Source organism: Castor canadensis, chromosome 8 (genome assembly GCF_047511655.1).
Source record: "Castor canadensis chromosome 8, mCasCan1.hap1v2, whole genome shotgun sequence".
NCBI classification, from domain to species: Eukaryota; Metazoa; Chordata; class Mammalia; order Rodentia; family Castoridae; genus Castor; species Castor canadensis.
The window spans coordinates 65,974,474-66,046,562 of NC_133393.1; positions in this window are offsets into that span (position 1 = coordinate 65,974,474).

Genomic DNA, 72,089 nt, shown 5'->3' on the forward strand with positions numbered 1-72,089 from the left:
GGTTCCAGGCCCTCTTGCTTCAAACATGAATGATTCTCTCCCAGAAGCTACACTGCATCTTCCTTTCAGTTGTATGGGGCCATTTTCAAAAAAGGTAATGTTTCTCATTCTTGAAAACACTGAGAGGTAGGCACTATTGCCTGATAGAGCAAACTCAGTTCACAATCCTAAGCAAACTGCTAGACCCTCTTCCTTCAAACGGAATTATTTTATTAGAACTAGACTGTTTCTCCACAAACTTGAAAGGGCCTATTTGGCTCAAGGTTGATGTTCCTCACCCAGGAAAAAGCTTAGAGTTAGGCAGTATTCCTTGAGACAGCAAACTCAATTCCAAATGCAAAAGAACGTGCTACCCCTCTTGCTTCAAACATTATTGATTCCCTCACCCAAGCTACACTGCAACTTCAATTCAGTTATAAGGGGCCATTGTGAACAAAGGTGATGTTTCTCACTCTTGAAAACACTGACAGGTAAGCATTATTCCCTTACACAGCAAACTCAGTTCACAATGCAAAGCAAACTGCTAGACGCTCTATCGTCTAACATGAAAGATTTTATTCAAACTAGAGTGTTTCTCCACTCACTTGAAAGGGCCTACTAGGCTCAAAGTTGATGTTCCTCACTCAAGAAAAAGCTGAGAGTTAGGTAGTATTCCTTGAGATAGGAAACTCAATTCAAACTGCAAAACAAGTTTCTAGGCCCTCTTACTTCAAACATGAATGATTCTCTCACAGAATCTACACTGCATCTTCCATTCAGTTGTATGGGGCCATTTTCAACAAAGGTAATGTTTCTCATTCTTGAAAACACTGAGAGGTAGGCAGTATTCCTTGAAACAGCAAACTCAATTCCAACTGCAAAACAAGGTTCTGGGCCCTCTTGCTTCTAACATGAACGATTCTGTCACAGAAGCTACACTGCTGCATCTTCCTTTCAGTTGTATGGGGTCATTGTGAACAAATGTGATGTTTGTCACTGTTGAAAACACTGACAGGTAGGTAGTACTCCCTTATACATTAAACTCAGTTCACAATGTAAAGCAAGCTGCTAGACCCTCTTCCTTCTAACATGAAAGATTTTCTTAGAAGCACTACAATGTTTCTCCACTCACTTGAAAGGGGCTAATAGGCACAAAGTTCATGTTCTTCACCCATGAAAAAGCTGAGACGTAGGCAGTATTCCTTTAAACAGCAAACTCAAATCAAACCGCAAAGCAAGGTTCGAAGCCCTCTTACTTCAAACATGAACGATTCTCTCACATAAGCCACACTGCATCTTCCTTTCAGTTGTATGGGGCCATTTTCAACAAAGGTAATGTTTCTCATTCTTGAAAACACTGAGAGGTAGGCACTATTGCATTATACAGCAAACTCAGTTCACAATCCTAAGCACACTGCTAGACCCTCTTCCTTCTAACATGAATTATTTTATTAGAACTAGAGAGTCTCTCCATTCACTCGATAGGGCCTATTTGATGCAAAGTTGATGTTCCTCACCCAGGAAAAACCTGAGATTTAGGCAGTATTCCTTGAGACAGCAAACTCAATTCAAACTGCAAAGCAAGGTTCTAGGCCCTCTTACTTCATACATGAATTATTCTCTCACTGAAGCTACACTGCATCTTCCTTTCAGTTGAATGGGGCCATTTTCAACAAAGGTAATGTTTGTCATTCTTGAAAACACTGAGAGGTAGGCACTATTCTCTTATACAGCCAACTCAGTTCACAAGGCTAAGCAAACTGCTAGACTCTCTTCCTTCTAGTATGAAAGATTTTATTCGAACTAGAGTGTTTCTCCACTCACTCAAAAGGGGCTATTTGGCTTAAAGATGATGTTCCTCCCCCATGAAAAAGCTGAGACTTAGGCAGTGTTCCTTTCGAGAGCCAACTCAGTTCACAATGCTAAACAAGGTGGTACACCTTATTGCTTCTAACTTTAATGTGTCTCTTTGAAGAGCTACAGTGCTCCTGCCATTCACTATAGAGGGGGTCATTTTGCAAAAAGTTGATGATACAGAACTGTGATAACACTAAGGGATATGCAGAAGCCTTTGAAAATGTTAATGGAATTCACAATACTAAACAAGTCGCTAGACCTTCTTGCTTCTAAAATTAATGGTTCTCTAACAAGACCAACAGTGCTCCTTTCATTCACTTGTATTCTCCTTCATGGATACACTTAGAGGTAGGCATTGTTCTTTTCAAGAGCAAGCTCCATTCACAATGCAAAGCATGCTGCTAGACCTTCTTCCTCCTAACATTAGTGGTTTTCTTCGAAGAGCTACAGTGCTTCTATACTCACTTGAAATTGGCTATTTGGCACAAAGTTGATGTTCTTCACCTATGAAAACACTGAGAGTTAGGCAGTATTCATTTACACAGCAAACTCAAATGAAACCGCAAAACAAGGCTCTAGGATCGCTTGCTTCAAACATGAATGATTCTCTCACAGAAGCTACACTGCATCTTCCTTTCAGTTGTATGGGGCCATTTTCAACAAAGGTAAGGTTTCTCATTCTTGAAAACACTGAGAGGTAGGCACTATTGCCTTATACAGCAAACTCAGTTCACAATCTTTGGCAAACTGCTAGACCCTCTTCCTTCTAACATGAATTATTTTATTAGAACTAGAGAGTCTCTCCATTCACTCGATAGGGCCTATTTGACGCAAAGTTGATGTTCCTCACCCAGGAAAAACCTGAGATTTAGTCAGTATTCCTTGAGACAGCAAACTCAATTCCAAATGCAAAAGAACGTGCTAGCCCCTCTTGCTTCAAACATTATTGATTCCCTCACCCAAGCTACACTGCAACTTCAATTCAGTTATAAGGGGCCATTGTGAACAAAGGTGATGTTTCTCACTCTTGAAAACACTGACAGGTAGGCATTATTCCCTTACACAGCAAACTCAGTTCACAATGCAAAGCAAACTGCTAGACCCTCTATCGTCTAACATGAAAGATTTTATTCAAACTAGACTGTTTCTCCACTCACTTGAAAGGGCCTAGTAGGCTCAAAGTTGATGTTCCTCACTCAGGATAAAGCTGAGAGTTAGGTAGTATTCCTTGAGACAAGAAGCTCAATTCAAACTGCAAAACAAGTTTCTAGGCCCTCTTACTTCAAACATGAATGATTCTCTCACAGAATCTACACTGCATCTTCCCTTCAGTTGTATGGGAGCATTTTCAACGAAGGTAATGTTTCTCATTCTTGAAAACACTGAGAGGTAGGCAGTATTCCTTGAAACAGCAAACTCAATTCCAACTGCAAAACAAGGTTGTGGGCCCTCTTGCTTCAAACATGAACGATTCTCTCACAGAAGCTACACTGCATCTTCCTTTCAGTTGTATGGGGCCATTGTGAACAAAGGTGATGTTTCTCACTCTTGAAAACACTGACTGGTAGGTAGTATTCCCTTATACAGCAAACTCAGTTCACAATGTAAAGTAAGCTGCTAGACCCTCTTCCTTCTAACATGAAAGATTTTCTGAGAAGCACTACAATGTTTCTCCACTCACTTGAAAGGGGCTAATAGGCACAAAGTTCATGTTCCTTACCCATGAAAAAGCTGAGAGGTAGGCAGTATTCCTTGAAACAGCAAACTCAATTCCAACTGCAAAACAAGGTGCTAGCCCTCTTGCTTCAAACATTATTGATTCCCTCACACAAGCTACACTGCATCTTCCATTCAGTTGTATGGGGCCATTGAGAACAAAGGTGATGTTTCTCAGTCTTGATAACACTGAGAGGTAGGCAGTATTCCCTTATACAGCAAACTCAGTTCACAATGCAAAGCAAACTGCTAGACCCTCTTCCTTCTAACATAAAAGATTTTCTGAGTAGAGCTACAATGTTTCACCATTCACTTGAAAGGGGCTATTAGGCACAAAGTTGATGATCCTCACCCATGAAAAAGCTGAGACTTAGGCAATGTCCCTTTGAAAAGCCAACTCAATTCACAGTGCTAATCAAAGTGCTCGAGCCACTTTCTGCTAACATTCATATTTCTCTTATAAGAGCCTCAATGCTTCAGGCCTTCACAGGATATGGTGATTTTGAAAAAGGTGATGTTCTCCCCCATGAAAACAATGAGAGGTAGACTGTATTCCTTTCCACAATTAACTCAATACACAATGCTAAACAATGTGCTAGACCCTCTTCCTTCTAACATTAATGGTTTTATTAGAAGAGCTACAGTGTTTCTCCATTCATTTGAAAGGCGGTATTTGGCACAAAGTTTATGTTTTTCACTCAAAATAACACTGAGATGTAGGCCGTATTCTTATAACCAGCTAACTGAATTCACAATGCTATACAAGGTTCTTGGCCCTCTTGCTTGTAACATTCATGGTTCTCTTGGAAGAGAAACAGTGCTTCTTCCATTCACTTGCAAATGGCTGTTTAAAAAAGTAATGTTCTGCACAGTGTAAAGCCAGAGAGACAGGCAGTATTCCCTTGAAAAGTTCGTTCACTTCTCACTGGTAAACAGCATGCTAGCCCCCCTTGCTTCTAACATTAATGCTGTTCTTAAAATAGAAACAGTGCTGCTTCCTTTCACTTGAATTTGGCACTTTTCCAAAAAAGTGATGTTCCACCCACCTGAAAACACTGTATGCTAGGCAGTATATCCTTCAAGAAAGACTTTCTTTGGGAAGCATTCTTTCACGTGCTAATTCAATTCGCACAGGGAAACAATGGGCCAGAACCTCCTGCTGCAAACCTGGACATCTGCATTACAAGAGATACAATGTTTCTTCCATTCACTTGAATGGGGTTTTTTGCCAAAGACTGTATTCCTCAAACTTTAAAAGTCTGAGAGATAGGCAGTATTCCTTTTAAATGCTTACTCAATTTAAAGTCCTAAACAAAGTGCTAGACCCTCTTTCTTGTAACGTTTGTGGTTCTCTACAGGACATAGAGTAATTCTTCCATTCATTGAAAGGGGCAATTTTGTGCGAAAATGATGTTCCCCACACTTCAGAAAACTGAGAGACAGGCGCTTCTCCTTTTAAAATTCGCTCAACTAACACTGCTCAACAAGGAGCTGGACCCTATTGCTTCTGTCATGAATGGTTCTATTACAAGACACACAGAGCTTTTTCCATTCACTTTAAGGGGTTATTTGGCACAAAGGTGATATTAGTCACCCAAGAGAACACTGAGTGGAAGTCAGTATTACTTTAAACAGGTACCTCAATTCTAAACGCATAACAAGGAGCATGACACTTATACTTCTTACATCCATCTTACTCCCACAAGAGATGCAGGCATGAATCAATTCCCTTCAAAGAGGCAATTTTCCACACAGTTGATGTTCCTCACCATGAAAGCACTGAGAAGTAGGCAGTATTCCTTTAAACAGGAAACTCAAATCAAACTGCAAAACAAGGTTCTAGGCCGTCTTACATCAAACATGAATGATTCTCTCACAGAAGCTACAATGCATCTTCCTTTCAGTTGTATGGGGCCATTTTCAACAAAGGTAAGGTTTCTCATTCTTCAAAACACTGAGAGGTAGGCAGTATTCCTTGAAACAGCAAACTCAATTCCAACTGCAAAACAAGGTGCTAGCCCCTCCTGCTTCAAACATTATTGATTCTCTCAAACAAGCTACCCTGTTTCTTCCATTCAATTGTAAAGAGCCATTGTGAACAAAGGTGATGTTTCTCATTCTTGAAAATACTGACAGGCATTCAGTATTCCCTTACACTTCAAACGCAGTTCACAATGCAAAGGAAGCTGCTAGACCCTCTTCCTTCTAACATGAAAGATTTTCTTAGAACCAGAACAAGGTTTCTCCACTCACATGAAAGGGGCTATTAGTCACAAAGTCGATATTTCTCACACATGAAAAAGCTGACAAGTAGTCAGTATTCCTTTAAACAGCAAGCTCAAATCAAGTGCAAAACAAGGTTCCAGGCCCTCTTGCTTCAAACATGAATGATTCTCTCCCAGAAGCTACACTGCATCTTCCTTTCAGTTGTATGGGGCCATTTTCAAAAAAGGTAATGTTTCTCATTCTTGAAAACACTGAGAGGTAGGCACTATTGCCTGATAGAGCAAACTCAGTTCACAATCCTAAGCAAACTGCTAGACCCTCTTCCTTCAAACGGAATTATTTTATTAGAACTAGACTGTTTCTCCACAAACTTGAAAGGGCCTATTTGGCTCAAGGTTGATGTTCCTCACCCAGGAAAAAGCTTAGAGTTAGGCAGTATTCCTTGAGACAGCAAACTCAATTCCAAATGCAAAAGAACGTGCTACCCCTCTTGCTTCAAACATTATTGATTCCCTCACCCAAGCTACACTGCAACTTCAATTCAGTTATAAGGGGCCATTGTGAACAAAGGTGATGTTTCTCACTCTTGAAAACACTGACAGGTAAGCATTATTCCCTTACACAGCAAACTCAGTTCACAATGCAAAGCAAACTGCTAGACGCTCTATCGTCTAACATGAAAGATTTTATTCAAACTAGAGTGTTTCTCCACTCACTTGAAAGGGCCTACTAGGCTCAAAGTTGATGTTCCTCACTCAAGAAAAAGCTGAGAGTTAGGTAGTATTCCTTGAGATAGGAAACTCAATTCAAACTGCAAAACAAGTTTCTAGGCCCTCTTACTTCAAACATGAATGATTCTCTCACAGAATCTACACTGCATCTTCCATTCAGTTGTATGGGGCCATTTTCAACAAAGGTAATGTTTCTCATTCTTGAAAACACTGAGAGGTAGGCAGTATTCCTTGAAACAGCAAACTCAATTCCAACTGCAAAACAAGGTTCTGGGCCCTCTTGCTTCTAACATGAACGATTCTGTCACAGAAGCTACACTGCTGCATCTTCCTTTCAGTTGTATGGGGTCATTGTGAACAAATGTGATGTTTGTCACTGTTGAAAACACTGACAGGTAGGTAGTACTCCCTTATACATTAAACTCAGTTCACAATGTAAAGCAAGCTGCTAGACCCTCTTCCTTCTAACATGAAAGATTTTCTTAGAAGCACTACAATGTTTCTCCACTCACTTGAAAGGGGCTAATAGGCACAAAGTTCATGTTCTTCACCCATGAAAAAGCTGAGACGTAGGCAGTATTCCTTTAAACAGCAAACTCAAATCAAACCGCAAAGCAAGGTTCGAAGCCCTCTTACTTCAAACATGAACGATTCTCTCACATAAGCCACACTGCATCTTCCTTTCAGTTGTATGGGGCCATTTTCAACAAAGGTAATGTTTCTCATTCTTGAAAACACTGAGAGGTAGGCACTATTGCATTATACAGCAAACTCAGTTCACAATCCTAAGCACACTGCTAGACCCTCTTCCTTCTAACATGAATTATTTTATTAGAACTAGAGAGTCTCTCCATTCACTCGATAGGGCCTATTTGATGCAAAGTTGATGTTCCTCACCCAGGAAAAACCTGAGATTTAGGCAGTATTCCTTGAGACAGCAAACTCAATTCAAACTGCAAAGCAAGGTTCTAGGCCCTCTTACTTCATACATGAATTATTCTCTCACTGAAGCTACACTGCATCTTCCTTTCAGTTGAATGGGGCCATTTTCAACAAAGGTAATGTTTGTCATTCTTGAAAACACTGAGAGGTAGGCACTATTCTCTTATACAGCCAACTCAGTTCACAAGGCTAAGCAAACTGCTAGACTCTCTTCCTTCTAGTATGAAAGATTTTATTCGAACTAGAGTGTTTCTCCACTCACTCAAAAGGGGCTATTTGGCTTAAAGATGATGTTCCTCCCCCATGAAAAAGCTGAGACTTAGGCAGTGTTCCTTTCGAGAGCCAACTCAGTTCACAATGCTAAACAAGGTGGTACACCTTATTGCTTCTAACTTTAATGTGTCTCTTTGAAGAGCTACAGTGCTCCTGCCATTCACTATAGAGGGGGTCATTTTGCAAAAAGTTGATGATACAGAACTGTGATAACACTAAGGGATATGCAGAAGCCTTTGAAAATGTTAATGGAATTCACAATACTAAACAAGTCGCTAGACCTTCTTGCTTCTAAAATTAATGGTTCTCTAACAAGACCAACAGTGCTCCTTTCATTCACTTGTATTCTCCTTCATGGATACACTTAGAGGTAGGCATTGTTCTTTTCAAGAGCAAGCTCCATTCACAATGCAAAGCATGCTGCTAGACCTTCTTCCTCCTAACATTAGTGGTTTTCTTCGAAGAGCTACAGTGCTTCTATACTCACTTGAAATTGGCTATTTGGCACAAAGTTGATGTTCTTCACCTATGAAAACACTGAGAGTTAGGCAGTATTCATTTACACAGCAAACTCAAATGAAACCGCAAAACAAGGCTCTAGGATCGCTTGCTTCAAACATGAATGATTCTCTCACAGAAGCTACACTGCATCTTCCTTTCAGTTGTATGGGGCCATTTTCAACAAAGGTAAGGTTTCTCATTCTTGAAAACACTGAGAGGTAGGCACTATTGCCTTATACAGCAAACTCAGTTCACAATCTTTGGCAAACTGCTAGACCCTCTTCCTTCTAACATGAATTATTTTATTAGAACTAGAGAGTCTCTCCATTCACTCGATAGGGCCTATTTGACGCAAAGTTGATGTTCCTCACCCAGGAAAAACCTGAGATTTAGTCAGTATTCCTTGAGACAGCAAACTCAATTCCAAATGCAAAAGAACGTGCTAGCCCCTCTTGCTTCAAACATTATTGATTCCCTCACCCAAGCTACACTGCAACTTCAATTCAGTTATAAGGGGCCATTGTGAACAAAGGTGATGTTTCTCACTCTTGAAAACACTGACAGGTAGGCATTATTCCCTTACACAGCAAACTCAGTTCACAATGCAAAGCAAACTGCTAGACCCTCTATCGTCTAACATGAAAGATTTTATTCAAACTAGACTGTTTCTCCACTCACTTGAAAGGGCCTAGTAGGCTCAAAGTTGATGTTCCTCACTCAGGATAAAGCTGAGAGTTAGGTAGTATTCCTTGAGACAAGAAGCTCAATTCAAACTGCAAAACAAGTTTCTAGGCCCTCTTACTTCAAACATGAATGATTCTCTCACAGAATCTACACTGCATCTTCCCTTCAGTTGTATGGGAGCATTTTCAACGAAGGTAATGTTTCTCATTCTTGAAAACACTGAGAGGTAGGCAGTATTCCTTGAAACAGCAAACTCAATTCCAACTGCAAAACAAGGTTGTGGGCCCTCTTGCTTCAAACATGAACGATTCTCTCACAGAAGCTACACTGCATCTTCCTTTCAGTTGTATGGGGCCATTGTGAACAAAGGTGATGTTTCTCACTCTTGAAAACACTGACTGGTAGGTAGTATTCCCTTATACAGCAAACTCAGTTCACAATGTAAAGTAAGCTGCTAGACCCTCTTCCTTCTAACATGAAAGATTTTCTGAGAAGCACTACAATGTTTCTCCACTCACTTGAAAGGGGCTAATAGGCACAAAGTTCATGTTCCTTACCCATGAAAAAGCTGAGAGGTAGGCAGTATTCCTTGAAACAGCAAACTCAATTCCAACTGCAAAACAAGGTGCTAGCCCTCTTGCTTCAAACATTATTGATTCCCTCACACAAGCTACACTGCATCTTCCATTCAGTTGTATGGGGCCATTGAGAACAAAGGTGATGTTTCTCAGTCTTGATAACACTGAGAGGTAGGCAGTATTCCCTTATACAGCAAACTCAGTTCACAATGCAAAGCAAACTGCTAGACCCTCTTCCTTCTAACATAAAAGATTTTCTGAGTAGAGCTACAATGTTTCACCATTCACTTGAAAGGGGCTATTAGGCACAAAGTTGATGATCCTCACCCATGAAAAAGCTGAGACTTAGGCAATGTCCCTTTGAAAAGCCAACTCAATTCACAGTGCTAATCAAAGTGCTCGAGCCACTTTCTGCTAACATTCATATTTCTCTTATAAGAGCCTCAATGCTTCAGGCCTTCACAGGATATGGTGATTTTGAAAAAGGTGATGTTCTCCCCCATGAAAACAATGAGAGGTAGACTGTATTCCTTTCCACAATTAACTCAATACACAATGCTAAACAATGTGCTAGACCCTCTTCCTTCTAACATTAATGGTTTTATTAGAAGAGCTACAGTGTTTCTCCATTCATTTGAAAGGCGGTATTTGGCACAAAGTTTATGTTTTTCACTCAAAATAACACTGAGATGTAGGCCGTATTCTTATAACCAGCTAACTGAATTCACAATGCTATACAAGGTTCTTGGCCCTCTTGCTTGTAACATTCATGGTTCTCTTGGAAGAGAAACAGTGCTTCTTCCATTCACTTGCAAATGGCTGTTTAAAAAAGTAATGTTCTGCACAGTGTAAAGCCAGAGAGACAGGCAGTATTCCCTTGAAAAGTTCGTTCACTTCTCACTGGTAAACAGCATGCTAGCCCCCCTTGCTTCTAACATTAATGCTGTTCTTAAAATAGAAACAGTGCTGCTTCCTTTCACTTGAATTTGGCACTTTTCCAAAAAAGTGATGTTCCACCCACCTGAAAACACTGTATGCTAGGCAGTATATCCTTCAAGAAAGACTTTCTTTGGGAAGCATTCTTTCACGTGCTAATTCAATTCGCACAGGGAAACAATGGGCCAGAACCTCCTGCTGCAAACCTGGACATCTGCATTACAAGAGATACAATGTTTCTTCCATTCACTTGAATGGGGTTTTTTGCCAAAGACTGTATTCCTCAAACTTTAAAAGTCTGAGAGATAGGCAGTATTCCTTTTAAATGCTTACTCAATTTAAAGTCCTAAACAAAGTGCTAGACCCTCTTTCTTGTAACGTTTGTGGTTCTCTACAGGACATAGAGTAATTCTTCCATTCATTGAAAGGGGCAATTTTGTGCGAAAATGATGTTCCCCACACTTCAGAAAACTGAGAGACAGGCGCTTCTCCTTTTAAAATTCGCTCAACTAACACTGCTCAACAAGGAGCTGGACCCTATTGCTTCTGTCATGAATGGTTCTATTACAAGACACACAGAGCTTTTTCCATTCACTTTAAGGGGTTATTTGGCACAAAGGTGATATTAGTCACCCAAGAGAACACTGAGTGGAAGTCAGTATTACTTTAAACAGGTACCTCAATTCTAAACGCATAACAAGGAGCATGACACTTATACTTCTTACATCCATCTTACTCCCACAAGAGATGCAGGCATGAATCAATTCCCTTCAAAGAGGCAATTTTCCACACAGTTGATGTTCCTCACCATGAAAGCACTGAGAAGTAGGCAGTATTCCTTTAAACAGGAAACTCAAATCAAACTGCAAAACAAGGTTCTAGGCCGTCTTACATCAAACATGAATGATTCTCTCACAGAAGCTACAATGCATCTTCCTTTCAGTTGTATGGGGCCATTTTCAACAAAGGTAAGGTTTCTCATTCTTCAAAACACTGAGAGGTAGGCAGTATTCCTTGAAACAGCAAACTCAATTCCAACTGCAAAACAAGGTGCTAGCCCCTCCTGCTTCAAACATTATTGATTCTCTCAAACAAGCTACCCTGTTTCTTCCATTCAATTGTAAAGAGCCATTGTGAACAAAGGTGATGTTTCTCATTCTTGAAAATACTGACAGGCATTCAGTATTCCCTTACACTTCAAACGCAGTTCACAATGCAAAGGAAGCTGCTAGACCCTCTTCCTTCTAACATGAAAGATTTTCTTAGAACCAGAACAAGGTTTCTCCACTCACATGAAAGGGGCTATTAGTCACAAAGTCGATATTTCTCACACATGAAAAAGCTGACAAGTAGTCAGTATTCCTTTAAACAGCAAGCTCAAATCAAGTGCAAAACAAGGTTCCAGGCCCTCTTGCTTCAAACATGAATGATTCTCTCCCAGAAGCTACACTGCATCTTCCTTTCAGTTGTATGGGGCCATTTTCAAAAAAGGTAATGTTTCTCATTCTTGAAAACACTGAGAGGTAGGCACTATTGCCTGATAGAGCAAACTCAGTTCACAATCCTAAGCAAACTGCTAGACCCTCTTCCTTCAAACGGAATTATTTTATTAGAACTAGACTGTTTCTCCACAAACTTGAAAGGGCCTATTTGGCTCAAGGTTGATGTTCCTCACCCAGGAAAAAGCTTAGAGTTAGGCAGTATTCCTTGAGACAGCAAACTCAATTCCAAATGCAAAAGAACGTGCTACCCCTCTTGCTTCAAACATTATTGATTCCCTCACCCAAGCTACACTGCAACTTCAATTCAGTTATAAGGGGCCATTGTGAACAAAGGTGATGTTTCTCACTCTTGAAAACACTGACAGGTAAGCATTATTCCCTTACACAGCAAACTCAGTTCACAATGCAAAGCAAACTGCTAGACGCTCTATCGTCTAACATGAAAGATTTTATTCAAACTAGAGTGTTTCTCCACTCACTTGAAAGGGCCTACTAGGCTCAAAGTTGATGTTCCTCACTCAAGAAAAAGCTGAGAGTTAGGTAGTATTCCTTGAGATAGGAAACTCAATTCAAACTGCAAAACAAGTTTCTAGGCCCTCTTACTTCAAACATGAATGATTCTCTCACAGAATCTACACTGCATCTTCCATTCAGTTGTATGGGGCCATTTTCAACAAAGGTAATGTTTCTCATTCTTGAAAACACTGAGAGGTAGGCAGTATTCCTTGAAACAGCAAACTCAATTCCAACTGCAAAACAAGGTTCTGGGCCCTCTTGCTTCTAACATGAACGATTCTGTCACAGAAGCTACACTGCTGCATCTTCCTTTCAGTTGTATGGGGTCATTGTGAACAAATGTGATGTTTGTCACTGTTGAAAACACTGACAGGTAGGTAGTACTCCCTTATACATTAAACTCAGTTCACAATGTAAAGCAAGCTGCTAGACCCTCTTCCTTCTAACATGAAAGATTTTCTTAGAAGCACTACAATGTTTCTCCACTCACTTGAAAGGGGCTAATAGGCACAAAGTTCATGTTCTTCACCCATGAAAAAGCTGAGACGTAGGCAGTACTCCTTTAAACAGCAAACTCAAATCAAACCGCAAAGCAAGGTTCGAAGCCCTCTTACTTCAAACATGAACGATTCTCTCACATAAGCCACACTGCATCTTCCTTTCAGTTGTATGGGGCCATTTTCAACAAAGGTAATGTTTCTCATTCTTGAAAACACTGAGAGGTAGGCACTATTGCATTATACAGCAAACTCAGTTCACAATCCTAAGCACACTGCTAGACCCTCTTCCTTCTAACATGAATTATTTTATTAGAACTAGAGAGTCTCTCCATTCACTCGATAGGGCCTATTTGATGCAAAGTTGATGTTCCTCACCCAGGAAAAACCTGAGATTTAGGCAGTATTCCTTGAGACAGCAAACTCAATTCAAACTGCAAAGCAAGGTTCTAGGCCCTCTTACTTCATACATGAATTATTCTCTCACTGAAGCTACACTGCATCTTCCTTTCAGTTGAATGGGGCCATTTTCAACAAAGGTAATGTTTGTCATTCTTGAAAACACTGAGAGGTAGGCACTATTCTCTTATACAGCCAACTCAGTTCACAAGGCTAAGCAAACTGCTAGACTCTCTTCCTTCTAGTATGAAAGATTTTATTCGAACTAGAGTGTTTCTCCACTCACTCAAAAGGGGCTATTTGGCTTAAAGATGATGTTCCTCCCCCATGAAAAAGCTGAGACTTAGGCAGTGTTCCTTTCGAGAGCCAACTCAGTTCACAATGCTAAACAAGGTGGTACACCTTATTGCTTCTAACTTTAATGTGTCTCTTTGAAGAGCTACAGTGCTCCTGCCATTCACTATAGAGGGGGTCATTTTGCAAAAAGTTGATGATACAGAACTGTGATAACACTAAGGGATATGCAGAAGCCTTTGAAAATGTTAATGGAATTCACAATACTAAACAAGTCGCTAGACCTTCTTGCTTCTAAAATTAATGGTTCTCTAACAAGACCAACAGTGCTCCTTTCATTCACTTGTATTCTCCTTCATGGATACACTTAGAGGTAGGCATTGTTCTTTTCAAGAGCAAGCTCCATTCACAATGCAAAGCATGCTGCTAGACCTTCTTCCTCCTAACATTAGTGGTTTTCTTCGAAGAGCTACAGTGCTTCTATACTCACTTGAAATTGGCTATTTGGCACAAAGTTGATGTTCTTCACCTATGAAAACACTGAGAGTTAGGCAGTATTCATTTACACAGCAAACTCAAATGAAACCGCAAAACAAGGCTCTAGGATCGCTTGCTTCAAACATGAATGATTCTCTCACAGAAGCTACACTGCATCTTCCTTTCAGTTGTATGGGGCCATTTTCAACAAAGGTAAGGTTTCTCATTCTTGAAAACACTGAGAGGTAGGCACTATTGCCTTATACAGCAAACTCAGTTCACAATCTTTGGCAAACTGCTAGACCCTCTTCCTTCTAACATGAATTATTTTATTAGAACTAGAGAGTCTCTCCATTCACTCGATAGGGCCTATTTGACGCAAAGTTGATGTTCCTCACCCAGGAAAAACCTGAGATTTAGTCAGTATTCCTTGAGACAGCAAACTCAATTCCAAATGCAAAAGAACGTGCTAGCCCCTCTTGCTTCAAACATTATTGATTCCCTCACCCAAGCTACACTGCAACTTCAATTCAGTTATAAGGGGCCATTGTGAACAAAGGTGATGTTTCTCACTCTTGAAAACACTGACAGGTAGGCATTATTCCCTTACACAGCAAACTCAGTTCACAATGCAAAGCAAACTGCTAGACCCTCTATCGTCTAACATGAAAGATTTTATTCAAACTAGACTGTTTCTCCACTCACTTGAAAGGGCCTAGTAGGCTCAAAGTTGATGTTCCTCACTCAGGATAAAGCTGAGAGTTAGGTAGTATTCCTTGAGACAAGAAGCTCAATTCAAACTGCAAAACAAGTTTCTAGGCCCTCTTACTTCAAACATGAATGATTCTCTCACAGAATCTACACTGCATCTTCCCTTCAGTTGTATGGGAGCATTTTCAACGAAGGTAATGTTTCTCATTCTTGAAAACACTGAGAGGTAGGCAGTATTCCTTGAAACAGCAAACTCAATTCCAACTGCAAAACAAGGTTGTGGGCCCTCTTGCTTCAAACATGAACGATTCTCTCACAGAAGCTACACTGCATCTTCCTTTCAGTTGTATGGGGCCATTGTGAACAAAGGTGATGTTTCTCACTCTTGAAAACACTGACTGGTAGGTAGTATTCCCTTATACAGCAAACTCAGTTCACAATGTAAAGTAAGCTGCTAGACCCTCTTCCTTCTAACATGAAAGATTTTCTGAGAAGCACTACAATGTTTCTCCACTCACTTGAAAGGGGCTAATAGGCACAAAGTTCATGTTCCTTACCCATGAAAAAGCTGAGAGGTAGGCAGTATTCCTTGAAACAGCAAACTCAATTCCAACTGCAAAACAAGGTGCTAGCCCTCTTGCTTCAAACATTATTGATTCCCTCACACAAGCTACACTGCATCTTCCATTCAGTTGTATGGGGCCATTGAGAACAAAGGTGATGTTTCTCAGTCTTGATAACACTGAGAGGTAGGCAGTATTCCCTTATACAGCAAACTCAGTTCACAATGCAAAGCAAACTGCTAGACCCTCTTCCTTCTAACATAAAAGATTTTCTGAGTAGAGCTACAATGTTTCACCATTCACTTGAAAGGGGCTATTAGGCACAAAGTTGATGATCCTCACCCATGAAAAAGCTGAGACTTAGGCAATGTCCCTTTGAAAAGCCAACTCAATTCACAGTGCTAATCAAAGTGCTCGAGCCACTTTCTGCTAACATTCATATTTCTCTTATAAGAGCCTCAATGCTTCAGGCCTTCACAGGATATGGTGATTTTGAAAAAGGTGATGTTCTCCCCCATGAAAACAATGAGAGGTAGACTGTATTCCTTTCCACAATTAACTCAATACACAATGCTAAACAATGTGCTAGACCCTCTTCCTTCTAACATTAATGGTTTTATTAGAAGAGCTACAGTGTTTCTCCATTCATTTGAAAGGCGGTATTTGGCACAAAGTTTATGTTTTTCACTCAAAATAACACTGAGATGTAGGCCGTATTCTTATAACCAGCTAACTGAATTCACAATGCTATACAAGGTTCTTGGCCCTCTTGCTTGTAACATTCATGGTTCTCTTGGAAGAGAAACAGTGCTTCTTCCATTCACTTGCAAATGGCTGTTTAAAAAAGTAATGTTCTGCACAGTGTAAAGCCAGAGAGACAGGCAGTATTCCCTTGAAAAGTTCGTTCACTTCTCACTGGTAAACAGCATGCTAGCCCCCCTTGCTTCTAACATTAATGCTGTTCTTAAAATAGAAACAGTGCTGCTTCCTTTCACTTGAATTTGGCACTTTTCCAAAAAAGTGATGTTCCACCCACCTGAAAACACTGTATGCTAGGCAGTATATCCTTCAAGAAAGACTTTCTTTGGGAAGCATTCTTTCACGTGCTAATTCAATTCGCACAGGGAAACAATGGGCCAGAACCTCCTGCTGCAAACCTGGACATCTGCATTACAAGAGATACAATGTTTCTTCCATTCACTTGAATGGGGTTTTTTGCCAAAGACTGTATTCCTCAAACTTTAAAAGTCTGAGAGATAGGCAGTATTCCTTTTAAATGCTTACTCAATTTAAAGTCCTAAACAAAGTGCTAGACCCTCTTTCTTGTAACGTTTGTGGTTCTCTACAGGACATAGAGTAATTCTTCCATTCATTGAAAGGGGCAATTTTGTGCGAAAATGATGTTCCCCACACTTCAGAAAACTGAGAGACAGGCGCTTCTCCTTTTAAAATTCGCTCAACTAACACTGCTCAACAAGGAGCTGGACCCTATTGCTTCTGTCATGAATGGTTCTATTACAAGACACACAGAGCTTTTTCCATTCACTTTAAGGGGTTATTTGGCACAAAGGTGATATTAGTCACCCAAGAGAACACTGAGTGGAAGTCAGTATTACTTTAAACAGGTACCTCAATTCTAAACGCATAACAAGGAGCATGACACTTATACTTCTTACATCCATCTTACTCCCACAAGAGATGCAGGCATGAATCAATTCCCTTCAAAGAGGCAATTTTCCACACAGTTGATGTTCCTCACCATGAAAGCACTGAGAAGTAGGCAGTATTCCTTTAAACAGGAAACTCAAATCAAACTGCAAAACAAGGTTCTAGGCCGTCTTACATCAAACATGAATGATTCTCTCACAGAAGCTACAATGCATCTTCCTTTCAGTTGTATGGGGCCATTTTCAACAAAGGTAAGGTTTCTCATTCTTCAAAACACTGAGAGGTAGGCAGTATTCCTTGAAACAGCAAACTCAATTCCAACTGCAAAACAAGGTGCTAGCCCCTCCTGCTTCAAACATTATTGATTCTCTCAAACAAGCTACCCTGTTTCTTCCATTCAATTGTAAAGAGCCATTGTGAACAAAGGTGATGTTTCTCATTCTTGAAAATACTGACAGGCATTCAGTATTCCCTTACACTTCAAACGCAGTTCACAATGCAAAGGAAGCTGCTAGACCCTCTTCCTTCTAACATGAAAGATTTTCTTAGAACCAGAACAAGGTTTCTCCACTCACATGAAAGGGGCTATTAGTCACAAAGTCGATATTTCTCACACATGAAAAAGCTGACAAGTAGTCAGTATTCCTTTAAACAGCAAGCTCAAATCAAGTGCAAAACAAGGTTCCAGGCCCTCTTGCTTCAAACATGAATGATTCTCTCCCAGAAGCTACACTGCATCTTCCTTTCAGTTGTATGGGGCCATTTTCAACAAAGGTAATGTTTCTCATTCTTGAAAACACTGAGAGGTAGGCACTATTGCCTGATAGAGCAAACTCAGTTCACAATCCTAAGCAAACTGCTAGACCCTCTTCCTTCAAACGGAATTATTTTATTAGAACTAGACTGTTTCTCCACAAACTTGAAAGGGCCTATTTGGCTCAAGGTTGATGTTCCTCACCCAGGAAAAAGCTTAGAGTTAGGCAGTATTCCTTGAGACAGCAAACTCAATTCCAAATGCAAAAGAACGTGCTACCCCTCTTGCTTCAAACATTATTGATTCCCTCACCCAAGCTACACTGCAACTTCAATTCAGTTATAAGGGGCCATTGTGAACAAAGGTGATGTTTCTCACTCTTGAAAACACTGACAGGTAAGCATTATTCCCTTACACAGCAAACTCAGTTCACAATGCAAAGCAAACTGCTAGACGCTCTATCGTCTAACATGAAAGATTTTATTCAAACTAGAGTGTTTCTCCACTCACTTGAAAGGGCCTACTAGGCTCAAAGTTGATGTTCCTCACTCAAGAAAAAGCTGAGAGTTAGGTAGTATTCCTTGAGATAGGAAACTCAATTCAAACTGCAAAACAAGTTTCTAGGCCCTCTTACTTCAAACATGAATGATTCTCTCACAGAATCTACACTGCATCTTCCATTCAGTTGTATGGGGCCATTTTCAACAAAGGTAATGTTTCTCATTCTTGAAAACACTGAGAGGTAGGCAGTATTCCTTGAAACAGCAAACTCAATTCCAACTGCAAAACAAGGTTCTGGGCCCTCTTGCTTCTAACATGAACGATTCTGTCACAGAAGCTACACTGCTGCATCTTCCTTTCAGTTGTATGGGGTCATTGTGAACAAATGTGATGTTTGTCACTGTTGAAAACACTGACAGGTAGGTAGTACTCCCTTATACATTAAACTCAGTTCACAATGTAAAGCAAGCTGCTAGACCCTCTTCCTTCTAACATGAAAGATTTTCTTAGAAGCACTACAATGTTTCTCCACTCACTTGAAAGGGGCTAATAGGCACAAAGTTCATGTTCTTCACCCATGAAAAAGCTGAGACGTAGGCAGTACTCCTTTAAACAGCAAACTCAAATCAAACCGCAAAGCAAGGTTCGAAGCCCTCTTACTTCAAACATGAACGATTCTCTCACATAAGCCACACTGCATCTTCCTTTCAGTTGTATGGGGCCATTTTCAACAAAGGTAATGTTTCTCATTCTTGAAAACACTGAGAGGTAGGCACTATTGCATTATACAGCAAACTCAGTTCACAATCCTAAGCACACTGCTAGACCCTCTTCCTTCTAACATGAATTATTTTATTAGAACTAGAGAGTCTCTCCATTCACTCGATAGGGCCTATTTGATGCAAAGTTGATGTTCCTCACCCAGGAAAAACCTGAGATTTAGGCAGTATTCCTTGAGACAGCAAACTCAATTCAAACTGCAAAGCAAGGTTCTAGGCCCTCTTACTTCATACATGAATTATTCTCTCACTGAAGCTACACTGCATCTTCCTTTCAGTTGAATGGGGCCATTTTCAACAAAGGTAATGTTTGTCATTCTTGAAAACACTGAGAGGTAGGCACTATTCTCTTATACAGCCAACTCAGTTCACAAGGCTAAGCAAACTGCTAGACTCTCTTCCTTCTAGTATGAAAGATTTTATTCGAACTAGAGTGTTTCTCCACTCACTCAAAAGGGGCTATTTGGCTTAAAGATGATGTTCCTCCCCCATGAAAAAGCTGAGACTTAGGCAGTGTTCCTTTCGAGAGCCAACTCAGTTCACAATGCTAAACAAGGTGGTACACCTTATTGCTTCTAACTTTAATGTGTCTCTTTGAAGAGCTACAGTGCTCCTGCCATTCACTATAGAGGGGGTCATTTTGCAAAAAGTTGATGATACAGAACTGTGATAACACTAAGGGATATGCAGAAGCCTTTGAAAATGTTAATGGAATTCACAATACTAAACAAGTCGCTAGACCTTCTTGCTTCTAAAATTAATGGTTCTCTAACAAGACCAACAGTGCTCCTTTCATTCACTTGTATTCTCCTTCATGGATACACTTAGAGGTAGGCATTGTTCTTTTCAAGAGCAAGCTCCATTCACAATGCAAAGCATGCTGCTAGACCTTCTTCCTCCTAACATTAGTGGTTTTCTTCGAAGAGCTACAGTGCTTCTATACTCACTTGAAATTGGCTATTTGGCACAAAGTTGATGTTCTTCACCTATGAAAACACTGAGAGTTAGGCAGTATTCATTTACACAGCAAACTCAAATGAAACCGCAAAACAAGGCTCTAGGATCGCTTGCTTCAAACATGAATGATTCTCTCACAGAAGCTACACTGCATCTTCCTTTCAGTTGTATGGGGCCATTTTCAACAAAGGTAAGGTTTCTCATTCTTGAAAACACTGAGAGGTAGGCACTATTGCCTTATACAGCAAACTCAGTTCACAATCTTTGGCAAACTGCTAGACCCTCTTCCTTCTAACATGAATTATTTTATTAGAACTAGAGAGTCTCTCCATTCACTCGATAGGGCCTATTTGACGCAAAGTTGATGTTCCTCACCCAGGAAAAACCTGAGATTTAGTCAGTATTCCTTGAGACAGCAAACTCAATTCCAAATGCAAAAGAACGTGCTAGCCCCTCTTGCTTCAAACATTATTGATTCCCTCACCCAAGCTACACTGCAACTTCAATTCAGTTATAAGGGGCCATTGTGAACAAAGGTGATGTTTCTCACTCTTGAAAACACTGACAGGTAGGCATTATTCCCTTACACAGCAAACTCAGTTCACAATGCAAAGCAAACTGCTAGACCCTCTATCGTCTAACATGAAAGATTTTATTCAAACTAGACTGTTTCTCCACTCACTTGAAAGGGCCTAGTAGGCTCAAAGTTGATGTTCCTCACTCAGGATAAAGCTGAGAGTTAGGTAGTATTCCTTGAGACAAGAAGCTCAATTCAAACTGCAAAACAAGTTTCTAGGCCCTCTTACTTCAAACATGAATGATTCTCTCACAGAATCTACACTGCATCTTCCCTTCAGTTGTATGGGAGCATTTTCAACGAAGGTAATGTTTCTCATTCTTGAAAACACTGAGAGGTAGGCAGTATTCCTTGAAACAGCAAACTCAATTCCAACTGCAAAACAAGGTTGTGGGCCCTCTTGCTTCAAACATGAACGATTCTCTCACAGAAGCTACACTGCATCTTCCTTTCAGTTGTATGGGGCCATTGTGAACAAAGGTGATGTTTCTCACTCTTGAAAACACTGAATGGTAGGTAGTATTCCCTTATACAGCAAACTCAGTTCACAATGTAAAGTAAGCTGCTAGACCCTCTTCCTTCTAACATGAAAGATTTTCTGAGAAGCACTACAATGTTTCTCCACTCACTTGAACGGGGCTAATAGGCACAAAGTTCATGTTCCTTACCCATGAAAAAGCTGAGAGGTAGGCAGTATTCCTTGAAACAGCAAACTCAATTCCAACTGCAAAACAAGGTGCTAGCCCTCTTGCTTCAAACATTATTGATTCCCTCACACAAGCTACACTGCATCTTCCATTCAGTTGTATGGGGCCATTGAGAACAAAGGTGATGTTTCTCAGTCTTGATAACACTGAGAGGTAGGCAGTATTCCCTTATACAGCAAACTCAGTTCACAATGCAAAGCAAACTGCTAGACCCTCTTCCTTCTAACATAAAAGATTTTCTGAGTAGAGCTACAATGTTTCACCATTCACTTGAAAGGGGCTATTAGGCACAAAGTTGATGATCCTCACCCATGAAAAAGCTGAGACTTAGGCAATGTCCCTTTGAAAAGCCAACTCAATTCACAGTGCTAATCAAAGTGCTCGAGCCACTTTCTGCTAACATTCATATTTCTCTTATAAGAGCCTCAATGCTTCAGGCCTTCACAGGATATGGTGATTTTGAAAAAGGTGATGTTCTCCCCCATGAAAACAATGAGAGGTAGACTGTATTCCTTTCCACAATTAACTCAATACACAATGCTAAACAATGTGCTAGACCCTCTTCCTTCTAACATTAATGGTTTTATTAGAAGAGCTACAGTGTTTCTCCATTCATTTGAAAGGCGGTATTTGGCACAAAGTTTATGTTTTTCACTCAAAATAACACTGAGAAGTAGGCCGTATTCTGATAACCAGCTAACTGAATTCACAATGCTATACAAGGTTCTTGGCCCTCTTGCTTGTAACATTCATGGTTCTCTTGGAAGAGAAACAGTGCTTCTTCCATTCACTTGCAAATGGCTGTTTAAAAAAGTAATGTTCTGCACAGTGTAAAGCCAGAGAGACAGGCAGTATTCCCTTGAAAAGTTCGTTCACTTCTCACTGGTAAACAGCGTGCTAGCCCCCCTTGCTTCTAACATTAATGCTGTTCTTAAAATAGAAACAGTGCTGCTTCCTTTCACTTGAATTTGGCACTTTTCCAAAAAAGTGATGTTCCACCCACCTGAAAACACTGTATGCTAGGCAGTATATCCTTCAAGAAAGACTTTCTTTGGGAAGCATTCTTTCACGTGCTAATTCAATTCGCACAGGGAAACAATGGGCCAGAACCTCCTGCTGCAAACCTGGACATCTGCATTACAAGAGATACAATGTTTCTTCCATTCACTTGAATGGGGTTTTTTGCCAAAGACTGTATTCCTCAAACTTTAAAAGTCTGAGAGATAGGCAGTATTCCTTTTAAATGCTTACTCAATTTAAAGTCCTAAACAAAGTGCTAGACCCTCTTTCTTGTAACGTTTGTGGTTCTCTACAGGACATAGAGTAATTCTTCCATTCATTGAAAGGGGCAATTTTGTGCGAAAATGATGTTCCCCACACTTCAGAAAACTGAGAGACAGGCGCTTCTCCTTTTAAAATTCGCTCAACTAACACTGCTCAACAAGGAGCTGGACCCTATTGCTTCTGTCATGAATGGTTCTATTACAAGACACACAGAGCTTTTTCCATTCACTTTAAGGGGTTATTTGGCACAAAGGTGATATTAGTCACCCAAGAGAACACTGAGTGGAAGTCAGTATTACTTTAAACAGGTACCTCAATTCTAAACGCATAACAAGGAGCATGACACTTATACTTCTTACATCCATCTTACTCCCACAAGAGATGCAGGCATGAATCAATTCCCTTCAAAGAGGCAATTTTCCACACAGTTGATGTTCCTCACCATGAAAGCACTGAGAAGTAGGCAGTATTCCTTTAAACAGGAAACTCAAATCAAACTGCAAAACAAGGTTCTAGGCCGTCTTACATCAAACATGAATGATTCTCTCACAGAAGCTACAATGCATCTTCCTTTCAGTTGTATGGGGCCATTTTCAACAAAGGTAAGGTTTCTCATTCTTCAAAACACTGAGAGGTAGGCAGTATTCCTTGAAACAGCAAACTCAATTCCAACTGCAAAACAAGGTGCTAGCCCCTCCTGCTTCAAACATTATTGATTCTCTCAAACAAGCTACCCTGTTTCTTCCATTCAATTGTAAAGAGCCATTGTGAACAAAGGTGATGTTTCTCATTCTTGAAAATACTGACAGGCATTCAGTATTCCCTTACACTTCAAACGCAGTTCACAATGCAAAGGAAGCTGCTAGACCCTCTTCCTTCTAACATGAAAGATTTTCTTAGAACCAGAACAAGGTTTCTCCACTCACATGAAAGGGGCTATTAGTCACAAAGTCGATATTTCTCACACATGAAAAAGCTGACAAGTAGTCAGTATTCCTTTAAACAGCAAGCTCAAATCAAGTGCAAAACAAGGTTCCAGGCCCTCTTGCTTCAAACATGAATGATTCTCTCCCAGAAGCTACACTGCATCTTCCTTTCAGTTGTATGGGGCCATTTTCAAAAAAGGTAATGTTTCTCATTCTTGAAAACACTGAGAGGTAGGCACTATTGCCTGATAGAGCAAACTCAGTTCACAATCCTAAGCAAACTGCTAGACCCTCTTCCTTCAAACGGAATTATTTTATTAGAACTAGATTGTTTCTCCACAAACTTGAAAGGGCCTATTTGGCTCAAGGTTGATGTTCCTCACCCAGGAAAAAGCTTAGAGTTAGGCAGTATTCCTTGAGACAGCAAACTCAATTCCAAATGCAAAAGAACGTGCTAACCCTCTTGCTTCAAACATTATTGATTCCCTCACCCAAGCTACACTGCAACTTCAATTCAGTTATAAGGGGCCATTGTGAACAAAGGTGATGTTTCTCACTCTTGAAAACACTGACAGGTAAGCATTATTCCCTTACACAGCAAACTCAGTTCACAATGCAAAGCAAACTGCTAGACGCTCTATCGTCTAACATGAAAGATTTTATTCAAACTAGAGTGTTTCTCCACTCACTTGAAAGGGCCTACTAGGCTCAAAGTTGATGTTCCTCACTCAAGAAAAAGCTGAGAGTTAGGTAGTATTCCTTGAGATAGGAAACTCAATTCAAACTGCAAAACAAGTTTCTAGGCCCTCTTACTTCAAACATGAATGATTCTCTCACAGAATCTACACTGCATCTTCCATTCAGTTGTATGGGGCCATTTTCAACAAAGGTAATGTTTCTCATTCTTGAAAACACTGAGAGGTAGGCAGTATTCCTTGAAACAGCAAACTCAATTCCAACTGCAAAACAAGGTTCTGGGCCCTCTTGCTTCTAACATGAACGATTCTGTCACAGAAGCTACACTGCTGCATCTTCCTTTCAGTTGTATGGGGTCATTGTGAACAAATGTGATGTTTGTCACTGTTGAAAACACTGACAGGTAGGTAGTACTCCCTTATACATTAAACTCAGTTCACAATGTAAAGCAAGCTGCTAGACCCTCTTCCTTCTAACATGAAAGATTTTCTTAGAAGCACTACAATGTTTCTCCACTCACTTGAAAGGGGCTAATAGGCACAAAGTTCATGTTCTTCACCCATGAAAAAGCTGAGACGTAGGCAGTACTCCTTTAAACAGCAAACTCAAATCAAACCGCAAAGCAAGGTTCGAAGCCCTCTTACTTCAAACATGAACGATTCTCTCACATAAGCCACACTGCATCTTCCTTTCAGTTGTATGGGGCCATTTTCAACAAAGGTAATGTTTCTCATTCTTGAAAACACTGAGAGGTAGGCACTATTGCATTATACAGCAAACTCAGTTCACAATCCTAAGCACACTGCTAGACCCTCTTCCTTCTAACATGAATTATTTTATTAGAACTAGAGAGTCTCTCCATTCACTCGATAGGGCCTATTTGATGCAAAGTTGATGTTCCTCACCCAGGAAAAACCTGAGATTTAGGCAGTATTCCTTGAGACAGCAAACTCAATTCAAACTGCAAAGCAAGGTTCTAGGCCCTCTTACTTCATACATGAATTATTCTCTCACTGAAGCTACACTGCATCTTCCTTTCAGTTGAATGGGGCCATTTTCAACAAAGGTAATGTTTGTCATTCTTGAAAACACTGAGAGGTAGGCACTATTCTCTTATACAGCCAACTCAGTTCACAAGGCTAAGCAAACTGCTAGACTCTCTTCCTTCTAGTATGAAAGATTTTATTCGAACTAGAGTGTTTCTCCACTCACTCAAAAGGGGCTATTTGGCTTAAAGATGATGTTCCTCCCCCATGAAAAAGCTGAGACTTAGGCAGTGTTCCTTTCGAGAGCCAACTCAGTTCACAATGCTAAACAAGGTGGTACACCTTATTGCTTCTAACTTTAATGTGTCTCTTTGAAGAGCTACAGTGCTCCTGCCATTCACTATAGAGGGGGTCATTTTGCAAAAAGTTGATGATACAGAACTGTGATAACACTAAGGGATATGCAGAAGCCTTTGAAAATGTTAATTGAATTCACAATACTAAACAAGTCGCTAGACCTTCTTGCTTCTAAAATTAATGGTTCTCTAACAAGACCAACAGTGCTCCTTTCATTCACTTGTATTCTCCTTCATGGATACACTTAGAGGTAGGCATTGTTCTTTTCAAGAGCAAGCTCCATTCACAATGCAAAGCATGCTGCTAGACCTTCTTCCTCCTAACATTAGTGGTTTTCTTCGAAGAGCTACAGTGCTTCTATACTCACTTGAAATTGGCTATTTGGCACAAAGTTGATGTTCTTCACCTATGAAAACACTGAGAGTTAGGCAGTATTCATTTACACAGCAAACTCAAATGAAACCGCAAAACAAGGCTCTAGGATCGCTTGCTTCAAACATGAATGATTCTCTCACAGAAGCTACACTGCATCTTCCTTTCAGTTGTATGGGGCCATTTTCAACAAAGGTAAGGTTTCTCATTCTTGAAAACACTGAGAGGTAGGCACTATTGCCTTATACAGCAAACTCAGTTCACAATCTTTGGCAAACTGCTAGACCCTCTTCCTTCTAACATGAATTATTTTATTAGAACTAGAGAGTCTCTCCATTCACTCGATAGGGCCTATTTGACGCAAAGTTGATGTTCCTCACCCAGGAAAAACCTGAGATTTAGTCAGTATTCCTTGAGACAGCAAACTCAATTCCAAATGCAAAAGAACGTGCTAGCCCCTCTTGCTTCAAACATTATTGATTCCCTCACCCAAGCTACACTGCAACTTCAATTCAGTTATAAGGGGCCATTGTGAACAAAGGTGATGTTTCTCACTCTTGAAAACACTGACAGGTAGGCATTATTCCCTTACACAGCAAACTCAGTTCACAATGCAAAGCAAACTGCTAGACCCTCTATCGTCTAACATGAAAGATTTTATTCAAACTAGACTGTTTCTCCACTCACTTGAAAGGGCCTAGTAGGCTCAAAGTTGATGTTCCTCACTCAGGATAAAGCTGAGAGTTAGGTAGTATTCCTTGAGACAAGAAGCTCAATTCAAACTGCAAAACAAGTTTCTAGGCCCTCTTACTTCAAACATGAATGATTCTCTCACAGAATCTACACTGCATCTTCCCTTCAGTTGTATGGGAGCATTTTCAACGAAGGTAATGTTTCTCATTCTTGAAAACACTGAGAGGTAGGCAGTATTCCTTGAAACAGCAAACTCAATTCCAACTGCAAAACAAGGTTGTGGGCCCTCTTGCTTCAAACATGAACGATTCTCTCACAGAAGCTACACTGCATCTTCCTTTCAGTTGTATGGGGCCATTGTGAACAAAGGTGATGTTTCTCACTCTTGAAAACACTGAATGGTAGGTAGTATTCCCTTATACAGCAAACTCAGTTCACAATGTAAAGTAAGCTGCTAGACCCTCTTCCTTCTAACATGAAAGATTTTCTGAGAAGCACTACAATGTTTCTCCACTCACTTGAACGGGGCTAATAGGCACAAAGTTCATGTTCCTTACCCATGAAAAAGCTGAGAGGTAGGCAGTATTCCTTGAAACAGCAAACTCAATTCCAACTGCAAAACAAGGTGCTAGCCCTCTTGCTTCAAACATTATTGATTCCCTCACACAAGCTACACTGCATCTTCCATTCAGTTGTATGGGGCCATTGAGAACAAAGGTGATGTTTCTCAGTCTTGATAACACTGAGAGGTAGGCAGTATTCCCTTATACAGCAAACTCAGTTCACAATGCAAAGCAAACTGCTAGACCCTCTTCCTTCTAACATAAAAGATTTTCTGAGTAGAGCTACAATGTTTCACCATTCACTTGAAAGGGGCTATTAGGCACAAAGTTGATGATCCTCACCCATGAAAAAGCTGAGACTTAGGCAATGTCCCTTTGAAAAGCCAACTCAATTCACAGTGCTAATCAAAGTGCTCGAGCCACTTTCTGCTAACATTCATATTTCTCTTATAAGAGCCTCAATGCTTCAGGCCTTCACAGGATATGGTGATTTTGAAAAAGGTGATGTTCTCCCCCATGAAAACAATGAGAGGTAGACTGTATTCCTTTCCACAATTAACTCAATACACAATGCTAAACAATGTGCTAGACCCTCTTCCTTCTAACATTAATGGTTTTATTAGAAGAGCTACAGTGTTTCTCCATTCATTTGAAAGGCGGTATTTGGCACAAAGTTTATGTTTTTCACTCAAAATAACACTGAGAAGTAGGCCGTATTCTGATAACCAGCTAACTGAATTCACAATGCTATACAAGGTTCTTGGCCCTCTTGCTTGTAACATTCATGGTTCTCTTGGAAGAGAAACAGTGCTTCTTCCATTCACTTGCAAATGGCTGTTTAAAAAAGTAATGTTCTGCACAGTGTAAAGCCAGAGAGACAGGCAGTATTCCCTTGAAAAGTTCGTTCACTTCTCACTGGTAAACAGCGTGCTAGCCCCCCTTGCTTCTAACATTAATGCTGTTCTTAAAATAGAAACAGTGCTGCTTCCTTTCACTTGAATTTGGCACTTTTCCAAAAAAGTGATGTTCCACCCACCTGAAAACACTGTATGCTAGGCAGTATATCCTTCAAGAAAGACTTTCTTTGGGAAGCATTCTTTCACGTGCTAATTCAATTCGCACAGGGAAACAATGGGCCAGAACCTCCTGCTGCAAACCTGGACATCTGCATTACAAGAGATACAATGTTTCTTCCATTCACTTGAATGGGGTTTTTTGCCAAAGACTGTATTCCTCAAACTTTAAAAGTCTGAGAGATAGGCAGTATTCCTTTTAAATGCTTACTCAATTTAAAGTCCTAAACAAAGTGCTAGACCCTCTTTCTTGTAACGTTTGTGGTTCTCTACAGGACATAGAGTAATTCTTCCATTCATTGAAAGGGGCAATTTTGTGCGAAAATGATGTTCCCCACACTTCAGAAAACTGAGAGACAGGCGCTTCTCCTTTTAAAATTCGCTCAACTAACACTGCTCAACAAGGAGCTGGACCCTATTGCTTCTGTCATGAATGGTTCTATTACAAGACACACAGAGCTTTTTCCATTCACTTTAAGGGGTTATTTGGCACAAAGGTGATATTAGTCACCCAAGAGAACACTGAGTGGAAGTCAGTATTACTTTAAACAGGTACCTCAATTCTAAACGCATAACAAGGAGCATGACACTTATACTTCTTACATCCATCTTACTCCCACAAGAGATGCAGGCATGAATCAATTCCCTTCAAAGAGGCAATTTTCCACACAGTTGATGTTCCTCACCATGAAAGCACTGAGAAGTAGGCAGTATTCCTTTAAACAGGAAACTCAAATCAAACTGCAAAACAAGGTTCTAGGCCGTCTTACATCAAACATGAATGATTCTCTCACAGAAGCTACAATGCATCTTCCTTTCAGTTGTATGGGGCCATTTTCAACAAAGGTAAGGTTTCTCATTCTTCAAAACACTGAGAGGTAGGCAGTATTCCTTGAAACAGCAAACTCAATTCCAACTGCAAAACAAGGTGCTAGCCCCTCCTGCTTCAAACATTATTGATTCTCTCAAACAAGCTACCCTGTTTCTTCCATTCAATTGTAAAGAGCCATTGTGAACAAAGGTGATGTTTCTCATTCTTGAAAATACTGACAGGCATTCAGTATTCCCTTACACTTCAAACGCAGTTCACAATGCAAAGGAAGCTGCTAGACCCTCTTCCTTCTAACATGAAAGATTTTCTTAGAACCAGAACAAGGTTTCTCCACTCACATGAAAGGGGCTATTAGTCACAAAGTCGATATTTCTCACACATGAAAAAGCTGACAAGTAGTCAGTATTCCTTTAAACAGCAAGCTCAAATCAAGTGCAAAACAAGGTTCCAGGCCCTCTTGCTTCAAACATGAATGATTCTCTCCCAGAAGCTACACTGCATCTTCCTTTCAGTTGTATGGGGCCATTTTCAAAAAAGGTAATGTTTCTCATTCTTGAAAACACTGAGAGGTAGGCACTATTGCCTGATAGAGCAAACTCAGTTCACAATCCTAAGCAAACTGCTAGACCCTCTTCCTTCAAACGGAATTATTTTATTAGAACTAGATTGTTTCTCCACAAACTTGAAAGGGCCTATTTGGCTCAAGGTTGATGTTCCTCACCCAGGAAAAAGCTTAGAGTTAGGCAGTATTCCTTGAGACAGCAAACTCAATTCCAAATGCAAAAGAACGTGCTAACCCTCTTGCTTCAAACATTATTGATTCCCTCACCCAAGCTACACTGCAACTTCAATTCAGTTATAAGGGGCCATTGTGAACAAAGGTGATGTTTCTCACTCTTGAAAACACTGACAGGTAAGCATTATTCCCTTACACAGCAAACTCAGTTCACAATGCAAAGCAAACTGCTAGACGCTCTATCGTCTAACATGAAAGATTTTATTCAAACTAGAGTGTTTCTCCACTCACTTGAAAGGGCCTACTAGGCTCAAAGTTGATGTTCCTCACTCAAGAAAAAGCTGAGAGTTAGGTAGTATTCCTTGAGATAGGAAACTCAATTCAAACTGCAAAACAAGTTTCTAGGCCCTCTTACTTCAAACATGAATGATTCTCTCACAGAATCTACACTGCATCTTCCATTCAGTTGTATGGGGCCATTTTCAACAAAGGTAATGTTTCTCATTCTTGAAAACACTGAGAGGTAGGCAGTATTCCTTGAAACAGCAAACTCAATTCCAACTGCAAAACAAGGTTCTGGGCCCTCTTGCTTCTAACATGAACGATTCTGTCACAGAAGCTACACTGCTGCATCTTCCTTTCAGTTGTATGGGGTCATTGTGAACAAATGTGATGTTTGTCACTGTTGAAAACACTGACAGGTAGGTAGTACTCCCTTATACATTAAACTCAGTTCACAATGTAAAGCAAGCTGCTAGACCCTCTTCCTTCTAACATGAAAGATTTTCTTAGAAGCACTACAATGTTTCTCCACTCACTTGAAAGGGGCTAATAGGCACAAAGTTCATGTTCTTCACCCATGAAAAAGCTGAGACGTAGGCAGTACTCCTTTAAACAGCAAACTCAAATCAAACCGCAAAGCAAGGTTCGAAGCCCTCTTACTTCAAACATGAACGATTCTCTCACATAAGCCACACTGCATCTTCCTTTCAGTTGTATGGGGCCATTTTCAACAAAGGTAATGTTTCTCATTCTTGAAAACACTGAGAGGTAGGCACTATTGCATTATACAGCAAACTCAGTTCACAATCCTAAGCACACTGCTAGACCCTCTTCCTTCTAACATGAATTATTTTATTAGAACTAGAGAGTCTCTCCATTCACTCGATAGGGCCTATTTGATGCAAAGTTGATGTTCCTCACCCAGGAAAAACCTGAGATTTAGGCAGTATTCCTTGAGACAGCAAACTCAATTCAAACTGCAAAGCAAGGTTCTAGGCCCTCTTACTTCATACATGAATTATTCTCTCACTGAAGCTACACTGCATCTTCCTTTCAGTTGAATGGGGCCATTTTCAACAAAGGTAATGTTTGTCATTCTTGAAAACACTGAGAGGTAGGCACTATTCTCTTATACAGCCAACTCAGTTCACAAGGCTAAGCAAACTGCTAGACTCTCTTCCTTCTAGTATGAAAGATTTTATTCGAACTAGAGTGTTTCTCCACTCACTCAAAAGGGGCTATTTGGCTTAAAGATGATGTTCCTCCCCCATGAAAAAGCTGAGACTTAGGCAGTGTTCCTTTCGAGAGCCAACTCAGTTCACAATGCTAAACAAGGTGGTACACCTTATTGCTTCTAACTTTAATGTGTCTCTTTGAAGAGCTACAGTGCTCCTGCCATTCACTATAGAGGGGGTCATTTTGCAAAAAGTTGATGATACAGAACTGTGATAACACTAAGGGATATGCAGAAGCCTTTGAAAATGTTAATTGAATTCACAATACTAAACAAGTCGCTAGACCTTCTTGCTTCTAAAATTAATGGTTCTCTAACAAGACCAACAGTGCTCCTTTCATTCACTTGTATTCTCCTTCATGGATACACTTAGAGGTAGGCATTGTTCTTTTCAAGAGCAAGCTCCATTCACAATGCAAAGCATGCTGCTAGACCTTCTTCCTCCTAACATTAGTGGTTTTCTTCGAAGAGCTACAGTGCTTCTATACTCACTTGAAATTGGCTATTTGGCACAAAGTTGATGTTCTTCACCTATGAAAACACTGAGAGTTAGGCAGTATTCATTTACACAGCAAACTCAAATGAAACCGCAAAACAAGGCTCTAGGATCGCTTGCTTCAAACATGAATGATTCTCTCACAGAAGCTACACTGCATCTTCCTTTCAGTTGTATGGGGCCATTTTCAACAAAGGTAAGGTTTCTCATTCTTGAAAACACTGAGAGGTAGGCACTATTGCCTTATACAGCAAACTCAGTTCACAATCTTTGGCAAACTGCTAGACCCTCTTCCTTCTAACATGAATTATTTTATTAGAACTAGAGAGTCTCTCCATTCACTCGATAGGGCCTATTTGACGCAAAGTTGATGTTCCTCACCCAGGAAAAACCTGAGATTTAGTCAGTATTCCTTGAGACAGCAAACTCAATTCCAAATGCAAAAGAACGTGCTAGCCCCTCTTGCTTCAAACATTATTGATTCCCTCACCCAAGCTACACTGCAACTTCAATTCAGTTATAAGGGGCCATTGTGAACAAAGGTGATGTTTCTCACTCTTGAAAACACTGACAGGTAGGCATTATTCCCTTACACAGCAAACTCAGTTCACAATGCAAAGCAAACTGCTAGACCCTCTATCGTCTAACATGAAAGATTTTATTCAAACTAGACTGTTTCTCCACTCACTTGAAAGGGCCTAGTAGGCTCAAAGTTGATGTTCCTCACTCAGGATAAAGCTGAGAGTTAGGTAGTATTCCTTGAGACAAGAAGCTCAATTCAAACTGCAAAACAAGTTTCTAGGCCCTCTTACTTCAAACATGAATGATTCTCTCACAGAATCTACACTGCATCTTCCCTTCAGTTGTATGGGAGCATTTTCAACGAAGGTAATGTTTCTCATTCTTGAAAACACTGAGAGGTAGGCAGTATTCCTTGAAACAGCAAACTCAATTCCAACTGCAAAACAAGGTTGTGGGCCCTCTTGCTTCAAACATGAACGATTCTCTCACAGAAGCTACACTGCATCTTCCTTTCAGTTGTATGGGGCCATTGTGAACAAAGGTGATGTTTCTCACTCTTGAAAACACTGACTGGTAGGTAGTATTCCCTTATACAGCAAACTCAGTTCACAATGTAAAGTAAGCTGCTAGACCCTCTTCCTTCTAACATGAAAGATTTTCTGAGAAGCACTACAATGTTTCTCCACTCACTTGAAAGGGGCTAATAGGCACAAAGTTCATGTTCCTTACCCATGAAAAAGCTGAGAGGTAGGCAGTATTCCTTGAAACAGCAAACTCAATTCCAACTGCAAAACAAGGTGCTAGCCCTCTTGCTTCAAACATTATTGATTCCCTCACACAAGCTACACTGCATCTTCCATTCAGTTGTATGGGGCCATTGAGAACAAAGGTGATGTTTCTCAGTCTTGATAACACTGAGAGGTAGGCAGTATTCCCTTATACAGCAAACTCAGTTCACAATGCAAAGCAAACTGCTAGACCCTCTTCCTTCTAACATAAAAGATTTTCTGAGTAGAGGTACAATGTTTCACCATTCACTTGAAAGGGGCTATTAGGCACAAAGTTGATGATCCTCACCCATGAAAAAGCTGAGACTTAGGCAATGTCCCTTTGAAAAGCCAACTCAATTCACAGTGCTAATCAAAGTGCTCGAGCCACTTTCTGCTAACATTCATATTTCTCTTATAAGAGCCTCAATGCTTCAGGCCTTCACAGGATATGGTGATTTTGAAAAAGGTGATGTTCTCCCCCATGAAAACAATGAGAGGTAGACTGTATTCCTTTCCACAATTAACTCAATACACAATGCTAAACAATGTGCTAGACCCTCTTCCTTCTAACATTAATGGTTTTATTAGAAGAGCTACAGTGTTTCTCCATTCATTTGAAAGGCGGTATTTGGCACAAAGTTTATGTTTTTCACTCAAAATAACACTGAGATGTAGGCCGTATTCTTATAACCAGCTAACTGAATTCACAATGCTATACAAGGTTCTTGGCCCTCTTGCTTGTAACATTCATGGTTCTCTTGGAAGAGAAACAGTGCTTCTTCCATTCACTTGCAAATGGCTGTTTAAAAAAGTAATGTTCTGCACAGTGTAAAGCCAGAGAGACAGGCAGTATTCCCTTGAAAAGTTCGTTCACTTCTCACTGGTAAACAGCATGCTAGCCCCCCTTGCTTCTAACATTAATGCTGTTCTTAAAATAGAAACAGTGCTGCTTCCTTTCACTTGAATTTGGCACTTTTCCAAAAAAGTGATGTTCCACCCACCTGAAAACACTGTATGCTAGGCAGTATATCCTTCAAGAAAGACTTTCTTTGGGAAGCATTCTTTCACGTGCTAATTCAATTCGCACAGGGAAACAATGGGCCAGAACCTCCTGCTGCAAACCTGGACATCTGCATTACAAGAGATACAATGTTTCTTCCATTCACTTGAATGGGGTTTTTTGCCAAAGACTGTATTCCTCAAACTTTAAAAGTCTGAGAGATAGGCAGTATTCCTTTTAAATGCTTACTCAATTTAAAGTCCTAAACAAAGTGCTAGACCCTCTTTCTTGTAACGTTTGTGGTTCTCTACAGGACATAGAGTAATTCTTCCATTCATTGAAAGGGGCAATTTTGTGCGAAAATGATGTTCCCCACACTTCAGAAAACTGAGAGACAGGCGCTTCTCCTTTTAAAATTCGCTCAACTAACACTGCTCAACAAGGAGCTGGACCCTATTGCTTCTGTCATGAATGGTTCTATTACAAGACACACAGAGCTTTTTCCATTCACTTTAAGGGGTTATTTGGCACAAAGGTGATATTAGTCACCCAAGAGAACACTGAGTGGAAGTCAGTATTACTTTAAACAGGTACCTCAATTCTAAACGCATAACAAGGAGCATGACACTTATACTTCTTACATCCATCTTACTCCCACAAGAGATGCAGGCATGAATCAATTCCCTTCAAAGAGGCAATTTTCCACACAGTTGATGTTCCTCACCATGAAAGCACTGAGAAGTAGGCAGTATTCCTTTAAACAGGAAACTCAAATCAAACTGCAAAACAAGGTTCTAGGCCGTCTTACATCAAACATGAATGATTCTCTCACAGAAGCTACAATGCATCTTCCTTTCAGTTGTATGGGGCCATTTTCAACAAAGGTAAGGTTTCTCATTCTTCAAAACACTGAGAGGTAGGCAGTATTCCTTGAAACAGCAAACTCAATTCCAACTGCAAAACAAGGTGCTAGCCCCTCCTGCTTCAAACATTATTGATTCTCTCAAACAAGCTACCCTGTTTCTTCCATTCAATTGTAAAGAGCCATTGTGAACAAAGGTGATGTTTCTCATTCTTGAAAATACTGACAGGCATTCAGTATTCCCTTACACTTCAAACGCAGTTCACAATGCAAAGGAAGCTGCTAGACCCTCTTCCTTCTAACATGAAAGATTTTCTTAGAACCAGAACAAGGTTTCTCCACTCACATGAAAGGGGCTATTAGTCACAAAGTCGATATTTCTCACACATGAAAGAGCTGACAAGTAGTCAGTACTCCTTTACACACCAAACTCAAATCAAACTGCAAAACAAGGCTCTAGGACCTCTTGCTTCAAACATGAATGATTCTCTCACAGAAGCTACACTGCATCTTCCTTTCAGTTGTATGGGGCCATTTTCAACAAAGGTAATGTTTCTCATTCTTGAAAACACTGAGAGGTAGGCACTATTGCCTGATACAGCAAACTCAGTTCACATCCTAAGCAAACTGCTAGACCCTCTTCCTTCTAACCTGAATTATTTTATTAGAACTACAGTGTTTCTCCACAAACTTGAAGGGGCCTATTTGGCTCAACGTTGATGTTCCTCACCAAGGAAAAAGCTTAGAGTTAGGCAGTATTCCTTGAGACAGCAAACTCAATTCCAACTGCAAAAGAACGTGCTAGCCCCTCTTGCTTCAAACATTATCGATTCCCTCACCCAAGCTACACTGCAACTTCAATTCAGTTATAAGGGGCCATTGTGAACAAAGGTGATGTTTCTCACTCTTGAAAACACTGACAGGTTGGCATTATTCCCTTACACAGCAAACTCAGTTCACAATGCAAAGCAAACTGCTAGACCCTCTATCGTCTAACATGAAAGATTTTATTCAAACTAGAGTGTTTCTCCACTCACTTGAAAGGGCCTACTAGGCTCAAAGTTGATGTTCCTCACTCAGGAAAAAGCTGAGAGTTAGGTAGTATTCCTTGAGACAGGAAACTCAATTCAAACTGCAAAACAAGTTTCTAGGCCCTCTTACTTCAAACATGAATGATTCTCTCACAGAATCTACACTGCATCTTCCATTCAGTTGTATGGGGCCAATTTCAACAAAGGTAATGTTTCTCATTCTTGAAAACACTGAGAGGTAGGCAGTATTCCTTGAAACAGCAAACTCAATTCCACCTGCAAAACAAGGTTCTGGGCCCTCTTGCTTCGAACATGAACGATTCTGTCACAGAAGCTACACTGCTGCATCTTCCTTTCAGTTGTATGGGGCCATTGTGAACAAAGGTGATGTTTCTCACTCTTGAAAACACTGACAGGTAGGTAGCATTGCCTTATACATCAAACTCAGTTCACAATGTAAAGCGAGCTGCTAGACCCTCTTCCTTCTAACAGGAAAGATTTTCTTAGAAGCACTACAATGTTTCTCCACTCACTTGAAAGGGGCTAATAGGCACAAAGTTCATGTTCCTCACCCATGAAAAAGCTGAGAGGTAGGCAGTATTCCTTTAAACAGCAAACTCAAATCAAACTGCAAAGCAAGGTTCTAAGCCCTCTTACTTCAAACATGAACCATTCTCTCACAGAAGCCACACTGCATCTTCCTTTCAGTTGTATGGGGCCATTTTCAGCAAAGGTAATGTTTCTCATTCTTGAAAACACTGAGAGGTAGGCACTATTGCACTATACAGCAAACTCAGTTCACAATCCTAAGCAAACTGCTAGACCTCTTCCTTCTAACATGAATTATTTTATTAGAACTAGAGATTCTCTCCATTCACTCGATAGAGCCTATTTGACGCAAAGTTGATGTTCCTCACCCAGGAAAAACCTGAGATTTAGGCAGTATTCCTTGAGACAGCAAACTCAATTCAAACTGCAAAGCAAGGTTCTAGGCCCTCTTACTTCATACATGAATTATTCTCTCACTGAAGCTACACTGCATCTTCCTTTCAGTTGAATGGGGCCATTTTCAACAAAGGTAATGTTTGTCATTCTTGAAAACACTGAGAGGTAGGCAGTGTTCCTTCAAACAGCAAAGTCAATTCCAACTGCAAAACAAGGTGCTAGCCCCTCTTGCTTCAAACATTATTGATTCTCTCACACAAGCTACACTGCTTCTTCCATTCAATTGTATAGAGCCATTGTGAACAAAGGTAATGATTTTCATTCTTGAAATCACTGAGAGGTAGGCACTATTCCCTTATACAGGAAACTCAGTTCACAATGCTAAGCAAACTGCTAGACCCTCTTCCTTCTAACATGAAAGGTTTTGTTCGAACTAGAGTGTTTCACCACTCACTTGTAAGGGCCTATTTGGCTCAAAGTTGATGTTCCTCACCCAGGAAAAAGCTGAGATTTAGACAGTATTCCTTGAGACAGCAAACTCAATTCAAACTGCAAAACAAGGTTCTAGGCCTTCTTACTTCAAACATGAATGATTCTCTCCCAGAAGGTACACTGCATCTTCCTTTCTTTTGTATTTGGCCATTTTCAAAAAGGTAATGTTTCTCATTCTTGAAATCCCTGAGAGGTAGGCACTATTCTCTTATACAGCCAACTCAGTTCACAAGGCTAAGCAAAATGCTAGACTCTCTTCCTTCTAGTATGAAAGATTTTATTCGAACTAGAGTGTTTCTCCACTCACACCAAAGGGGCTATTTGGCTGAAAGATGATGTTCCTCCCCCATGAAAATGCTGAGACTTAGGCAGTGTTCCTTTCGAGAGACAACTCAGTTCACAATGCTAAACAAGGTGGTAGACCTTATTGCTTCTAACTTTAATGTGTCTCTTTGAAGAGCTACAGTGCTCCTGCCTTTCACTATAGAGGGATCATTTTGCAAAAAGTTGATGATACAGAACTGTGAAAACACTAAGGGATATGCAGAAGCCTTTGAAAATGTTAATGGAATTCACAATACTAAACAAGTCGCTAGACCCTCTTGCTTCTAAAATTAATGGTTCTCTAACAAGACCAACAGTGCTCCTTTCATTCACTTGTATTCTCCTTCATGGATACACTTAGAGGTAGGCATTGTTCTTTTCAAGAGCAAGCTCCATTCACAATGCAAAGCATGCTGCTAGACCTTCTTCCTCCTAAGATTAGTGGTTTTCTTCGAAGAGCTACAGTGCTTCTATACTCAGTTGAAATTGGCTATTTGGCACAAAGTTGATGTTCTTCACCTATGAAAATACTGAGAGTTAGGCAGTATTCATTTACACAGCAAACTCAAATGAAACCGCAAAACAAGGCTCTAGGACCTCTTGCTTCAAACATGAATGATTCTCTCACAGAAGCTACACTGCATCTTCCTTTCAGTTGTACGGGGCCATTTTCAACAAAGGTAATGTTTCTCATTCTTGAAAACACTGAGAGGTAGGCAGTATTCCTTGAAACAGCAAACTCAATTCCAACTGCAAAACAAGGTTCTGGGCCCTCTTGCTTCTAACATGAACGATTCTGTCACAGAAGCTACACTGCTGCATCTTCCTTTCAGCTGTATGGGGTCATTGTGAACAAATGTGATGTTTGTCACTGTTGAAAACACTGACAGGTAGGTAGTACTCCCTTATACATCAAACTCAGTTCACAATGTAAAGCAAGCTGCTAGACCCTCTTCCTTCTAACAGGAAAGATTTTCTTAGAAGCACTACAATGTTTCTCCACTCACTTGAACGGGGCTAATAGGCACAAAGTTCATGTTCCTTACCCATGAAAAAGCTGAGAGGTAGGCAGTATTCCTTGAAACAGCAAACTCAATTCCAACTGCAAAACAAGGTGCTAGCCCTCTTGCTTCAAACATTATTGATTCCCTCACACAAGCTACACTGCATCTTCCATTCAGTTGTATGGGGCCATTGAGAACAAAGGTGATGTTTCTCAGTCTTGATAACACTGAGAGGTAGGCAGTATTCCCTTATACAGCAAACTCAGTTCACAATGCAAAGCAAACTGCTAGACCCTCTTCCTTCTAACATAAAAGATTTTCTGAGTAGAGCTACAATGTTTCACCATTCACTTGAAAGGGGCTATTAGGCACAAAGTTGATGATCCTCACCCATGAAAAAGCTGAGACTTAGGCAATGTCCCTTTGAAAAGCCAACTCAATTCACAGTGCTAATCAAAGTGCTCGAGCCACTTTCTGCTAACATTCATATTTCTCTTATAAGAGCCTCAATGCTTCAGGCCTTCACAGGATATGGTGATTTTGAAAAAGGTGATGTTCTCCCCCATGAAAACAATGAGAGGTAGACTGTATTCCTTTCCACAATTAACTCAATACACAATGCTAAACAATGTGCTAGACCCTCTTCCTTCTAACATTAATGGTTTTATTAGAAGAGCTACAGTGTTTCTCCATTCATTTGAAAGGCGGTATTTGGCACAAAGTTTATGTTTTTCACTCAAAATAACACTGAGAAGTAGGCCGTATTCTGATAACCAGCTAACTGAATTCACAATGCTATACAAGGTTCTTGGCCCTCTTGCTTGTAACATTCATGGTTCTCTTGGAAGAGAAACAGTGCTTCTTCCATTCACTTGCAAATGGCTGTTTAAAAAAGTAATGTTCTGCACAGTGTAAAGCCAGAGAGACAGGCAGTATTCCCTTGAAAAGTTCGTTCACTTCTCACTGGTAAACAGCGTGCTAGCCCCCCTTGCTTCTAACATTAATGCTGTTCTTAAAATAGAAACAGTGCTGCTTCCTTTCACTTGAATTTGGCACTTTTCCAAAAAAGTGATGTTCCACCCACCTGAAAACACTGTATGCTAGGCAGTATATCCTTCAAGAAAGACTTTCTTTGGGAAGCATTCTTTCACGTGCTAATTCAATTCGCACAGGGAAACAATGGGCCAGAACCTCCTGCTGCAAACCTGGACATCTGCATTACAAGAGATACAATGTTTCTTCCATTCACTTGAATGGGGTTTTTTGCCAAAGACTGTATTCCTCAAACTTTAAAAGTCTGAGAGATAGGCAGTATTCCTTTTAAATGCTTACTCAATTTAAAGTCCTAAACAAAGTGCTAGACCCTCTTTCTTGTAACGTTTGTGGTTCTCTACAGGACATAGAGTAATTCTTCCATTCATTGAAAGGGGCAATTTTGTGCGAAAATGATGTTCCCCACACTTCAGAAAACTGAGAGACAGGCGCTTCTCCTTTTAAAATTCGCTCAACTAACACTGCTCAACAAGGAGCTGGACCCTATTGCTTCTGTCATGAATGGTTCTATTACAAGACACACAGAGCTTTTTCCATTCACTTTAAGGGGTTATTTGGCACAAAGGTGATATTAGTCACCCAAGAGAACACTGAGTGGAAGTCAGTATTACTTTAAACAGGTACCTCAATTCTAAACGCATAACAAGGAGCATGACACTTATACTTCTTACATCCATCTTACTCCCACAAGAGATGCAGGCATGAATCAATTCCCTTCAAAGAGGCAATTTTCCACACAGTTGATGTTCCTCACCATGAAAGCACTGAGAAGTAGGCAGTATTCCTTTAAACAGGAAACTCAAATCAAACTGCAAAACAAGGTTCTAGGCCGTCTTACATCAAACATGAATGATTCTCTCACAGAAGCTACAATGCATCTTCCTTTCAGTTGTATGGGGCCATTTTCAACAAAGGTAAGGTTTCTCATTCTTCAAAACACTGAGAGGTAGGCAGTATTCCTTGAAACAGCAAACTCAATTCCAACTGCAAAACAAGGTGCTAGCCCCTCCTGCTTCAAACATTATTGATTCTCTCAAACAAGCTACCCTGTTTCTTCCATTCAATTGTAAAGAGCCATTGTGAACAAAGGTGATGTTTCTCATTCTTGAAAATACTGACAGGCATTCAGTATTCCCTTACACTTCAAACGCAGTTCACAATGCAAAGGAAGCTGCTAGACCCTCTTCCTTCTAACATGAAAGATTTTCTTAGAACCAGAACAAGGTTTCTCCACTCACATGAAAGGGGCTATTAGTCACAAAGTCGATATTTCTCACACATGAAAAAGCTGACAAGTAGTCAGTATTCCTTTAAACAGCAAGCTCAAATCAAGTGCAAAACAAGGTTCCAGGCCCTCTTGCTTCAAACATGAATGATTCTCTCCCAGAAGCTACACTGCATCTTCCTTTCAGTTGTATGGGGCCATTTTCAAAAAAGGTAATGTTTCTCATTCTTGAAAACACTGAGAGGTAGGCACTATTGCCTGATAGAGCAAACTCAGTTCACAATCCTAAGCAAACTGCTAGACCCTCTTCCTTCAAACGGAATTATTTTATTAGAACTAGATTGTTTCTCCACAAACTTGAAAGGGCCTATTTGGCTCAAGGTTGATGTTCCTCACCCAGGAAAAAGCTTAGAGTTAGGCAGTATTCCTTGAGACAGCAAACTCAATTCCAAATGCAAAAGAACGTGCTAACCCTCTTGCTTCAAACATTATTGATTCCCTCACCCAAGCTACACTGCAACTTCAATTCAGTTATAAGGGGCCATTGTGAACAAAGGTGATGTTTCTCACTCTTGAAAACACTGACAGGTAAGCATTATTCCCTTACACAGCAAACTCAGTTCACAATGCAAAGCAAACTGCTAGACGCTCTATCGTCTAACATGAAAGATTTTATTCAAACTAGAGTGTTTCTCCACTCACTTGAAAGGGCCTACTAGGCTCAAAGTTGATGTTCCTCACTCAAGAAAAAGCTGAGAGTTAGGTAGTATTCCTTGAGATAGGAAACTCAATTCAAACTGCAAAACAAGTTTCTAGGCCCTCTTACTTCAAACATGAATGATTCTCTCACAGAATCTACACTGCATCTTCCATTCAGTTGTATGGGGCCATTTTCAACAAAGGTAATGTTTCTCATTCTTGAAAACACTGAGAGGTAGGCAGTATTCCTTGAAACAGCAAACTCAATTCCAACTGCAAAACAAGGTTCTGGGCCCTCTTGCTTCTAACATGAACGATTCTGTCACAGAAGCTACACTGCTGCATCTTCCTTTCAGTTGTATGGGGTCATTGTGAACAAATGTGATGTTTGTCACTGTTGAAAACACTGACAGGTAGGTAGTACTCCCTTATACATTAAACTCAGTTCACAATGTAAAGCAAGCTGCTAGACCCTCTTCCTTCTAACATGAAAGATTTTCTTAGAAGCACTACAATGTTTCTCCACTCACTTGAAAGGGGCTAATAGGCACAAAGTTCATGTTCTTCACCCATGAAAAAGCTGAGACGTAGGCAGTACTCCTTTAAACAGCAAACTCAAATCAAACCGCAAAGCAAGGTTCGAAGCCCTCTTACTTCAAACATGAACGATTCTCTCACATAAGCCACACTGCATCTTCCTTTCAGTTGTATGGGGCCATTTTCAACAAAGGTAATGTTTCTCATTCTTGAAAACACTGAGAGGTAGGCACTATTGCATTATACAGCAAACTCAGTTCACAATCCTAAGCACACTGCTAGACCCTCTTCCTTCTAACATGAATTATTTTATTAGAACTAGAGAGTCTCTCCATTCACTCGATAGGGCCTATTTGATGCAAAGTTGATGTTCCTCACCCAGGAAAAACCTGAGATTTAGGCAGTATTCCTTGAGACAGCAAACTCAATTCAAACTGCAAAGCAAGGTTCTAGGCCCTCTTACTTCATACATGAATTATTCTCTCACTGAAGCTACACTGCATCTTCCTTTCAGTTGAATGGGGCCATTTTCAACAAAGGTAATGTTTGTCATTCTTGAAAACACTGAGAGGTAGGCACTATTCTCTTATACAGCCAACTCAGTTCACAAGGCTAAGCAAACTGCTAGACTCTCTTCCTTCTAGTATGAAAGATTTTATTCGAACTAGAGTGTTTCTCCACTCACTCAAAAGGGGCTATTTGGCTTAAAGATGATGTTCCTCCCCCATGAAAAAGCTGAGACTTAGGCAGTGTTCCTTTCGAGAGCCAACTCAGTTCACAATGCTAAACAAGGTGGTACACCTTATTGCTTCTAACTTTAATGTGTCTCTTTGAAGAGCTACAGTGCTCCTGCCATTCACTATAGAGGGGGTCATTTTGCAAAAAGTTGATGATACAGAACTGTGATAACACTAAGGGATATGCAGAAGCCTTTGAAAATGTTAATTGAATTCACAATACTAAACAAGTCGCTAGACCTTCTTGCTTCTAAAATTAATGGTTCTCTAACAAGACCAACAGTGCTCCTTTCATTCACTTGTATTCTCCTTCATGGATACACTTAGAGGTAGGCATTGTTCTTTTCAAGAGCAAGCTCCATTCACAATGCAAAGCATGCTGCTAGACCTTCTTCCTCCTAACATTAGTGGTTTTCTTCGAAGAGCTACAGTGCTTCTATACTCACTTGAAATTGGCTATTTGGCACAAAGTTGATGTTCTTCACCTATGAAAACACTGAGAGTTAGGCAGTATTCATTTACACAGCAAACTCAAATGAAACCGCAAAACAAGGCTCTAGGATCGCTTGCTTCAAACATGAATGATTCTCTCACAGAAGCTACACTGCATCTTCCTTTCAGTTGTATGGGGCCATTTTCAACAAAGGTAAGGTTTCTCATTCTTGAAAACACTGAGAGGTAGGCACTATTGCCTTATACAGCAAACTCAGTTCACAATCTTTGGCAAACTGCTAGACCCTCTTCCTTCTAACATGAATTATTTTATTAGAACTAGAGAGTCTCTCCATTCACTCGATAGGGCCTATTTGACGCAAAGTTGATGTTCCTCACCCAGGAAAAACCTGAGATTTAGTCAGTATTCCTTGAGACAGCAAACTCAATTCCAAATGCAAAAGAACGTGCTAGCCCCTCTTGCTTCAAACATTATTGATTCCCTCACCCAAGCTACACTGCAACTTCAATTCAGTTATAAGGGGCCATTGTGAACAAAGGTGATGTTTCTCACTCTTGAAAACACTGACAGGTAGGCATTATTCCCTTACACAGCAAACTCAGTTCACAATGCAAAGCAAACTGCTAGACCCTCTATCGTCTAACATGAAAGATTTTATTCAAACTAGACTGTTTCTCCACTCACTTGAAAGGGCCTAGTAGGCTCAAAGTTGATGTTCCTCACTCAGGATAAAGCTGAGAGTTAGGTAGTATTCCTTGAGACAAGAAGCTCAATTCAAACTGCAAAACAAGTTTCTAGGCCCTCTTACTTCAAACATGAATGATTCTCTCACAGAATCTACACTGCATCTTCCCTTCAGTTGTATGGGAGCATTTTCAACGAAGGTAATGTTTCTCATTCTTGAAAACACTGAGAGGTAGGCAGTATTCCTTGAAACAGCAAACTCAATTCCAACTGCAAAACAAGGTTGTGGGCCCTCTTGCTTCAAACATGAACGATTCTCTCACAGAAGCTACACTGCATCTTCCTTTCAGTTGTATGGGGCCATTGTGAACAAAGGTGATGTTTCTCACTCTTGAAAACACTGACTGGTAGGTAGTATTCCCTTATACAGCAAACTCAGTTCACAATGTAAAGTAAGCTGCTAGACCCTCTTCCTTCTAACATGAAAGATTTTCTGAGAAGCACTACAATGTTTCTCCACTCACTTGAAAGGGGCTAATAGGCACAAAGTTCATGTTCCTTACCCATGAAAAAGCTGAGAGGTAGGCAGTATTCCTTGAAACAGCAAACTCAATTCCAACTGCAAAACAAGGTGCTAGCCCTCTTGCTTCAAACATTATTGATTCCCTCACACAAGCTACACTGCATCTTCCATTCAGTTGTATGGGGCCATTGAGAACAAAGGTGATGTTTCTCAGTCTTGATAACACTGAGAGGTAGGCAGTATTCCCTTATACAGCAAACTCAGTTCACAATGCAAAGCAAACTGCTAGACCCTCTTCCTTCTAACATAAAAGATTTTCTGAGTAGAGGTACAATGTTTCACCATTCACTTGAAAGGGGCTATTAGGCACAAAGTTGATGATCCTCACCCATGAAAAAGCTGAGACTTAGGCAATGTCCCTTTGAAAAGCCAACTCAATTCACAGTGCTAATCAAAGTGCTCGAGCCACTTTCTGCTAACATTCATATTTCTCTTATAAGAGCCTCAATGCTTCAGGCCTTCACAGGATATGGTGATTTTGAAAAAGGTGATGTTCTCCCCCATGAAAACAATGAGAGGTAGACTGTATTCCTTTCCACAATTAACTCAATACACAATGCTAAACAATGTGCTAGACCCTCTTCCTTCTAACATTAATGGTTTTATTAGAAGAGCTACAGTGTTTCTCCATTCATTTGAAAGGCGGTATTTGGCACAAAGTTTATGTTTTTCACTCAAAATAACACTGAGATGTAGGCCGTATTCTTATAACCAGCTAACTGAATTCACAATGCTATACAAGGTTCTTGGCCCTCTTGCTTGTAACATTCATGGTTCTCTTGGAAGAGAAACAGTGCTTCTTCCATTCACTTGCAAATGGCTGTTTAAAAAAGTAATGTTCTGCACAGTGTAAAGCCAGAGAGACAGGCAGTATTCCCTTGAAAAGTTCGTTCACTTCTCACTGGTAAACAGCATGCTAGCCCCCCTTGCTTCTAACATTAATGCTGTTCTTAAAATAGAAACAGTGCTGCTTCCTTTCACTTGAATTTGGCACTTTTCCAAAAAAGTGATGTTCCACCCACCTGAAAACACTGTATGCTAGGCAGTATATCCTTCAAGAAAGACTTTCTTTGGGAAGCATTCTTTCACGTGCTAATTCAATTCGCACAGGGAAACAATGGGCCAGAACCTCCTGCTGCAAACCTGGACATCTGCATTACAAGAGATACAATGTTTCTTCCATTCACTTGAATGGGGTTTTTTGCCAAAGACTGTATTCCTCAAACTTTAAAAGTCTGAGAGATAGGCAGTATTCCTTTTAAATGCTTACTCAATTTAAAGTCCTAAACAAAGTGCTAGACCCTCTTTCTTGTAACGTTTGTGGTTCTCTACAGGACATAGAGTAATTCTTCCATTCATTGAAAGGGGCAATTTTGTGCGAAAATGATGTTCCCCACACTTCAGAAAACTGAGAGACAGGCGCTTCTCCTTTTAAAATTCGCTCAACTAACACTGCTCAACAAGGAGCTGGACCCTATTGCTTCTGTCATGAATGGTTCTATTACAAGACACACAGAGCTTTTTCCATTCACTTTAAGGGGTTATTTGGCACAAAGGTGATATTAGTCACCCAAGAGAACACTGAGTGGAAGTCAGTATTACTTTAAACAGGTACCTCAATTCTAAACGCATAACAAGGAGCATGACACTTATACTTCTTACATCCATCTTACTCCCACAAGAGATGCAGGCATGAATCAATTCCCTTCAAAGAGGCAATTTTCCACACAGTTGATGTTCCTCACCATGAAAGCACTGAGAAGTAGGCAGTATTCCTTTAAACAGGAAACTCAAATCAAACTGCAAAACAAGGTTCTAGGCCGTCTTACATCAAACATGAATGATTCTCTCACAGAAGCTACAATGCATCTTCCTTTCAGTTGTATGGGGCCATTTTCAACAAAGGTAAGGTTTCTCATTCTTCAAAACACTGAGAGGTAGGCAGTATTCCTTGAAACAGCAAACTCAATTCCAACTGCAAAACAAGGTGCTAGCCCCTCCTGCTTCAAACATTATTGATTCTCTCAAACAAGCTACCCTGTTTCTTCCATTCAATTGTAAAGAGCCATTGTGAACAAAGGTGATGTTTCTCATTCTTGAAAATACTGACAGGCATTCAGTATTCCCTTACACTTCAAACGCAGTTCACAATGCAAAGGAAGCTGCTAGACCCTCTTCCTTCTAACATGAAAGATTTTCTTAGAACCAGAACAAGGTTTCTCCACTCACATGAAAGGGGCTATTAGTCACAAAGTCGATATTTCTCACACATGAAAGAGCTGACAAGTAGTCAGTACTCCTTTACACACCAAACTCAAATCAAACTGCAAAACAAGGCTCTAGGACCTCTTGCTTCAAACATGAATGATTCTCTCACAGAAGCTACACTGCATCTTCCTTTCAGTTGTATGGGGCCATTTTCAACAAAGGTAATGTTTCTCATTCTTGAAAACACTGAGAGGTAGGCACTATTGCCTGATACAGCAAACTCAGTTCACATCCTAAGCAAACTGCTAGACCCTCTTCCTTCTAACCTGAATTATTTTATTAGAACTACAGTGTTTCTCCACAAACTTGAAGGGGCCTATTTGGCTCAACGTTGATGTTCCTCACCAAGGAAAAAGCTTAGAGTTAGGCAGTATTCCTTGAGACAGCAAACTCAATTCCAACTGCAAAAGAACGTGCTAGCCCCTCTTGCTTCAAACATTATCGATTCCCTCACCCAAGCTACACTGCAACTTCAATTCAGTTATAAGGGGCCATTGTGAACAAAGGTGATGTTTCTCACTCTTGAAAACACTGACAGGTTGGCATTATTCCCTTACACAGCAAACTCAGTTCACAATGCAAAGCAAACTGCTAGACCCTCTATCGTCTAACATGAAAGATTTTATTCAAACTAGAGTGTTTCTCCACTCACTTGAAAGGGCCTACTAGGCTCAAAGTTGATGTTCCTCACTCAGGAAAAAGCTGAGAGTTAGGTAGTATTCCTTGAGACAGGAAACTCAATTCAAACTGCAAAACAAGTTTCTAGGCCCTCTTACTTCAAACATGAATGATTCTCTCACAGAATCTACACTGCATCTTCCATTCAGTTGTATGGGGCCAATTTCAACAAAGGTAATGTTTCTCATTCTTGAAAACACTGAGAGGTAGGCAGTATTCCTTGAAACAGCAAACTCAATTCCACCTGCAAAACAAGGTTCTGGGCCCTCTTGCTTCGAACATGAACGATTCTGTCACAGAAGCTACACTGCTGCATCTTCCTTTCAGTTGTATGGGGCCATTGTGAACAAAGGTGATGTTTCTCACTCTTGAAAACACTGACAGGTAGGTAGCATTGCCTTATACATCAAACTCAGTTCACAATGTAAAGCGAGCTGCTAGACCCTCTTCCTTCTAACAGGAAAGATTTTCTTAGAAGCACTACAATGTTTCTCCACTCACTTGAAAGGGGCTAATAGGCACAAAGTTCATGTTCCTCACCCATGAAAAAGCTGAGAGGTAGGCAGTATTCCTTTAAACAGCAAACTCAAATCAAACTGCAAAGCAAGGTTCTAAGCCCTCTTACTTCAAACATGAACCATTCTCTCACAGAAGCCACACTGCATCTTCCTTTCAGTTGTATGGGGCCATTTTCAGCAAAGGTAATGTTTCTCATTCTTGAAAACACTGAGAGGTAGGCACTATTGCACTATACAGCAAACTCAGTTCACAATCCTAAGCAAACTGCTAGACCTCTTCCTTCTAACATGAATTATTTTATTAGAACTAGAGATTCTCTCCATTCACTCGATAGAGCCTATTTGACGCAAAGTTGATGTTCCTCACCCAGGAAAAACCTGAGATTTAGGCAGTATTCCTTGAGACAGCAAACTCAATTCAAACTGCAAAGCAAGGTTCTAGGCCCTCTTACTTCATACATGAATTATTCTCTCACTGAAGCTACACTGCATCTTCCTTTCAGTTGAATGGGGCCATTTTCAACAAAGGTAATGTTTGTCATTCTTGAAAACACTGAGAGGTAGGCAGTGTTCCTTCAAACAGCAAAGTCAATTCCAACTGCAAAACAAGGTGCTAGCCCCTCTTGCTTCAAACATTATTGATTCTCTCACACAAGCTACACTGCTTCTTCCATTCAATTGTATAGAGCCATTGTGAACAAAGGTAATGATTTTCATTCTTGAAATCACTGAGAGGTAGGCACTATTCCCTTATACAGGAAACTCAGTTCACAATGCTAAGCAAACTGCTAGACCCTCTTCCTTCTAACATGAAAGGTTTTGTTCGAACTAGAGTGTTTCACCACTCACTTGTAAGGGCCTATTTGGCTCAAAGTTGATGTTCCTCACCCAGGAAAAAGCTGAGATTTAGACAGTATTCCTTGAGACAGCAAACTCAATTCAAACTGCAAAACAAGGTTCTAGGCCTTCTTACTTCAAACATGAATGATTCTCTCCCAGAAGGTACACTGCATCTTCCTTTCTTTTGTATTTGGCCATTTTCAAAAAGGTAATGTTTCTCATTCTTGAAATCCCTGAGAGGTAGGCACTATTCTCTTATACAGCCAACTCAGTTCACAAGGCTAAGCAAAATGCTAGACTCTCTTCCTTCTAGTATGAAAGATTTTATTCGAACTAGAGTGTTTCTCCACTCACACCAAAGGGGCTATTTGGCTGAAAGATGTTGTTCCACCCCCATGAAAATGCTGAGACTTAGGCAGTGTTCCTTTCGAGAGACAACTCAGTTCACAATGCTAAACAAGGTGGTAGACCTTATTGCTTCTAACTTTAATGTGTCTCTTTGAAGAGCTACAGTGCTCCTGCCTTTCACTATAGAGGGATCATTTTGCAAAAAGTTGATGATACAGAACTGTGAAAACACTAAGGGATATGCAGAAGCCTTTGAAAATGTTAATGGAATTCACAATACTAAACAAGTCGCTAGACCCTCTTGCTTCTAAAATTAATGGTTCTCTAACAAGACCAACAGTGCTCCTTTCATTCACTTGTATTCTCCTTCATGGATACACTTAGAGGTAGGCATTGTTCTTTTCAAGAGCAAGCTCCATTCACAATGCAAAGCATGCTGCTAGACCTTCTTCCTCCTAAGATTAGTGGTTTTCTTCGAAGAGCTACAGTGCTTCTATACTCAGTTGAAATTGGCTATTTGGCACAAAGTTGATGTTCTTCACCTATGAAAATACTGAGAGTTAGGCAGTATTCATTTACACAGCAAACTCAAATGAAACCGCAAAACAAGGCTCTAGGACCTCTTGCTTCAAACATGAATGATTCTCTCACAGAAGCTACACTGCATCTTCCTTTCAGTTGTACGGGGCCATTTTCAACAAAGGTAATGTTTCTCATTCTTGAAAACACTGAGAGGTAGGCAGTATTCCTTGAAACAGCAAACTCAATTCCAACTGCAAAACAAGGTTCTGGGCCCTCTTGCTTCTAACATGAACGATTCTGTCACAGAAGCTACACTGCTGCATCTTCCTTTCAGCTGTATGGGGTCATTGTGAACAAATGTCATGTTTGTCACTGTTGAAAACACTGACAGGTAGGTAGTACTCCCTTATACATCAAACTCAGTTCACAATGTAAAGCAAGCTGCTAGACCCTCTTCCTTCTAACAGGAAAGATTTTCTTAGAAGCACTACAATGTTTCTCCACTCACTTGAAAGGGGCTAATAGGCACAAAGTTCATGTTCTTCACCCATGAAAAAGCTGAGGGGTAGGCAGTATTCCTTTAAACAGCAAACTCAAATCAAACTGCAAAGCAAGGTTCGAAGCCCTCTTACTTCAAACATGAACGATTCTCTCACAGAAGCCACACTGCATCTTCCTTTCAGTTGTATGGGGCCATTTTCAACAAAGGTAATGTTTCTCATTCTTGAAAACACTGAGAGGTAGGCACTATTGCCTTATACAGCAAACTCAGTTCACAATCCTTAGCAAACTGCTAGACCCTCTTCCTTCTAACATGAATTATTTTATGAGAACTAGAGAGTCTCTCCATTCACTCGATAGGGCCTTTTTGAGGCAAAGTTGATGTTCCTCACCCAGGAAAAACCTGAGATTTAGGCAGTATTCCTTGAGACAGCAAACTCAATTCAAACTGCAAAGCAAGGTTCTAGGCCCTCTTACTTCATACATGAATTATTCTCTCACTGAAGCTACACTGCATCTTCCTATCAGTTGAATGGGGCCATTTTCAACAAAGGTAATGTTTGTCATTCTTGAATACACTGAGAGGTAGGCAGTGTTCCTTCAAATAGCAAAGTCAATTCCAACTGCAAAACAAGGTGCTAGCACCTCTTGCTTCAAATATTATTGATTCTCTGACACAAGCACTATTCCCTTATACAGGAAACTCAGTTCACAATGCTAAGCAAACTGCTAGACCCTCTAACATGAAAGATTTTGTTCGAACTAGAGTGTTTCGCCACTCACTTGTAAGGGCCTATTTGGCTCAAAGTTGATGTTCCTCACCCAGGAAAAAGCTGAGATTTACACAGTATTCCTTGAGACAGCAAACTCAATTCAAACTGCAAAACAAGGTTCTAGGCCCTCTTAGTTCAAACATGAATGATTCTCTCCCAGAAGCTACACTGCATCTTCCTTTCTGTTGTATGGGGCCATTTTCAAAAAGGTAATGTTTCTCATTCTTGAAATCCCTGAGAGGTAGGCACTATTCTCTTACACAGCCAACTCAGTTCACAAGGCTAAGCAAAGTGCTAGACTCTCTTCCTTCTAGTATGAAAGATTTTATTCAAACTAGAGTGTTTCTCCACTCACTCAAAAGGGGCTATTTGGCTGAAAGATGATGTTCCTCCCCCATGAAAAAGCTGAGACTTAGGCAGTGTTCCTTTCGAGAGCCAACTCAGTTCACAATGCTAAACAAGGTGGTAGACCTTATTGCTTCTAACTTTAATGTGTCTCTTTGACGAGTTACAGTGCTCCAGCCATTCACTATAGAGGGGTCATTTTGCAAAAAGTTGATGATACAGAACTGTGATAACACTAAGGGATATGCAGAAGCCTTTGAAAATGTTAATTGAATTCACAATACTAAACAAGTCGCTACACCCTCTTGCTTCTAAAATTAATGGTTCTCTAACAAGACCAACAGTGCTCCTTTCATTCACTTGTATTCTCCTTCATGGATACACTTAGAGGTAGGCATTGTTCTTTTCAAGAGCAAGCTCCATTCACAATGCAAAGCATGCTGCTAGACCTTCTTCCTCCTAAGATTAGTGGTTTTCTTCGAAGAGCTACAGTGCTTCTATACTCAGTTGAAATTGGCTATTTGGCACAAAGTTGATGTTCTTCCCCTATGAAAACACTGAGAGTTAGGCAGTATTCATTTACACAGCAAACTCAAATGAAACCGCAAAACAAGGCTCTAGGACCTCTTGCTTCAAACATGAATGATTCTCTCACAGAAGCTACACTGCATCTTCCTTTCAGTTGTATGGGGCCATTTTCAACAAAGGTAAGGTTTCTCATTCTTGAAAACACTGAGAGGTAGGCACTATTGCCTGATACAGCAAACTCAGTTCACAATCCTAAGCAAACTGCTAGACCTTCTTCCTTCTAACCTGAATTATTTTATTAGAACTAGAGTGTTTCTCCACAAACTTGAAAGGGCCTATTTGGCTCAACGTTGATGTTCCTCACCCAGGAAAAAGCTTAGAGTTAGGCAGTATTCCTTGAGACAGCAAACTCAATTCCAACTGCAAAAGAACGTGCTAGCCCCTCTTGCTTCAAACATTATTGATTCCCTCACCGAAGCTACACTGCAACTTCAATTCTGTTATAAGGGGCCATTGTGAACAAAGGTGATGTTTCTCACTCTTGAAAACACTGACAGCTAGGCATTATTCCCTTACACAGCAAACTCAGTTCACAATGCAAAGCAAACTGCTAGACCCTCTATCGTCTAACATGAAAGATTTTATTCAAACTAGAGTGTTTCACCACTCACTTGAAAGGGCCTAGTAGGCTCAAAGTTGATGTTCCTCACTCAGGATAAAGCTGAGAGTTAGGTAGTATTCCTTGAGACAAGAAGCTCAATTCAAACTGCAAAACAAGTTTCTAGGCCCTCTTACTTCAAACATGAATGATTCTCTCACAGAATCTACACTGCATCTTCCCTTCAGTTGTATGGGAGCATTTTCAACGAAGGTAATGTTTCTCATTCTTGAAAACACTGAGAGGTAGGCAGTATTCCTTGAAACAGCAAACTCAATTCCAACTGCAAAACAAGGTTGTGGGCCCTCTTGCTTCAAACATGAACGATTCTCTCACAGAAGCTACACTGCATCTTCCTTTCAGTTGTATGGGGCCATTGTGAACAAAGGTGATGTTTCTCACTCTTGAAAACACTGACTGGTAGGTAGTATTCCCTTATACAGCAAACTCAGTTCACAATGTAAAGTAAGCTGCTAGACCCTCTTCCTTCTAACATGAAAGATTTTCTGAGAAGCACTACAATGTTTCTCCACTCACTTGAAAGGGGCTAATAGGCACAAAGTTCATGTTCCTTACCCATGAAAAAGCTGAGAGGTAGGCAGTATTCCTTGAAACAGCAAACTCAATTCCAACTGCAAAACAAGGTGCTAGCCCTCTTGCTTCAAACATTATTGATTCCCTCACACAAGCTACACTGCATCTTCCTTTCAGTTGTATGGGGCCATTGAGAACAAAGGTGATGTTTCTCAGTCTTGATAACACTGAGAGGTAGGCAGTATTCCCTTATACAGCAAACTCAGTTCACAATGCAAAGCAAACTGCTAGACCCTCTTCCTTCTAACATAAAAGATTTTCTGAGTAGAGCTACAATGTTTCACCATTCACTTGAAAGGGGCTATTAGGCACAAAGTTGATGATCCTCACCCATGAAAAAGCTGAGACTTAGGCAATGTCCCTTTGAAAAGCCAACTCAATTCACAGTGCTAATCAAAGTGCTCGAGCCACTTTCTGCTAACATTCATATTTCTCTTATAAGAGCCTCAATGCTTCAGGCCTTCACAGGATATGGTGATTTTGAAAAAGGTGATGTTCTCCCCCATGAAAACAATGAGAGGTAGACTGTATTCCTTTCCACAATTAACTCAATACACAATGCTAAACAATGTGCTAGACCCTCTTCCTTCTAACATTAATGGTTTTATTAGAAGAGCTACAGTGTTTCTCCATTCATTTGAAAGGCGGTATTTGGCACAAAGTTTATGTTTTTCACTCAAAATAACACTGAGATGTAGGCCGTATTCTTATAACCAGCTAACTGAATTCACAATGCTATACAAGGTTCTTGGCCCTCTTGCTTGTAACATTCATGGTTCTCTTGGAAGAGAAACAGTGCTTCTTCCATTCACTTGCAAATGGCTGTTTAAAAAAGTAATGTTCTGCACAGTGTAAAGCCAGAGAGACAGGCAGTATTCCCTTGAAAAGTTCGTTCACTTCTCACTGGTAAACAGCATGCTAGCCCCCCTTGCTTCTAACATTAATGCTGTTCTTAAAATAGAAACAGTGCTGCTTCCTTTCACTTGAATTTGGCACTTTTCCAAAAAAGTGATGTTCCACCCACCTGAAAACACTGTATGCTAGGCAGTATATCCTTCAAGAAAGACTTTCTTTGGGAAGCATTCTTTCACGTGCTAATTCAATTCGCACAGGGAAACAATGGGCCAGAACCTCCTGCTGCAAACCTGGACATCTGCATTACAAGAGATACAATGTTTCTTCCATTCACTTGAATGGGGTTTTTTGCCAAAGACTGTATTCCTCAAACTTTAAAAGTCTGAGAGATAGGCAGTATTCCTTTTAAATGCTTACTCAATTTAAAGTCCTAAACAAAGTGCTAGACCCTCTTTCTTGTAACGTTTGTGGTTCTCTACAGGACATAGAGTAATTCTTCCATTCATTGAAAGGGGCAATTTTGTGCGAAAATGATGTTCCCCACACTTCAGAAAACTGAGAGACAGGCGCTTCTCCTTTTAAAATTCGCTCAACTAACACTGCTCAACAAGGAGCTGGACCCTATTGCTTCTGTCATGAATGGTTCTATTACAAGACACACAGAGCTTTTTCCATTCACTTTAAGGGGTTATTTGGCACAAAGGTGATATTAGTCACCCAAGAGAACACTGAGTGGAAGTCAGTATTACTTTAAACAGGTACCTCAATTCTAAACGCATAACAAGGAGCATGACACTTATACTTCTTACATCCATCTTACTCCCACAAGAGATGCAGGCATGAATCAATTCCCTTCAAAGAGGCAATTTTCCACACAGTTGATGTTCCTCACCATGAAAGCACTGAGAAGTAGGCAGTATTCCTTTAAACAGGAAACTCAAATCAAACTGCAAAACAAGGTTCTAGGCCGTCTTACATCAAACATGAATGATTCTCTCACAGAAGCTACAATGCATCTTCCTTTCAGTTGTATGGGGCCATTTTCAACAAAGGTAAGGTTTCTCATTCTTCAAAACACTGAGAGGTAGGCAGTATTCCTTGAAACAGCAAACTCAATTCCAACTGCAAAACAAGGTGCTAGCCCCTCCTGCTTCAAACATTATTGATTCTCTCAAACAAGCTACCCTGTTTCTTCCATTCAATTGTAAAGAGCCATTGTGAACAAAGGTGATGTTTCTCATTCTTGAAAATACTGACAGGCATTCAGTATTCCCTTACACTTCAAACGCAGTTCACAATGCAAAGGAAGCTGCTAGACCCTCTTCCTTCTAACATGAAAGATTTTCTTAGAACCAGAACAAGGTTTCTCCACTCACATGAAAGGGGCTATTAGTCACAAAGTCGATATTTCTCACACATGAAAAAGCTGACAAGTAGTCAGTATTCCTTTAAACAGCAAGCTCAAATCAAGTGCAAAACAAGGTTCCAGGCCCTCTTGCTTCAAACATGAATGATTCTCTCCCAGAAGCTACACTGCATCTTCCTTTCAGTTGTATGGGGCCATTTTCAACAAAGGTAATGTTTCTCATTCTTGAAAACACTGAGAGGTAGGCACTATTGCCTGATAGAGCAAACTCAGTTCACAATCCTAAGCAAACTGCTAGACCCTCTTCCTTCAAACGGAATTATTTTATTAGAACTAGACTGTTTCTCCACAAACTTGAAAGGGCCTATTTGGCTCAAGGTTGATGTTCCTCACCCAGGAAAAAGCTTAGAGTTAGGCAGTATTCCTTGAGACAGCAAACTCAATTCCAAATGCAAAAGAACGTGCTACCCCTCTTGCTTCAAACATTATTGATTCCCTCACCCAAGCTACACTGCAACTTCAATTCAGTTATAAGGGGCCATTGTGAACAAAGGTGATGTTTCTCACTCTTGAAAACACTGACAGGTAAGCATTATTCCCTTACACAGCAAACTCAGTTCACAATGCAAAGCAAACTGCTAGACGCTCTATCGTCTAACATGAAAGATTTTATTCAAACTAGAGTGTTTCTCCACTCACTTGAAAGGGCCTACTAGGCTCAAAGTTGATGTTCCTCACTCAAGAAAAAGCTGAGAGTTAGGTAGTATTCCTTGAGATAGGAAACTCAATTCAAACTGCAAAACAAGTTTCTAGGCCCTCTTACTTCAAACATGAATGATTCTCTCACAGAATCTACACTGCATCTTCCATTCAGTTGTATGGGGCCATTTTCAACAAAGGTAATGTTTCTCATTCTTGAAAACACTGAGAGGTAGGCAGTATTCCTTGAAACAGCAAACTCAATTCCAACTGCAAAACAAGGTTCTGGGCCCTCTTGCTTCTAACATGAACGATTCTGTCACAGAAGCTACACTGCTGCATCTTCCTTTCAGTTGTATGGGGTCATTGTGAACAAATGTGATGTTTGTCACTGTTGAAAACACTGACAGGTAGGTAGTACTCCCTTATACATTAAACTCAGTTCACAATGTAAAGCAAGCTGCTAGACCCTCTTCCTTCTAACATGAAAGATTTTCTTAGAAGCACTACAATGTTTCTCCACTCACTTGAAAGGGGCTAATAGGCACAAAGTTCATGTTCTTCACCCATGAAAAAGCTGAGACGTAGGCAGTACTCCTTTAAACAGCAAACTCAAATCAAACCGCAAAGCAAGGTTCGAAGCCCTCTTACTTCAAACATGAACGATTCTCTCACATAAGCCACACTGCATCTTCCTTTCAGTTGTATGGGGCCATTTTCAACAAAGGTAATGTTTCTCATTCTTGAAAACACTGAGAGGTAGGCACTATTGCATTATACAGCAAACTCAGTTCACAATCCTAAGCACACTGCTAGACCCTCTTCCTTCTAACATGAATTATTTTATTAGAACTAGAGAGTCTCTCCATTCACTCGATAGGGCCTATTTGATGCAAAGTTGATGTTCCTCACCCAGGAAAAACCTGAGATTTAGGCAGTATTCCTTGAGACAGCAAACTCAATTCAAACTGCAAAGCAAGGTTCTAGGCCCTCTTACTTCATACATGAATTATTCTCTCACTGAAGCTACACTGCATCTTCCTTTCAGTTGAATGGGGCCATTTTCAACAAAGGTAATGTTTGTCATTCTTGAAAACACTGAGAGGTAGGCACTATTCTCTTATACAGCCAACTCAGTTCACAAGGCTAAGCAAACTGCTAGACTCTCTTCCTTCTAGTATGAAAGATTTTATTCGAACTAGAGTGTTTCTCCACTCACTCAAAAGGGGCTATTTGGCTTAAAGATGATGTTCCTCCCCCATGAAAAAGCTGAGACTTAGGCAGTGTTCCTTTCGAGAGCCAACTCAGTTCACAATGCTAAACAAGGTGGTACACCTTATTGCTTCTAACTTTAATGTGTCTCTTTGAAGAGCTACAGTGCTCCTGCCATTCACTATAGAGGGGGTCATTTTGCAAAAAGTTGATGATACAGAACTGTGATAACACTAAGGGATATGCAGAAGCCTTTGAAAATGTTAATGGAATTCACAATACTAAACAAGTCGCTAGACCTTCTTGCTTCTAAAATTAATGGTTCTCTAACAAGACCAACAGTGCTCCTTTCATTCACTTGTATTCTCCTTCATGGATACACTTAGAGGTAGGCATTGTTCTTTTCAAGAGCAAGCTCCATTCACAATGCAAAGCATGCTGCTAGACCTTCTTCCTCCTAACATTAGTGGTTTTCTTCGAAGAGCTACAGTGCTTCTATACTCACTTGAAATTGGCTATTTGGCACAAAGTTGATGTTCTTCACCTATGAAAACACTGAGAGTTAGGCAGTATTCATTTACACAGCAAACTCAAATGAAACCGCAAAACAAGGCTCTAGGATCGCTTGCTTCAAACATGAATGATTCTCTCACAGAAGCTACACTGCATCTTCCTTTCAGTTGTATGGGGCCATTTTCAACAAAGGTAAGGTTTCTCATTCTTGAAAACACTGAGAGGTAGGCACTATTGCCTTATACAGCAAACTCAGTTCACAATCTTTGGCAAACTGCTAGACCCTCTTCCTTCTAACATGAATTATTTTATTAGAACTAGAGAGTCTCTCCATTCACTCGATAGGGCCTATTTGACGCAAAGTTGATGTTCCTCACCCAGGAAAAACCTGAGATTTAGTCAGTATTCCTTGAGACAGCAAACTCAATTCCAAATGCAAAAGAACGTGCTAGCCCCTCTTGCTTCAAACATTATTGATTCCCTCACCCAAGCTACACTGCAACTTCAATTCAGTTATAAGGGGCCATTGTGAACAAAGGTGATGTTTCTCACTCTTGAAAACACTGACAGGTAGGCATTATTCCCTTACACAGCAAACTCAGTTCACAATGCAAAGCAAACTGCTAGACCCTCTATCGTCTAACATGAAAGATTTTATTCAAACTAGACTGTTTCTCCACTCACTTGAAAGGGCCTAGTAGGCTCAAAGTTGATGTTCCTCACTCAGGATAAAGCTGAGAGTTAGGTAGTATTCCTTGAGACAAGAAGCTCAATTCAAACTGCAAAACAAGTTTCTAGGCCCTCTTACTTCAAACATGAATGATTCTCTCACAGAATCTACACTGCATCTTCCCTTCAGTTGTATGGGAGCATTTTCAACGAAGGTAATGTTTCTCATTCTTGAAAACACTGAGAGGTAGGCAGTATTCCTTGAAACAGCAAACTCAATTCCAACTGCAAAACAAGGTTGTGGGCCCTCTTGCTTCAAACATGAACGATTCTCTCACAGAAGCTACACTGCATCTTCCTTTCAGTTGTATGGGGCCATTGTGAACAAAGGTGATGTTTCTCACTCTTGAAAACACTGAATGGTAGGTAGTATTCCCTTATACAGCAAACTCAGTTCACAATGTAAAGTAAGCTGCTAGACCCTCTTCCTTCTAACATGAAAGATTTTCTGAGAAGCACTACAATGTTTCTCCACTCACTTGAACGGGGCTAATAGGCACAAAGTTCATGTTCCTTACCCATGAAAAAGCTGAGAGGTAGGCAGTATTCCTTGAAACAGCAAACTCAATTCCAACTGCAAAACAAGGTGCTAGCCCTCTTGCTTCAAACATTATTGATTCCCTCACACAAGCTACACTGCATCTTCCATTCAGTTGTATGGGGCCATTGAGAACAAAGGTGATGTTTCTCAGTCTTGATAACACTGAGAGGTAGGCAGTATTCCCTTATACAGCAAACTCAGTTCACAATGCAAAGCAAACTGCTAGACCCTCTTCCTTCTAACATAAAAGATTTTCTGAGTAGAGGTACAATGTTTCACCATTCACTTGAAAGGGGCTATTAGGCACAAAGTTGATGATCCTCACCCATGAAAAAGCTGAGACTTAGGCAATGTCCCTTTGAAAAGCCAACTCAATTCACAGTGCTAATCAAAGTGCTCGAGCCACTTTCTGCTAACATTCATATTTCTCTTATAAGAGCCTCAATGCTTCAGGCCTTCACAGGATATGGTGATTTTGAAAAAGGTGATGTTCTCCCCCATGAAAACAATGAGAGGTAGACTGTATTCCTTTCCACAATTAACTCAATACACAATGCTAAACAATGTGCTAGACCCTCTTCCTTCTAACATTAATGGTTTTATTAGAAGAGCTACAGTGTTTCTCCATTCATTTGAAAGGCGGTATTTGGCACAAAGTTTATGTTTTTCACTCAAAATAACACTGAGATGTAGGCCGTATTCTTATAACCAGCTAACTGAATTCACAATGCTATACAAGGTTCTTGGCCCTCTTGCTTGTAACATTCATGGTTCTCTTGGAAGAGAAACAGTGCTTCTTCCATTCACTTGCAAATGGCTGTTTAAAAAAGTAATGTTCTGCACAGTGTAAAGCCAGAGAGACAGGCAGTATTCCCTTGAAAAGTTCGTTCACTTCTCACTGGTAAACAGCATGCTAGCCCCCCTTGCTTCTAACATTAATGCTGTTCTTAAAATAGAAACAGTGCTGCTTCCTTTCACTTGAATTTGGCACTTTTCCAAAAAAGTGATGTTCCACCCACCTGAAAACACTGTATGCTAGGCAGTATATCCTTCAAGAAAGACTTTCTTTGGGAAGCATTCTTTCACGTGCTAATTCAATTCGCACAGGGAAACAATGGGCCAGAACCTCCTGCTGCAAACCTGGACATCTGCATTACAAGAGATACAATGTTTCTTCCATTCACTTGAATGGGGTTTTTTGCCAAAGACTGTATTCCTCAAACTTTAAAAGTCTGAGAGATAGGCAGTATTCCTTTTAAATGCTTACTCAATTTAAAGTCCTAAACAAAGTGCTAGACCCTCTTTCTTGTAACGTTTGTGGTTCTCTACAGGACATAGAGTAATTCTTCCATTCATTGAAAGGGGCAATTTTGTGCGAAAATGATGTTCCCCACACTTCAGAAAACTGAGAGACAGGCGCTTCTCCTTTTAAAATTCGCTCAACTAACACTGCTCAACAAGGAGCTGGACCCTATTGCTTCTGTCATGAATGGTTCTATTACAAGACACACAGAGCTTTTTCCATTCACTTTAAGGGGTTATTTGGCACAAAGGTGATATTAGTCACCCAAGAGAACACTGAGTGGAAGTCAGTATTACTTTAAACAGGTACCTCAATTCTAAACGCATAACAAGGAGCATGACACTTATACTTCTTACATCCATCTTACTCCCACAAGAGATGCAGGCATGAATCAATTCCCTTCAAAGAGGCAATTTTCCACACAGTTGATGTTCCTCACCATGAAAGCACTGAGAAGTAGGCAGTATTCCTTTAAACAGGAAACTCAAATCAAACTGCAAAACAAGGTTCTAGGCCGTCTTACATCAAACATGAATGATTCTCTCACAGAAGCTACAATGCATCTTCCTTTCAGTTGTATGGGGCCATTTTCAACAAAGGTAAGGTTTCTCATTCTTCAAAACACTGAGAGGTAGGCAGTATTCCTTGAAACAGCAAACTCAATTCCAACTGCAAAACAAGGTGCTAGCCCCTCCTGCTTCAAACATTATTGATTCTCTCAAACAAGCTACCCTGTTTCTTCCATTCAATTGTAAAGAGCCATTGTGAACAAAGGTGATGTTTCTCATTCTTGAAAATACTGACAGGCATTCAGTATTCCCTTACACTTCAAACGCAGTTCACAATGCAAAGGAAGCTGCTAGACCCTCTTCCTTCTAACATGAAAGATTTTCTTAGAACCAGAACAAGGTTTCTCCACTCACATGAAAGGGGCTATTAGTCACAAAGTCGATATTTCTCACACATGAAAGAGCTGACAAGTAGTCAGTACTCCTTTACACACCAAACTCAAATCAAACTGCAAAACAAGGCTCTAGGACCTCTTGCTTCAAACATGAATGATTCTCTCACAGAAGCTACACTGCATCTTCCTTTCAGTTGTATGGGGCCATTTTCAACAAAGGTAATGTTTCTCATTCTTGAAAACACTGAGAGGTAGGCACTATTGCCTGATACAGCAAACTCAGTTCACATCCTAAGCAAACTGCTAGACCCTCTTCCTTCTAACCTGAATTATTTTATTAGAACTACAGTGTTTCTCCACAAACTTGAAGGGGCCTATTTGGCTCAACGTTGATGTTCCTCACCAAGGAAAAAGCTTAGAGTTAGGCAGTATTCCTTGAGACAGCAAACTCAATTCCAACTGCAAAAGAACGTGCTAGCCCCTCTTGCTTCAAACATTATCGATTCCCTCACCCAAGCTACACTGCAACTTCAATTCAGTTATAAGGGGCCATTGTGAACAAAGGTGATGTTTCTCACTCTTGAAAACACTGACAGGTTGGCATTATTCCCTTACACAGCAAACTCAGTTCACAATGCAAAGCAAACTGCTAGACCCTCTATCGTCTAACATGAAAGATTTTATTCAAACTAGAGTGTTTCTCCACTCACTTGAAAGGGCCTACTAGGCTCAAAGTTGATGTTCCTCACTCAGGAAAAAGCTGAGAGTTAGGTAGTATTCCTTGAGACAGGAAACTCAATTCAAACTGCAAAACAAGTTTCTAGGCCCTCTTACTTCAAACATGAATGATTCTCTCACAGAATCTACACTGCATCTTCCATTCAGTTGTATGGGGCCAATTTCAACAAAGGTAATGTTTCTCATTCTTGAAAACACTGAGAGGTAGGCAGTATTCCTTGAAACAGCAAACTCAATTCCACCTGCAAAACAAGGTTCTGGGCCCTCTTGCTTCGAACATGAACGATTCTGTCACAGAAGCTACACTGCTGCATCTTCCTTTCAGTTGTATGGGGCCATTGTGAACAAAGGTGATGTTTCTCACTCTTGAAAACACTGACAGGTAGGTAGCATTGCCTTATACATCAAACTCAGTTCACAATGTAAAGCGAGCTGCTAGACCCTCTTCCTTCTAACAGGAAAGATTTTCTTAGAAGCACTACAATGTTTCTCCACTCACTTGAAAGGGGCTAATAGGCACAAAGTTCATGTTCCTCACCCATGAAAAAGCTGAGAGGTAGGCAGTATTCCTTTAAACAGCAAACTCAAATCAAACTGCAAAGCAAGGTTCTAAGCCCTCTTACTTCAAACATGAACCATTCTCTCACAGAAGCCACACTGCATCTTCCTTTCAGTTGTATGGGGCCATTTTCAGCAAAGGTAATGTTTCTCATTCTTGAAAACACTGAGAGGTAGGCACTATTGCACTATACAGCAAACTCAGTTCACAATCCTAAGCAAACTGCTAGACCTCTTCCTTCTAACATGAATTATTTTATTAGAACTAGAGATTCTCTCCATTCACTCGATAGAGCCTATTTGACGCAAAGTTGATGTTCCTCACCCAGGAAAAACCTGAGATTTAGGCAGTATTCCTTGAGACAGCAAACTCAATTCAAACTGCAAAGCAAGGTTCTAGGCCCTCTTACTTCATACATGAATTATTCTCTCACTGAAGCTACACTGCATCTTCCTTTCAGTTGAATGGGGCCATTTTCAACAAAGGTAATGTTTGTCATTCTTGAAAACACTGAGAGGTAGGCAGTGTTCCTTCAAACAGCAAAGTCAATTCCAACTGCAAAACAAGGTGCTAGCCCCTCTTGCTTCAAACATTATTGATTCTCTCACACAAGCTACACTGCTTCTTCCATTCAATTGTATAGAGCCATTGTGAACAAAGGTAATGATTTTCATTCTTGAAATCACTGAGAGGTAGGCACTATTCCCTTATACAGGAAACTCAGTTCACAATGCTAAGCAAACTGCTAGACCCTCTTCCTTCTAACATGAAAGGTTTTGTTCGAACTAGAGTGTTTCACCACTCACTTGTAAGGGCCTATTTGGCTCAAAGTTGATGTTCCTCACCCAGGAAAAAGCTGAGATTTAGACAGTATTCCTTGAGACAGCAAACTCAATTCAAACTGCAAAACAAGGTTCTAGGCCTTCTTACTTCAAACATGAATGATTCTCTCCCAGAAGGTACACTGCATCTTCCTTTCTTTTGTATTTGGCCATTTTCAAAAAGGTAATGTTTCTCATTCTTGAAATCCCTGAGAGGTAGGCACTATTCTCTTATACAGCCAACTCAGTTCACAAGGCTAAGCAAAATGCTAGACTCTCTTCCTTCTAGTATGAAAGATTTTATTCGAACTAGAGTGTTTCTCCACTCACACCAAAGGGGCTATTTGGCTGAAAGATGATGTTCCTCCCCCATGAAAATGCTGAGACTTAGGCAGTGTTCCTTTCGAGAGACAACTCAGTTCACAATGCTAAACAAGGTGGTAGACCTTATTGCTTCTAACTTTAATGTGTCTCTTTGAAGAGCTACAGTGCTCCTGCCTTTCACTATAGAGGGATCATTTTGCAAAAAGTTGATGATACAGAACTGTGAAAACACTAAGGGATATGCAGAAGCCTTTGAAAATGTTAATGGAATTCACAATACTAAACAAGTCGCTAGACCCTCTTGCTTCTAAAATTAATGGTTCTCTAACAAGACCAACAGTGCTCCTTTCATTCACTTGTATTCTCCTTCATGGATACACTTAGAGGTAGGCATTGTTCTTTTCAAGAGCAAGCTCCATTCACAATGCAAAGCATGCTGCTAGACCTTCTTCCTCCTAAGATTAGTGGTTTTCTTCGAAGAGCTACAGTGCTTCTATACTCAGTTGAAATTGGCTATTTGGCACAAAGTTGATGTTCTTCACCTATGAAAATACTGAGAGTTAGGCAGTATTCATTTACACAGCAAACTCAAATGAAACCGCAAAACAAGGCTCTAGGACCTCTTGCTTCAAACATGAATGATTCTCTCACAGAAGCTACACTGCATCTTCCTTTCAGTTGTACGGGGCCATTTTCAACAAAGGTAATGTTTCTCATTCTTGAAAACACTGAGAGGTAGGCAGTATTCCTTGAAACAGCAAACTCAATTCCAACTGCAAAACAAGGTTCTGGGCCCTCTTGCTTCTAACATGAACGATTCTGTCACAGAAGCTACACTGCTGCATCTTCCTTTCAGCTGTATGGGGTCATTGTGAACAAATGTGATGTTTGTCACTGTTGAAAACACTGACAGGTAGGTAGTACTCCCTTATACATCAAACTCAGTTCACAATGTAAAGCAAGCTGCTAGACCCTCTTCCTTCTAACAGGAAAGATTTTCTTAGAAGCACTACAATGTTTCTCCACTCACTTGAACGGGGCTAATAGGCACAAAGTTCATGTTCCTTACCCATGAAAAAGCTGAGAGGTAGGCAGTATTCCTTGAAACAGCAAACTCAATTCCAACTGCAAAACAAGGTGCTAGCCCTCTTGCTTCAAACATTATTGATTCCCTCACACAAGCTACACTGCATCTTCCATTCAGTTGTATGGGGCCATTGAGAACAAAGGTGATGTTTCTCAGTCTTGATAACACTGAGAGGTAGGCAGTATTCCCTTATACAGCAAACTCAGTTCACAATGCAAAGCAAACTGCTAGACCCTCTTCCTTCTAACATAAAAGATTTTCTGAGTAGAGCTACAATGTTTCACCATTCACTTGAAAGGGGCTATTAGGCACAAAGTTGATGATCCTCACCCATGAAAAAGCTGAGACTTAGGCAATGTCCCTTTGAAAAGCCAACTCAATTCACAGTGCTAATCAAAGTGCTCGAGCCACTTTCTGCTAACATTCATATTTCTCTTATAAGAGCCTCAATGCTTCAGGCCTTCACAGGATATGGTGATTTTGAAAAAGGTGATGTTCTCCCCCATGAAAACAATGAGAGGTAGACTGTATTCCTTTCCACAATTAACTCAATACACAATGCTAAACAATGTGCTAGACCCTCTTCCTTCTAACATTAATGGTTTTATTAGAAGAGCTACAGTGTTTCTCCATTCATTTGAAAGGCGGTATTTGGCACAAAGTTTATGTTTTTCACTCAAAATAACACTGAGAAGTAGGCCGTATTCTGATAACCAGCTAACTGAATTCACAATGCTATACAAGGTTCTTGGCCCTCTTGCTTGTAACATTCATGGTTCTCTTGGAAGAGAAACAGTGCTTCTTCCATTCACTTGCAAATGGCTGTTTAAAAAAGTAATGTTCTGCACAGTGTAAAGCCAGAGAGACAGGCAGTATTCCCTTGAAAAGTTCGTTCACTTCTCACTGGTAAACAGCGTGCTAGCCCCCCTTGCTTCTAACATTAATGCTGTTCTTAAAATAGAAACAGTGCTGCTTCCTTTCACTTGAATTTGGCACTTTTCCAAAAAAGTGATGTTCCACCCACCTGAAAACACTGTATGCTAGGCAGTATATCCTTCAAGAAAGACTTTCTTTGGGAAGCATTCTTTCACGTGCTAATTCAATTCGCACAGGGAAACAATGGGCCAGAACCTCCTGCTGCAAACCTGGACATCTGCATTACAAGAGATACAATGTTTCTTCCATTCACTTGAATGGGGTTTTTTGCCAAAGACTGTATTCCTCAAACTTTAAAAGTCTGAGAGATAGGCAGTATTCCTTTTAAATGCTTACTCAATTTAAAGTCCTAAACAAAGTGCTAGACCCTCTTTCTTGTAACGTTTGTGGTTCTCTACAGGACATAGAGTAATTCTTCCATTCATTGAAAGGGGCAATTTTGTGCGAAAATGATGTTCCCCACACTTCAGAAAACTGAGAGACAGGCGCTTCTCCTTTTAAAATTCGCTCAACTAACACTGCTCAACAAGGAGCTGGACCCTATTGCTTCTGTCATGAATGGTTCTATTACAAGACACACAGAGCTTTTTCCATTCACTTTAAGGGGTTATTTGGCACAAAGGTGATATTAGTCACCCAAGAGAACACTGAGTGGAAGTCAGTATTACTTTAAACAGGTACCTCAATTCTAAACGCATAACAAGGAGCATGACACTTATACTTCTTACATCCATCTTACTCCCACAAGAGATGCAGGCATGAATCAATTCCCTTCAAAGAGGCAATTTTCCACACAGTTGATGTTCCTCACCATGAAAGCACTGAGAAGTAGGCAGTATTCCTTTAAACAGGAAACTCAAATCAAACTGCAAAACAAGGTTCTAGGCCGTCTTACATCAAACATGAATGATTCTCTCACAGAAGCTACAATGCATCTTCCTTTCAGTTGTATGGGGCCATTTTCAACAAAGGTAAGGTTTCTCATTCTTCAAAACACTGAGAGGTAGGCAGTATTCCTTGAAACAGCAAACTCAATTCCAACTGCAAAACAAGGTGCTAGCCCCTCCTGCTTCAAACATTATTGATTCTCTCAAACAAGCTACCCTGTTTCTTCCATTCAATTGTAAAGAGCCATTGTGAACAAAGGTGATGTTTCTCATTCTTGAAAATACTGACAGGCATTCAGTATTCCCTTACACTTCAAACGCAGTTCACAATGCAAAGGAAGCTGCTAGACCCTCTTCCTTCTAACATGAAAGATTTTCTTAGAACCAGAACAAGGTTTCTCCACTCACATGAAAGGGGCTATTAGTCACAAAGTCGATATTTCTCACACATGAAAAAGCTGACAAGTAGTCAGTATTCCTTTAAACAGCAAGCTCAAATCAAGTGCAAAACAAGGTTCCAGGCCCTCTTGCTTCAAACATGAATGATTCTCTCCCAGAAGCTACACTGCATCTTCCTTTCAGTTGTATGGGGCCATTTTCAAAAAAGGTAATGTTTCTCATTCTTGAAAACACTGAGAGGTAGGCACTATTGCCTGATAGAGCAAACTCAGTTCACAATCCTAAGCAAACTGCTAGACCCTCTTCCTTCAAACGGAATTATTTTATTAGAACTAGATTGTTTCTCCACAAACTTGAAAGGGCCTATTTGGCTCAAGGTTGATGTTCCTCACCCAGGAAAAAGCTTAGAGTTAGGCAGTATTCCTTGAGACAGCAAACTCAATTCCAAATGCAAAAGAACGTGCTAACCCTCTTGCTTCAAACATTATTGATTCCCTCACCCAAGCTACACTGCAACTTCAATTCAGTTATAAGGGGCCATTGTGAACAAAGGTGATGTTTCTCACTCTTGAAAACACTGACAGGTAAGCATTATTCCCTTACACAGCAAACTCAGTTCACAATGCAAAGCAAACTGCTAGACGCTCTATCGTCTAACATGAAAGATTTTATTCAAACTAGAGTGTTTCTCCACTCACTTGAAAGGGCCTACTAGGCTCAAAGTTGATGTTCCTCACTCAAGAAAAAGCTGAGAGTTAGGTAGTATTCCTTGAGATAGGAAACTCAATTCAAACTGCAAAACAAGTTTCTAGGCCCTCTTACTTCAAACATGAATGATTCTCTCACAGAATCTACACTGCATCTTCCATTCAGTTGTATGGGGCCATTTTCAACAAAGGTAATGTTTCTCATTCTTGAAAACACTGAGAGGTAGGCAGTATTCCTTGAAACAGCAAACTCAATTCCAACTGCAAAACAAGGTTCTGGGCCCTCTTGCTTCTAACATGAACGATTCTGTCACAGAAGCTACACTGCTGCATCTTCCTTTCAGTTGTATGGGGTCATTGTGAACAAATGTGATGTTTGTCACTGTTGAAAACACTGACAGGTAGGTAGTACTCCCTTATACATTAAACTCAGTTCACAATGTAAAGCAAGCTGCTAGACCCTCTTCCTTCTAACATGAAAGATTTTCTTAGAAGCACTACAATGTTTCTCCACTCACTTGAAAGGGGCTAATAGGCACAAAGTTCATGTTCTTCACCCATGAAAAAGCTGAGACGTAGGCAGTACTCCTTTAAACAGCAAACTCAAATCAAACCGCAAAGCAAGGTTCGAAGCCCTCTTACTTCAAACATGAACGATTCTCTCACATAAGCCACACTGCATCTTCCTTTCAGTTGTATGGGGCCATTTTCAACAAAGGTAATGTTTCTCATTCTTGAAAACACTGAGAGGTAGGCACTATTGCATTATACAGCAAACTCAGTTCACAATCCTAAGCACACTGCTAGACCCTCTTCCTTCTAACATGAATTATTTTATTAGAACTAGAGAGTCTCTCCATTCACTCGATAGGGCCTATTTGATGCAAAGTTGATGTTCCTCACCCAGGAAAAACCTGAGATTTAGGCAGTATTCCTTGAGACAGCAAACTCAATTCAAACTGCAAAGCAAGGTTCTAGGCCCTCTTACTTCATACATGAATTATTCTCTCACTGAAGCTACACTGCATCTTCCTTTCAGTTGAATGGGGCCATTTTCAACAAAGGTAATGTTTGTCATTCTTGAAAACACTGAGAGGTAGGCACTATTCTCTTATACAGCCAACTCAGTTCACAAGGCTAAGCAAACTGCTAGACTCTCTTCCTTCTAGTATGAAAGATTTTATTCGAACTAGAGTGTTTCTCCACTCACTCAAAAGGGGCTATTTGGCTTAAAGATGATGTTCCTCCCCCATGAAAAAGCTGAGACTTAGGCAGTGTTCCTTTCGAGAGCCAACTCAGTTCACAATGCTAAACAAGGTGGTACACCTTATTGCTTCTAACTTTAATGTGTCTCTTTGAAGAGCTACAGTGCTCCTGCCATTCACTATAGAGGGGGTCATTTTGCAAAAAGTTGATGATACAGAACTGTGATAACACTAAGGGATATGCAGAAGCCTTTGAAAATGTTAATTGAATTCACAATACTAAACAAGTCGCTAGACCTTCTTGCTTCTAAAATTAATGGTTCTCTAACAAGACCAACAGTGCTCCTTTCATTCACTTGTATTCTCCTTCATGGATACACTTAGAGGTAGGCATTGTTCTTTTCAAGAGCAAGCTCCATTCACAATGCAAAGCATGCTGCTAGACCTTCTTCCTCCTAACATTAGTGGTTTTCTTCGAAGAGCTACAGTGCTTCTATACTCACTTGAAATTGGCTATTTGGCACAAAGTTGATGTTCTTCACCTATGAAAACACTGAGAGTTAGGCAGTATTCATTTACACAGCAAACTCAAATGAAACCGCAAAACAAGGCTCTAGGATCGCTTGCTTCAAACATGAATGATTCTCTCACAGAAGCTACACTGCATCTTCCTTTCAGTTGTATGGGGCCATTTTCAACAAAGGTAAGGTTTCTCATTCTTGAAAACACTGAGAGGTAGGCACTATTGCCTTATACAGCAAACTCAGTTCACAATCTTTGGCAAACTGCTAGACCCTCTTCCTTCTAACATGAATTATTTTATTAGAACTAGAGAGTCTCTCCATTCACTCGATAGGGCCTATTTGACGCAAAGTTGATGTTCCTCACCCAGGAAAAACCTGAGATTTAGTCAGTATTCCTTGAGACAGCAAACTCAATTCCAAATGCAAAAGAACGTGCTAGCCCCTCTTGCTTCAAACATTATTGATTCCCTCACCCAAGCTACACTGCAACTTCAATTCAGTTATAAGGGGCCATTGTGAACAAAGGTGATGTTTCTCACTCTTGAAAACACTGACAGGTAGGCATTATTCCCTTACACAGCAAACTCAGTTCACAATGCAAAGCAAACTGCTAGACCCTCTATCGTCTAACATGAAAGATTTTATTCAAACTAGACTGTTTCTCCACTCACTTGAAAGGGCCTAGTAGGCTCAAAGTTGATGTTCCTCACTCAGGATAAAGCTGAGAGTTAGGTAGTATTCCTTGAGACAAGAAGCTCAATTCAAACTGCAAAACAAGTTTCTAGGCCCTCTTACTTCAAACATGAATGATTCTCTCACAGAATCTACACTGCATCTTCCCTTCAGTTGTATGGGAGCATTTTCAACGAAGGTAATGTTTCTCATTCTTGAAAACACTGAGAGGTAGGCAGTATTCCTTGAAACAGCAAACTCAATTCCAACTGCAAAACAAGGTTGTGGGCCCTCTTGCTTCAAACATGAACGATTCTCTCACAGAAGCTACACTGCATCTTCCTTTCAGTTGTATGGGGCCATTGTGAACAAAGGTGATGTTTCTCACTCTTGAAAACACTGACTGGTAGGTAGTATTCCCTTATACAGCAAACTCAGTTCACAATGTAAAGTAAGCTGCTAGACCCTCTTCCTTCTAACATGAAAGATTTTCTGAGAAGCACTACAATGTTTCTCCACTCACTTGAAAGGGGCTAATAGGCACAAAGTTCATGTTCCTTACCCATGAAAAAGCTGAGAGGTAGGCAGTATTCCTTGAAACAGCAAACTCAATTCCAACTGCAAAACAAGGTGCTAGCCCTCTTGCTTCAAACATTATTGATTCCCTCACACAAGCTACACTGCATCTTCCATTCAGTTGTATGGGGCCATTGAGAACAAAGGTGATGTTTCTCAGTCTTGATAACACTGAGAGGTAGGCAGTATTCCCTTATACAGCAAACTCAGTTCACAATGCAAAGCAAACTGCTAGACCCTCTTCCTTCTAACATAAAAGATTTTCTGAGTAGAGGTACAATGTTTCACCATTCACTTGAAAGGGGCTATTAGGCACAAAGTTGATGATCCTCACCCATGAAAAAGCTGAGACTTAGGCAATGTCCCTTTGAAAAGCCAACTCAATTCACAGTGCTAATCAAAGTGCTCGAGCCACTTTCTGCTAACATTCATATTTCTCTTATAAGAGCCTCAATGCTTCAGGCCTTCACAGGATATGGTGATTTTGAAAAAGGTGATGTTCTCCCCCATGAAAACAATGAGAGGTAGACTGTATTCCTTTCCACAATTAACTCAATACACAATGCTAAACAATGTGCTAGACCCTCTTCCTTCTAACATTAATGGTTTTATTAGAAGAGCTACAGTGTTTCTCCATTCATTTGAAAGGCGGTATTTGGCACAAAGTTTATGTTTTTCACTCAAAATAACACTGAGATGTAGGCCGTATTCTTATAACCAGCTAACTGAATTCACAATGCTATACAAGGTTCTTGGCCCTCTTGCTTGTAACATTCATGGTTCTCTTGGAAGAGAAACAGTGCTTCTTCCATTCACTTGCAAATGGCTGTTTAAAAAAGTAATGTTCTGCACAGTGTAAAGCCAGAGAGACAGGCAGTATTCCCTTGAAAAGTTCGTTCACTTCTCACTGGTAAACAGCATGCTAGCCCCCCTTGCTTCTAACATTAATGCTGTTCTTAAAATAGAAACAGTGCTGCTTCCTTTCACTTGAATTTGGCACTTTTCCAAAAAAGTGATGTTCCACCCACCTGAAAACACTGTATGCTAGGCAGTATATCCTTCAAGAAAGACTTTCTTTGGGAAGCATTCTTTCACGTGCTAATTCAATTCGCACAGGGAAACAATGGGCCAGAACCTCCTGCTGCAAACCTGGACATCTGCATTACAAGAGATACAATGTTT